The sequence below is a fragment of the Solanum pennellii genome, chromosome 1 (assembly GCF_001406875.1).
Source record: "Solanum pennellii chromosome 1, SPENNV200".
Lineage (NCBI taxonomy): Eukaryota > Viridiplantae > Streptophyta > Magnoliopsida > Solanales > Solanaceae > Solanum > Solanum pennellii.
In genome coordinates, this window is record NC_028637.1 from 109266677 (window position 1) to 109331721 (window position 65045).

Consider the following 65045-nt stretch of genomic DNA (forward strand, 5'->3'; position numbering starts at 1 on the left):
CCCCCCGTAATACTCCAAAAGTCTAAGACATGTTCTAAAGCTTAACATGAATGTTTGAAGGTTGTTCACTGTTTGAGGTCCAAAATAATGTATATAGGTCATTTTGGAAGTTTAGAAACCAAAACGTCAAGCAACGTTCATGACGTCCGAAAACTAGTTCAATGAGGTGCTAGTGTATCTTAGCCTATTTGACTAAGTTTTAGGAGTCAAAAAATGATGAATTTTGGTGAAAGGGTGTCTAACATGTATTAGAGTTAGTTCAAGTTGAAACGTGCGTACGACTCCCCAAGGACCAACCAAGGGCCCTTGAGGAGGACCCTTGCAACTTGGGGCAAAAGCTGCCCAAGGCAGTGTCCACCAACAGATCGCGGTCCAATAGACGGGGCGTTGATTGCCTCTATCGATGGAGACTTAGAATATTTGGCAAAGACTAAATTTTAACCAGTCTCTAACTAAAACGATGGACCAACAGGACGAAGGGTCCTGTGATCGTGGATTGACAAATGAGGCGTCAACGTGGTCTCTTCTGTGAGACCACTAGTTTTGCTGCTCGATTTTAAGTGAGTTAAATTAATTAATTAGATGGTTATTTGATTAGTTAGGGGTTAAGGGAGGTCTAATTAAGTTAATTAACAACCTATATAAAGAACCTAACCTAATTAAACTAACTTAAGCCCTCATATATCCCAAAACACAAATTATCTTCCTTTTCTTTTCTTTCTCTCTCCCAATTTGAAGAACACCATAGAAGTCAAGGTCAAGGGGTTCTAGGGCTGCTAAAGACCAAAGTTTCTCCATCAAACTTCATCAATCAACAAGGTATGGGATTCCTTTCACCTTTGGGACTTCTTTTCCCAAAGGGTTCCATCAAATTGATTTCAAAAGTATGAAATTCAAGTGGGTTTTCATCCAATACGAAATAGATCTTATGAATTGCTTTGTTTATGATTTCTTTTGGATATTATGAATAGATTAACATGTATTATAACTCAATTATGTTATTTATTGATGGATTATTCTAGTTTGTAGGAGATGACCTATTCCCCTTAATTGTTCTAGTTTGTAGGAGATGACCTATTCCCCTTAACCCTAGGTTGTGATCTTGAATTAAACTATTTAGTATTGATGTAATTGGCTTGGTTAATGTGTGAATTACTATCCTATGATGTTATTGTGCCAATTTATGAATAGATTGAGATGAATTGTAGTTCACTATGCTAGTTCTTGAGTAATTAACTTAGATGGTGAAGTAAACTATGAACTTGATCAAAGTCTCTATTCCTAGGCTATGAACTAGTGAGGGATTGTTTTATAATGATTCAATAGGTCTTGTTATTATGTTGGTTAATATTGTATGATGCTATTATACTATTGTTGGGTTAAGTTGGAGGTTGATGGTAAGACCTTGATGATGGCATTGTGAAGAGGAATTGAGTAAATCTTGTGATCTCTATTATTTACTTTGATTATGGTTACTTGTGCTTAAGTAATGATGTTGTATTGAAGTAGACCTTATATTAAGATTGATATGGTTGGTATGATGTTGAATTTAAATGTCTTGAACTATGGATTGTGAGTTTTTGGCTAAGATGTAAATGTTATAAGGATGGTGATAACTTACCAATGTGCCTTATTATGATATGACTATGTAAATGTGCTAACCTTACTTGTATGAATTGTAATAAAAGGAAATTACTCATGCAATTCTTATTGAGCTATGATGATGCTGGTTATATAAAGTATAGACCCTATGACATATATTAAGCTATGATGATCAATAAAGACATTAAAGACATTTCGAAAGGAACTCTAGCTTAGCACCGAGTGAACTAGTGTAAGGAGTGTCCCTTCCCACTCAGGGAAGGTAGTATCACTAATGTACTAATGAGATTGGAGACTACAATGCATGTAGCATAAAGAGGGTCTCAATTATATCTCCTAGTTCTTGAACTATGTTGCCATCATAGGAATACTAGCTAGTGGATTCACGTAGTTGCTATGCTCATGTTTTGGTACTACCTAGGCAAGTAGTCCGCCTTCCTTCGGTGTACATTTCCATGACACCGGATTCCACATTAGCTCATGATGTACCGTGGTTTTACGGTACTTTCAATGCTTTTTTCTTAAGTTTAGTGTGTGTCTAAGGCTTTTTTGTAGTAGTTTTAATGTGTTTTTCTCTGTGTTTGCATGAAAACTGTCCAGAACAAAACGCTGAAGACTGTGCTGAAATCTGTAGAAGTGATGACATATGGAGCCACTGACAGTCCGTCGACCCTGTGACGGTCCATAGGTGATGATCGTCGATTGAAGGTCCAAGCAGCTGAAATCAAATCGGGGAAATCTGACCAAGTGTGGGGCTACGGAAGGAGCGACGGTTCGTTGATCCACTAACGGACCGTCATGGCTAACCATCGGTGGTAACAGAAAGTAATCTCAGTACCCAGCTTGAAGAAACCACTAAGTATGAAGGAACGGAGGCAACTTCTGTATTTATTATTGCCTTCATTGCTGATCCTCCAGTAGACATTGATTGATCGTCGATCCACTGACGGACCATCATGGCTAACCATCGGTGGTAACAGAAAGTAGTCTCAGTACCCAGCTGAAGAAACCACTAAGTATGAAGGAACGGAGGCCATCGACGGACCGTAGGTCCACTGATGGACCGTGTTGTTGGTCCATCGATGGTAACAGAAAGTGTTGAAAAGTGGAGGCTGAAAAAGATTTGAAGTATGGACCGACGAAAGTTGTCGACGGTCTGTCGTTCCATTGACGGACCGTCAGTTGGGTCTTAAACTGAAGACACGTTTTGGATAGATTTTTCCTTATTTAGAACTCTTTTTTATTTTAGGACTTTATTATTATAAATGAGACTAAAAACCTCGTTTTTGAGGTTAGATTTTTTGTTATTTTTCATACTCTTGTTATTGGAAGTTGAACTTTTGGTTTTTAGGGAATACTTCAATTTTCCGAAATCGTTTCTTTCAATATTTTAGTTAATTCAAGTGATATTTCTTGGTTTTCTTTAAACTTGTTAAAGTAAGTACATGATTTCTTGTTTAACAATCATGAATTGTGTAATTCTTAGCATGGGTAACTAAATCCACAACTAGGGTTGTGGGAACCATGGATAAATAACAAGGTAAAACTAGCTAAACAACAATTCTAGAATAGGGTCTTGCATGTATTGATAATTCTTTCGTTTAAAAGTCTTTTTAACGAGTGCACACGTTAGAACTTGCCCTATTTCTACTTGTTGGACCAAGGAGGTAGTTGATAGGAAAAGAATTATCAACATATATTTAGTATACACTATCTAATAGACTAGTTTCAATTGGTGCAAAGTAGTAACTTGCCCATACATTGAATATGATGCTTAATATGAGGTAAAGGTAAGGTTAAGTAAAGTAGACACACGTAGCCGGATCAAGGTACGGAGTGAAATTCTCTAGTTGCCGGACCAAGGAATTAGGGATACATAACTTACCACTTTGCATGCAAGATACTAGGAAAGAATTGTTATAGCTAGAATTACCGCGTTATGAACCTATGGAAAACACTTACACCCTAGTTTCTCTCATCACTTGATAAACACTAAAGTTATAAACTTGCTATTTATCTTACTTAGAAATAATTAAACATTTTTGTTACACAAAACCCCCCATTCAATTAATTATTTTCGAAAAGGATTTGACTAAATAGACGTAATCGTAGATTGAAGTTAAGTCTAAACCATTTTCCTCGTGGGATCGACCCCAACCTAACAATTGAGTTCTTTACTTGATACGACCACTTATACTTCTTTAGGAAAGTATAATTTAAACATATCAAATTATGGGAAGTATAAGTGGTCGTATCAACTCATTTGATCTATGTCGGTTAAGGCAAGATGTTCCCAAAAGGTAAAATTAACTAAAGGAATGAACTCTAACTAGGATGAACTAAGGGGTTTAGCGTAGTCTAGGTAGGGGTATGGGACTCTACTTAAACATTGCACTAGTTAGCCTTGAGGGAAGTCTGAGGAGGATGTTCTTATATATGTATATGCTTATAATGGTACATGATATGTATATGATGATCTTGCACATTGATGATACTATATGATGATTGGTTTCACTTATGAATATGTGTTTGGTCCCTATTGCTAAAGTATGATGATATGTACTATTAATGATATGTTATGTGAAGTTGGACATTGGCTATGGTTCTTGTTGAGTTTACTTGATTGGGTAAGGTTATGGGGATTTGCTTGATCATTGCACTAGTTGACTTAATGAGGGTTCATAAGTAATTGTCTTGCTTTGGTTACGATGTATTGAACTCTTATCCATGCTTGTTGATGTAATAGCTGGATGGTAGAGTTGTCTTGATTATGTTCTCAATTATATGATGTGCATGTTGGCTTGACTAGACTTAGTATTGTTGGTCTTGTGATGTACATGATCTTGACTTAATGAATATGTTTTATTGATTGGTATGGTCTTCTTGAATGTGCGTAAGGTATTTCAAAGTAAATTGCATACTTTAATGAAATGTCCTTTTCTAGCATGATTTTTATAATGTGTGTGCATATGGTCTCATACTTAGTACAAGTGGTGTACTAACCTCATTTTCTCCCTTTTCCCCAACATTTTAGGTTCCGATCGTTGAAGGGCTTTTGAGACGACTTTGAAGGAAGACTTGGAATTCTCACTCATCCAAGTTGGGTAGGTCCTCACTTTCCGAGGGCAATGTCACTATCAAGTTTTTGATGTTGTTCTAGTTATAAGACTTTTAGTTCTTTCCTTTTTCATTTGAGTACTAAACATTGTATAGCCTATATGTGGCTTTATTACGTTGATGTATGGATATGCCCAATTGATATACTCTTGTTTTACATGATTATGAGATGAGAAATCCGGTTTTAAGACTATGTTATATCTTATATATATCTATGTGTAATAAAAGTAGAAGACTATGTAATCTTCCTATACGAAGGGTCTATGTATACTCGATATGACTATATTATGTGTATGTGAGAGGTCTATGTAAACCTCAAGATAAATATAGAAAAGTTTTAAATTTTCCGCATTTTGACCAATGTCAGTAAGGATGTATTTGAGGAAGACGACGCCGGTTACGTATAGTGGGTGCTCCCCGGATGTGACACTACTAGCCCCCCAAAAAATAAGTTTGTTTTTCAAAAATATTTCGACTTCAAATTTTGATTTTTTTCAACCCCACCACACCTTCCAAAATAAATTTTCAATTTGTTTTTAAAAAATATTTTTTAACTTATTTTTTTTTTACTCCTAGCTTGGATTGGAGACACATGTAATAATTTAGAATTAATGGTTATGTGACGAAACTTATTTTACTCCTAATATTATAAAAAAAAAGGTCAGATCACAATTTAAAAAGGTAAAAAATCAATAAGAAATTACTCAAGTAATGAAGAAAAGAAATTATTTTAAATATATTTATGAAAAATATAATGTATCTAGAATTGTTGTATTGCAAAAATATTTAAGAAATAAATATATGGAATAGTCAGGACTTTGTTTTAATCGAGTAAATCTCAACCATGAATTCTAAACTATGACATATGTCAAACTTGGAGAAAATGGAGAGAAGAGAAAAGGAGAGGAGCCGGATCCATTTTCTTTCCTACAAAACACACCCGAAAAGTCCCTCGATCAATGGGTAACAAAACAACGATACACATATTTTTTTGGCGTAATACATAAATATGCCCTTTAACTTGACTTCAAATCACATTTATGCCCTTCAACTTTGGATGTGCACAAATAGACACTTAAACTTGTATAAAGTTAAACAAATAGACACATATGTCCTACATATCATTTTTTGTCCTACGTGGTGTCCTACATGTATTGTGCCATGTAGGACTCATGTGTTTATTTATTTAAAAGTTGGATAGTTAAAGTGTCGTTTGTGCATTATGAAAGTTGGAGGTCAAAGTTAAAATTTGAAATCAAGTTTAGGGTCCAATATATGTATTATGCCTATTTTTTTGGTGTCTTCTCAAATAAATAAAAACAGGGTGACCTGCACACCGTCTTTTCAACAATCGAACAGCATCAAACTATCCTTAGCATGTAGATTTTCAAAATAAAACCATTATTTATGTCAAATGATATTGATAAACCGTGTTACCAGGTTAAGAACAAATAGCTGACAACTTTAAGGATATTGAACAGAACACAACAGGCTACACCTGCCAAATGAGCTCATGGCGATTTCCATAAAAAGCAACCTAGGAGATTTTTGTGTACAATAAAAATTGAAGGACCAATTATTTACAGCATTACAGAACATATACCACAACAGGAGAAATTCAGAGATCATCCTTCAAGCTATGCTTAATCCTTTGGACATTAATTGATAGTTGTTGCTTATGGTCATCTATATCCTTCAAAACTGAATAAAGATTTGCACGATAAACTTCACATTTCTGAGTGGCACAATCCAGTTGATAAGAAAGCTCTTGGATCTTTGTATCCATGTCATCCTACAGTAATATGCATATAATTTATCGTCTAAATAACCAAAGATCACAGAAAATAACCAAACCTTCCATCAACAATATCAGTTCTGTAACAGACATGCAAAAGTTTCTTCGCAGCTCGAAAGTTCAAAATTTAAATTATACCAAGGAGAATAGGGAGGGAATCACAAGTTAGGCAGTCGGAACTCCCGCTTACAACATAGAAGTGCAGATAGTCATGATTCCCCATTAGAGCAAATTCAATGCCTACAACTGGGGAGAGTGCAAACAATTGTTTCAGCATTGTTCGACCAAATTATAATAACCAATAGATGTTGATACTGAGGTATGAAAACAGATCCCTCAATGCACCAAATAGAATATGTAAAACCATGTTTCTATCCAACAACTTTGAATTCTATTTCCACCCAGTTTCTATGGGTGCACCAAAGAAAATTAAGCGACCGGAGAGTACTCCTAAGCTTAGTATAACTCGATTCTACCCCCTTAGAAGTTCTTCTGATTCTCTATCCATACATCTCACATCAAAGCAAGAGGAATCATGTTACGTGCCCTAAGTCTTCTCCTGCCCCTCCAACAAAACATCAATTTTTTCACCATTTTTGGCATTAACCAAGAGTTAATTAAACCTCTTAAACATATCCCACCATAACATCATGGTAAAATCACAATGTAGAATAAGATAATTGACATCCTCGCCCTCTTTCGTGCACATGAAACACCAAGTGATGCAAACAATCTTCCGCTTTCTCAAATTTTTCCGTTGTCAAGATCACCCCCTAGTAACTAGCCAAGAGAAAAGGCAAACCTCATCGGCACCTATGGAGTCCATACTGCATTGTACAAGAATCACCTCCTCCCTAATCAACAGTTTCTCATAAAAGAAAACTCTATTATTCCCAAAATCCCACCACAAAGCATCACGATTATTGACCGGAGTAACTAGCCTGAAGTAGGGCACTCAAAATTTGGAACTCATTTAACTCCCAATCATGGAAATCCCTTTTAAATCTAAAATCCCAAAAGTTTTGTCCTCCTTGTGTCCCCCTATTAGATGTACCGTCAAGTTTCATTCTAAAAATTATCTTTCAGTAATATCTCCCCACCACCACCTTTATCCCCAGAAACTAACCATCCTTTCATTTCCTGCCTTGAATGATATATTAGCACTAAGTCATCTCATGCCTTCAATATATTCCTCCACAAGCCACATCCAATAGGCATATGGACAACTCTAGCTCTCCATCCCACTTCTATTTATCAACTATCACCTCTCTCCAAAAAGCTTGAACCTACATCCCGAATTGCTAAAGCCATTTGCCCAGCAAAGCTTTGCTGAAAACTGATAAGTCTTTAATGTCGAGACTTGCCATTAAGTCTTCAAATTGTGCCGCATCACCCACTCATATACAAGCCATCTCAGAATCCCCCCACCCCCACAAAGTGGATGCTAACCAACAATGTAATAGGAGGTGATTTACGTCATCTCTAGATTCTTTGAGGAAGTTACAGATTACTTTATCTTTCAGTTTCTTTTTCCTTTTCTTTTGTGAAGGTAAAGAAATCTTGTAAATAAAATAGCAATAAGGATGTGTTGTTAATCTGCACAGATGCAGCAAAAAAGTGCATTAGCGAAAGAATATCTCATCTAATGTTGTATACTTGTAGGGACTCTTAACATCTCTAGAAAACAAAATCATACAATTAGATTTATCTTCTGGATAGAAGAAGCATTGTCCTCAAAGCATATTGTATTTCTTTGAGTCCAGACAACTTTATCATATTACCTCATTAAACAATTTAAGGTTAAGGAAAAAGTACATAGACATGAGAAATGCAGCCAAAAGAGAGAACCATGTGACTGGTAGTTCGACAAAAATTTAAAAAGGACTAACCTCAGAAAGTGGACATGCGAGACTTCTTTGTTCATCCTCACTGTTGTAATTTGCATGGACCCCATTTCTAGTCAAGTTTTCTCGACAATGTCCATTTACTATAGATATCCTCCCATCATGCTTTACTGCTAGGAAAATCTTCTTTGAAGCCTCCTCCAGAGCAGCCATTGCCACAGTATAAGAATCAACAGTCTCTGCCCCTTCCTCCACAAACTTAAATGCTTCATGTCTCAGCATATTATATCGAACAGTATGTGATTCCAAATAATAATTGATTACATCAGCAACGCGGTCTTCCAATGCAACACTGCTCTTTGCACTTCGGCTCCATCGTTTGAGGATGTAATGAGAAGGAAGAGTCAGAACATTTGTCACTCTGAACACTGCTAAAACGTGTCGACAAAGAAGTCCTGAGAACTCAAACATCTGGCAGCTACAAGTAGCTTTCATTTCTAAAACATTAAATCTTACATAGTAAGCACTGTGGTCATCCCCAAATTTAGCAACTTGATAAGTGGTAACTAGTCCATCATCCTCAACTTTGTTCGCCATGAAAGTTAGAGTGGCAACCAACTCCTCCTGAAATCTCATAAATAACTTTTTCGTGTAAACCTCGGATGCTTGCTTCTCCATTGGAGAAGGGGTCTTCAAAACTGGAAATGTACTCATTGTATCATAATCAGCTTTGACTTCTTTTTCAGTACGGCTCTCCACAGCTTTCTCATACAATTTGAAGAACTGATTTAGATTAGTTGACGCATTCACATAACCATCAAAATACGAGTTCATGCTATCACTACGCTGAGTTATGGACATTTCTGCAAAAAAAGCATCACGGAGATATACTTGCACCCATTGTGTGCGATCTAAGTATATCACTTGAAGCCAATCATGATCCCTGAGCTCATACTTGTCAACAAGAGAAAGCCAACAGGATTCAAATTCCTCAGTAGTCTCTGTCAAATTGACACATTTGTGGAAGTCTGCTTCAAAATTTGGGTGCTCAAGGAAGACATGTGACAACTTCTCCTGGCATTTCTTGAAGATGTGCCATTTGCAGAAACGGTGACGGGTCTCAGGGAAAACCTGCATGATGGCAGATCTAATTACAGCATCATGGTCTGTTGTCATTGACAAGGGGGGTTGACCAGACATAGCTGCAAGCCATGTCTTAAAAAGCCATATGAATGAGGCTTCTGATTCATTTATTAGGAAAGCACATCCAAAGAGAACAGGTTGTCCATGATGATTTACTCCAGTAAAGGGTGCAAAGGGTAACCGGTACCTATTTGACCTATAAGTTGTATCAAATGTAACAGTATCACCAAAATAGTTATAATTTGCTCTTGCCTTAGAGTCAGCCCAGAAGACATTCCCAGTGCACTGATCCTCATCACCCTGAACTGCATAGAAGAATCCAGCGTTCTGGATATTCATTTGTTTCAGGTAGTCTAAGAGGAGCTGTATGTCTCCTTCCATGCTCCTTTGGCGGTTGTTCCGCATGTAATTACGACAATCTACCTCTGTGAAACCAACTTTGCTGATACCACCATACTCTTTAATGAGGGCAGACATAATCCTGCGGGGACCCATACCAGCAGCCTGCAAGGTATCTATTAGGGTTTTGGCAGGACCAGAAATTTGACGATGGGAGCGGAGACAGTGGACCTGATCAGGGGGAACCAGCTCGTGATTGTGCTCCTTGACAAAGTTAGAGACCACCCACATACCAGAGTCCTGTATCTTGACAGAGAGAGCGGCCTTGCAGCCAACCCGGGTGACAGTACGCGGTCGCTTAATTTCTCTATCCTTGGTACGTTTCTCATTCAAATTGCGGAATCCTTCTTTGGCACAGACAAACGACCTCTGAATGATGGCTCCATCCTTCCTGGACCGACGGGAGGAGCTGACGCGGGTGCTGAAGCCAACACGGCGTGCGTAGGAGTTATAAAACGCCTTGGCAGCCTCCTCAGATTCAAATTCCATGCCCTCATATGGTTCAAGGTCGAGGTCCCCTTGAGGAGAGTAACTTCGAACTGTTGCAACATTTCCATCAATAACAAGAGAACAGTTGGCGACATTCCCCTCGTCAAGAACATCATCTCCATCCCCGTCCTCGCTCCCACCTCCACCTCCTAAGCCTATATCAAACTCGATTACCTCATTATCCATGTTCCTTAGGGAGACGAGAAGTTCGCTTTCCAGTTACACCTTATATATATGCATAGAATGGCAGGGGTACTGTGTTCTTATGGCCTAAGACATGGAGTATGTGTTAGTAATTAACACAGAGGAAAGAAAAATGGATACCGCAGTTCAGGCTACTATCTTGACGGTGAAAATTTTAGGGTTGGGGCAAAATGTTAGGCGAAGAAAAGGAATCCCTAGAAAATCTGGTCGCATAGCAGCAAACCACTAATTTCACTCAAAGAGAGGAGAAGAAAAGAAGAACCACGAACGAACGAAATTAGCTATGCGGATGAGTAAGGGTCTTCTGTTCCGCTCACTTTCCCAGCTCCTGCTCGACAAAAATAGTCGGAGCAGGTCTAAAATTATTCTTTAACCTTAGTCTTACACCCGCCTATGTGGTAGCTTAGAATTCAGAAATTTATGTTGTTCTTTTGTACTATATGTTTTTCACCCCTATTTTTCTTTTATCTTTAAATTTGTGTTTCGAATTCTTTTGTCCATTCTGATTGTTGTATTTCTTCAGAAATTATCTATAAAACCTAAATAAATCATATTAGTTATTGTTTTTTTTCGACAAATTTCATCCTTGATTTCTGTGGAAGTCTCAAATTTCTTCGAAGGCTACTTTGAATTTTCACCAAATAAATAGTGAAACAAAATTATAATATACTTGTTTACTTTTAGGACTGTTGAGACTAATTATAGCTAGATTTACTTTGTTAATCATTCATGGTTCTCATAACCCTAGTTGTCGATTTAGTTATTCATGCATAGAAGAACACAATTCATAGTGGATAAACAATAAATCATGAACTTACTTTGACAAATTCAAAGAAGATCCAGAAATTCAACTTGAAACAACAAGAAATCACTTAAAACCAAATCCGAAATTTGAATTAATGCCAAAGTTACAAAAACCCAATCTCCAGTCCAGGCTTAGCATCTTTTTTTTCTCCTTCAGCTGGCATCTTCTCTGAATCAATCGATGGACCAACAGCACGGTCCGTCGATGCCTTCGGTCGTTCCATACTTAGACTTCCTTCAACTTCGGGCACTAGACTATCTTTAATCCAATCAACGATTCAACAGGATTATTCCGTAGCCCCACACTAGGTCAAATTTCTCAGAATTTCTCCAAATGCCTGAACTTTCAGTCGACTGTCACCATCTACGGTCTGTCGATGGAACAACAGGCCGTCGATGACCTTCGTGGGTCACCTTTGCAATAAATCTCAGCTACATTCTGCATTTTGATTTTAGACATCTAGCATGCAAAACAAATATAAAAACATGTTAAAACTACTACAAAAAAGGAACTAGAGACACACCAATCTTAAGGAAAAAGCATTGAAAGTACCGTGAAACCACGGTACATCAATTATTCATATGTTCCCTGATACACTATCCGTTATTTTAGATTTTTCAATTACTTTAACCATTTGTTATATGGTCTCAATTGCACAAATCAATTGTTGTATGAGTTTTGTCAAGGAGTAAGATCAACCGGTTTATTGACCCACTCATTCATTAGTCCAACCATTTCAACTCGTTAATTATTGGGTAGATATTTAATCCGCATTGACTCGTGAGAAATCTTATTCATATTATATAAAAAAATTCAATTATATATATATATATATATATATATATATATATATATATAGCCATAATTAAAAATAATTTTATTATGTACTAAAATAGTTTCAGAGAATAAAAAAAATTAAGATTAATGAAAATCGGATTGAATTAAATATTAAGCAAACGTATACTGCTTACTTACTTCTCATATGTATAGTTTGCAATAATTATCACTCGCGACTAACATTATACATTAATTACGTGGGTCGCCTTCGAGTTTGTATAATTAGTCACGTTTTTATATATATAATTCACCAGAATATACAAATACATATGTATAATATACAATTATCTAACATATATATAATTCACCTCTCCCACTCTCTGCCCTCTCTTGCTCGCTTCTCTCCTTCCTCTACCAATCTTGTTTGCTATATATACAAATGCATATGTATAATATACAATAATTCTAACTGATATACATATACAATTCACCTTTCTCCCACTCTCTGCCCTCTCTCTCTTGCCTCTCTTCCAATCTCGCTCGCCTATCTCCTCCCTCTCCCAATCTCGCCTTCCATATATATAAATACATATGTGTAATATACAATTATCTAACCGATATACGTATACAATTCACCTCTTTCTCACTCTTTTCCCTCTTTCGCTCGCCTTTCTCCTCTTTCTCCAGTCTTGCTCCCTCTCTCCTCCCTATAATATGTAGCTACGAATTGTAATTATCAAATTATTTTTAAGTAGAGTAATAGGATATTTTTAAGTGGTTACATGTGAAAGTTCATGTCCACTTGTTTTAGCTGCATTATAAGAGTTAATATGAAGTCTATTGACATTTCATTGAAACCATAGACAACTAACACTTTAAAAATCAAAACATTAATAATTTGAAAAGTAGATTTCTACAAATAAGTTTTGTTTCAAGTGGGTATAAGCAAAAGATCGCCTATATATTGTGGAGTAGAAATATGAACTTTCAGGGGATTTGGTGTAGTTTTCTTTAGGTGTTTTTGAATGAATTTAATGTTTGGATTCAATGAGTAAATTGAAGTCTGTTTTTTTGTATAATATTGTATATGAGTGTATAATTTCAAATAATATTGAGGGTATAATAGCATATATCAAGTTTTAAAACATTTTTTTATGAATATTTTTGTATTATTGTATATCGGATGTATAACATTGTATACCAAATTGTATTTTCACCTAAAAAATTGTAATGTAAGTTTTGGGCAATAGTTCTGTAATATAAATTAGGTAATTATAATTGGAAAACTTTCAAAAACAATAAATATTAGGCCTAAAATAGAACGATCCATAGCCACGGTTTCATTAATTAAAATTTGCAGCTACACTTTTGGTTTGCTACACATTGGTATTCTTTTATTTTTCACGGATTTGAAGGAAATAAAAACTAATTTTTATCAAAATGAACAAATATTAGGAGGAGAGATCAAGCGAGATCAAGAGAGAGAAGAGAGAGGCAAACGAGATCGAGAGAGGGAGGAGAGAAGATTGTGTTTTGTATTTATTTTATCCATTGTAGAGTTGAAATATAAAAGGTTCAATCAATATTTTTATGACCATCATTATGCATGATTTGATATAATTAAAAAAACATATTATATTTAAACGAACAATATAAGTAACCATCCAAACAAGTTCATTAAAATTGATTAACTATTTGAATTATTAAGCTTATTAGTCAATGATGATTCACATCTTGCAATCTGTCCTCTGTTACTAATTTTTTTAAAAAGGTTAAAATTAGAGAAGAAAAGTAATTTGTATATTCTCCTCTCCATATTCTTTCGTGTTCTTGACTCGATCATCACACTTTCACTTGTTGCCAAAGCTGAAGTATTCAAGTTGAATCCTTTATTTGTTCATTCACTGGCTATACCGTTGATGATACTTGTTTCTACATGGTTTGATGGATCAGGAGTTGGAAGTTGGGGAAATTTTGTAGCCGCTAGGTTGTTACAAATGCACTTTCTAACAAATAAAACAATATTAGGTTCATAGACGGATCTCAGTTCAAAGCTTCAAAGGAACACCTATGATGTTACATCACCGTTGCAATGACATGAAGGTTTTCTCGATAATTAATTCTCTGAATAACAAATAGTCAATAGCATTTTGAATTTTAATATCTATGCAATGTAACAGTTGGAACGACAGATAATTTGAGGTTCAGAAAGAGTTCTCATACTCGAGGTGCTGGCGATGTGACAAGATTTTGTATAAAAATTAACAGATTGTGTGGACTGAAACAGCACAGGAGATAAATTAGAAGAAATGACATGACAACTTCTTCTATCTAAAATACATCACTGTCTTGAGCACACTATGAAACCTATCATTTACCCAACACTGTAAGAAAACACTTGCACTATCAAGCCAAATTCAATATCACAGGTGAATTCAACATCTCCATTTTCCAAAGGGTGCCATCTTTTTGCGCCATGCAGGGTAACCACAACAGAGGTCTGGTAAGGATCAATTCTTGAAGGTAAGCTAACTACCTGGAAAAACAAAGTTAGTACGTTGAAATTGTAATTTGAAATCAATAAATGTAAAGACAAACATAACTTTTTCAAAGTGGATTCAGAATAGGACCCATTGTCATTGCAATTAGGATATTCAAAGTCAACGGGAATAACAATTATTGTAGACAAGGATATATCATACAGTATAATACTAATTACACAAGGACTAAGACGCAGTTCTCAATATCTAGTTTTTCTGTCCTATTCTTTTTAATTCACTAAATGAGAAGAAAACTATAATTTTTTATAACAAGTTGGCATCATAAATAAAGAAACTTTGCTACCAACATATTCAAGCAGTTTATTTTGTTTCACTTTCTTTATTGGATAAATAGGTGAGAAAAATGGCATGCTTGTTTGATCATAAAACCAAAGTTTCTTTCTTCCCTCAACATAATGAATATTTAACTAGAAGTGTTTAGACTAGTTAAAAAGGCATACATGTTATTATTAGAAAGCAACACGAAATAGCAGTGGTAAATTTTTTATGTAATTCACAGATGATATTGTTTCTTATGGTTCATCATATAACAACAATGGTTCAAAAGTGTTGAGAAAAAACCTTTTTGAGTGGAGCAACACCCCATTGATTGTCCAACTATTCAGGTTGACAGAAATAACCAAGCATCCCGCAGGATCAGACTGCACAGGAACTTGACAAAATTTTAAGTACACCCAGAGGTGTTAAAACAAGAAAATAAAAAAGTATTTGGTATTATGTTGTGAATGACAGCTGCAAATAATCTAGACATAACCAGAAAAAATATTTTTCCTACTATCGCAGATAGTAGAATTGCAACTCTCTACTTTTGCATCGCAATGATAAGATTAATCAATACAAAATAGTAAGTTAGTCAATCAATCAACTGAACAACAAAAATACTTTGGAAGGAAAGAAAAGACTATTTGTTATTATGTTGTGAATTATAGATGCTGATAATCAGAAACACAATCTAGAAAAAATATTTTTATCTGCTATTGCAGATGGTAAAATTGTAAATGTCTACTTTTGCATTGGCAAGAATAACCATTACAAATTAGTAGATCAGTCAATCAATCAACAGACCAGCACAAAAATATTTTGGAGATAGTCCAATGCAGTGTTGAGACAAAGAATACAGGATGCATAACAATCCTAATTAGGTACCATCGAAAGTAAGATACACTTCACATATATGATATGTTTAGATAAAAAATAATCAATGTTTAACCTTACATACATTATGTTAAAATTATATCCAACATACATCATGTACAACCTCCCAAGTATAGGAGAAACAACAATGTCAAGATTTGCCTCTTCACGCAAAAGGCCACGGACTAAAGCATAGATTTCATAGCAATCCTTCTGCACAAATAATTTAACATTGCAAGTTGATTCTCATGGAGAAAATTTAACACATTGCATTTAAAATCGTCATGCCAGTGGAGAAAGAAAACGTACAGTTTTCTGCACATTGATCTTCACCCAGTCAGTAGGAGGGCCAATATCCATCACCATTTACTCCAAACTTCAAATTCGGGGATGTAAATGGGTTTATTAGTCTTCTAGAACATATAAATCAAAATAAATTACCAGGACAGAAGTATAAAGTGCATGATGATTAGAAATAGTCTGTACTCAACCAAATATCAACAATCAAGAAAACGAGGATAATTCCACACCTTAATGTGATTATTTTGTGTTTTTCACAGAAAGAACCAAGAAGTGTTAACAAGATTATTAAAATGAGCATGCAAACTAGTAATCTGCATTTCCTTTACGAAAGTGACCTAGATATCACGTGTAAACAACTAGTCCATTAAGAATCTAGAAAAAATAATCAGAATCTTGACTACTATTTTGATACTTTCACACCAGTAACTTTGACAACATGCTCCATCGGAGATGCTTTTTTTTGCTTCAAACCTTAATTGAGAAAGAGAGGTCAGTGGAAGAAACTAAAGGCCCCATCGGTAGGAGAAGAACTCATTTTCGGGATTTATCAAAAAAATAAAATTAAACGTCGGATAACGTATTTAAAAGGAGTTGATTTATGGGTTGGATTAGGTGTTTATGAGTCCGAATATCTTTTCATTTTCATATAAATGTCACGTGGTAAGGTCAAAATGACATGGCAATTCCATGTGGCATTTTAAAAAATGAAAAATGAGTTGGATATGTCCAACATGACAACTAACGTCCATAAGGGCATATTGGACCAAAAGTTGGACGGCGAGGGCATGAGTGAACCAAACTTTGAACAGAGGGTATATCTAGACCTTTTCGAATAGTTTAGGAGCATATTTGACCCTTTTCCCTAAATAAAATGTATTGTACAAAAATATTTATAAATATATCCTTCACAATTATGATGAAAAAGATGTAAAAGTGATTTGTATCTTCAAAGTACTTAATGCATACAAAAAATCTCTTTGAATTACTAATACCTAGAAATCCTTGATATTAGTAATGCACTCACCAATACACAATAGAGTAAATGCAAACATTATTTATTGGATAAATTACTTATATACACAACTTAACTTACCTTATTCTCTATTTTTTCCTACTTTTTTGAAATATTCCATAAATCCCTTATTTCTCAGAATTCTTGGAACTTTCAGATACATAAAGTCAATTATCCAAAACCTACGTTTACTACCCCTATTTTCACTCCTCTTTTCTCTCCCTAAATTCACTCCACATTCTTAGCAGTTACAATTTTCAAATTAATTTGATATTCAAAAGGATTCTCTTTCTCAAGTCAATCAATTTCAAACATGTGAATAGGTAGGTTTTTTCTTCTCCATTATTGTCTTCTTCCATTTTTTTTTAGATTTTTCTTAATATATACGAGTTCATTTGGTATTGGGGTTACTCAACTAAATTCTTCTAATACTAATATTAGATCTTAGGGTTCATCTGGTCCTCCTCCAAAATTTCGTAGACTTGTTATGACAATGTATTGACAAGGTTTTTACCGTGAATTCGATGAACTACCACAATGCATCAACAATATGATTACGGTATCGATATGTTGAGAAAAAAAAGGAAAAACAGATCAGATTGTTATTTTTTTAATTTTTTCTTATTCATTTTTTTTATATATATATGGATTCAGATTTTTAATGTATCTATTTATTTTATTTTTAAAAATTAATGTATAATGTTTTCTTTTCAATATTATGATACATTACAATTTTATCACACTCAATATGATGTGTTCAAATTGTATAATCTACTATGTATTAACTGTTGTTATGTATCTGTAGTGTTTAATTTTTTTCAAACTTATTTAAATTAGAAGATTATGTGTTGTACACATTACTCAATAAATACACTTGATACATAAATTTTATTATTCTATTGATAAAGCATTGCATATCAAATTAATGGATAAGATGCAATTTATGGTCTTACACTATGAGATTTATGTAAATTATACTAATTTATTCATTATTTGAAGAGTTATTGTAATTTTTTGAGATTATTGGTACAAAAATAATGTTCAATAATAGCGGGCATTTTTGTATCATATGTGGAGTTGTTGTAATTATGTGAAGTTATTGATACAAAAATAGTGTTAATTGTTGTATCATTCAAAACATGCACTTTTAGAGTCTGTATCATATACATAAAATTTATTAAAAATGTATCAAATACACACATAAGATACATTGCAAGTTACTACTATAATTCATTATTTGTATATTTAAGTGTTGGATAATTTTTAGCCCAATTTTTATATTATGTTTTAGTGGACATTTAGTATCAAATAAATATCTGTCAAATTTATTAATTTGTATAAAAAATTAGTTACTCTTTTTCATCATTATGTTTCAACTAAACATTAAGATACTTTGTAGTTATAATTATGCATCATATAATTAACTTGACATGTTTCTCATGATGATTCACTTTTTATAGCTACTTTTGTGGAGTTCCTTAGTAATGAAATCAACATCACTTCAAATGATTTTCGAGCTGATTATCTTCACACAAGATTTGAAGCATTATTATGGAGATACGATGCTAAAACGACTAAGTTACACTATTTTTGCACATGATGTATTAGATACATTATTTATCAAAATTCAACAAAATCATTCATTACGTGTACATTTTATCATATTTACAAATGTTAATAATTTGACAATGTTATTAAATCATCATCAATCATAATTGAACACAAACCTAAACAAATTTATATTTTATAATAGCAACATTTCAATATATTGTATTGAAAATACATAAAAACGCAATACATTGAAGTGTCTATACTTGTTATAGTGGAAAATTATAAAGTGAAACATCAACGTATTCTAATAAAATCTATTAAAAAGTCTATGTCAATCATCTTTAACAAATAAGTACAAGTCCATCTGTTGTGACCTTCTAGCCCACAACATCCACAACAATTTATGTTTGTTGTTAGCTTTTCATTTGCATTTTTCTTCCTCTTGATCGTCCAGGCATCCTCTTGTATCTTGGTGGCAACACAATTTCTTTCAAAATAGACTCGTGAATTGACCAATACATAATTGCAATTACATCAAATACCTTACAAATGCTACGAACTCATGTATCACATAAATATTTACAAGAAAGCACAACAAAACAACAAGATACATACCCATTTATATTGTATGCACTTTAATAATTGTGTCTTATAAATAGAGAAATTGACATAATTCATAAATTAAGTTATTACGACACTCCCCTATAGAATGATATATTTACAACTTACATGAAAAGTATCCGATACATATTTAAAAACAAATCAAGAAAATCATATCACAAAATTCAACACGTACAAGGAAAGCTTATGATTATATAATGTGTCTAATAAAAAGATATGTAATGTATCAACTTGCAACATATAATGTAGCTTTACGAATTTATTCATATACAAAATAATTCATCACAAACAAATTACTATATATTTTCAAACTTACAACACATGCACTGATAAATTGTACTAAACACACATTTCAATTCAAATACAAACATTAATATATGCAAAACATATACAAAATACAAAATATATAATGCATAAACCTACAACACATCATGTAGCAGATGATTTGATACACAACACAACACTACAATATCACAAACCTTTTTTTATCAGATCTTTTAATTCAAAAATTAAAACATTTGCTTCACTTTCACTTTGATATCATTCGTATCTAATCTCAGTTTTTCAGACTGCTGAATGACTCGGTAAGATGAAAATATTTATCTTAAATCTTATCAATTTTGAATGGACATTAATTTTGTAACCTTCATAATTCACCTCGTTCACCCATTTTTTTGAACATCTCAATAAAATTGATATTTATCTCTTTGATCAACAACTTCTTCGAATTTTCTAAGATTATCACTTTTTTTTACATTAATGGTTGTTCAATGAAGAAGATGTAAAGTAGAAATTTAATATTTGTAAATTTATTACGTATTGAGATATGAACTGATAAGAATCAGTTAGGCGTTAATTAAGGAGATTAAAAAAAATAAAAATATATTTAGGCGTATTAAATAAGGAAATTAAAATAAGTAAAATAAATTTTATTTGATTTGTTCTTTTTTAAGCTCAATAAAAAGTTATTTAGAATGTATCACATATAATGTATCCTGACAATAGGTATGTATACGACTACCTCATTTTATAAGGGATTTATAAATTAAAAATTAATTGAAATATGATGTAATTTAAATGTTACACGACTCTTATAATATAATTTATACTTATTTATTTATTATGTTAATAGAATCTACCAAAAAGGCCAAAGGAACAAACACATTTACACATATGGGCCTGAAGCAAGTGTGATCTTCCTGGTACTCTCTTTCATTTTGCGAACACAAGTGCATTCAGATCCGGGCATGTGTCGGTTCTAGGCGTCGAAGTCGTAGGAGCAGAACGCCATTCTTCCTTTGAGATATCCCACCACGAATAGTTGCCGTTTCTGGATTGCAAAGTTCACATATATTGATGAAGAGGTGAGGCAACATGTCAGCATCTCAAGCGCTAGGCGGTCCTTCCCGCTGTGGCTGGGTACTAGGTCCGTCTCTTGATAAGATCATCAAGAACGTCGCCTGGAGGAAACACTCGCAGCTCGTCGCCGCCTGCAAGTCCGCTCTCGACAAGCTTGATTCCGTAGTTGACGACCCTGTCGATCCAGCTTCCTGCACCCCTCTCTATGGTCTCTCTACTTCTGATGCCGATTTCGTCTTGCAACCCCTCATCATGGCTCTTGATTCTTCCTCTCCTAAAGTTGTTGAACCTGCACTCGATTGCTCCTTCAGGTTGTTCTCCTTGGGCTTGATCCGCTGCGAGATCGACACCCCCACTCCTACCCCCAGCCCCAGCCATAACCCAAGTTCCCACTCCCACATTTTCCGCCTAATAGATTCCGTCTGTAAGTGCGGGGCTCTTGGGGACGAAGCCATCGAGCTAGCTGTACTCAGGGTCTTGCTCTCTGCCATTCGATCTCCCTACGTGCTTGTCAGAGGTGATTGCCTTGTCCATATTGTTAGGTCTTGTTACAATGTCTATCTCGGGGGAATGAATGGCACCAATCAGATCTGTGCCAAGTCCGTTCTTGCTCAGATGATGATAATTGTTTTCACCAGAGTGGAGGAGAATTCCATGATAGTGGACTTCAAGACCGTCTCTGTAGCTGAACTCTTGGAGTTCACGGATAGAAATTTGAACGAGGGAAGCTCCATACAGATCGCCCAGAATTTCCTCAATGAGATTGTGGATGTCAAGTCCAAAGAAGGCATTGCTGAATCAAAGTTGTGTTTGCAGTTGGAGAATGACAACAGTGAAAAGAAGGGTGAGCTCATTGATGGAGAGCCGGGTGAAGGAGCTGATCTGAGTGGTTATAGTAAGATTAGAGAGGATGGGTTCATGCTCTTCAAGAATTTGTGCAAGTTGTCTATGAAGTTTTCATCACAAGAGCACGCAGATGACAATATTTTGTTAAGGGGGAAAGTACTATCATTGGAGCTCCTAAAGGTTATCATGGATAATGCTGGTCCTATTTGGCGCTCAAATGAGAGGTTATTTCATTTCTATTACTACATTTGCTGATTGCTTGTATTTTTTTTGTTACACAGTGGTCTGCCTATTGGACTGCTGATCACATGGCCAGGGAAACTAGTTTTGTGAGTCGAGAAGTTAACCATTGTCACCAGTTTGACAATAATTTTTTCCAATTCCTTAATAATTGGAAATTCTATAGTTTTTTGTCTACAATGAAAATCTAGTGAATAAATATGATAGTTTGCCTCCCATTGAAGAAAATCTCTAATGGTGTAGAATGTATTTTTGTTCTTACATGAAGGATGAAGGTTGAAAGAAGTAACATAAGAACTGAGTGGTAGAGCTCATGAAGTTAATATTGTCCTAGAGTGGATTATATTTGTACTAGTTTGCCATTAATACCTTACATTTGTAAAATTTGACCAGATCTAACTCGTGGGATTATACTGGGTATGTTGTTATTTAAGACTTGGTGTATAGATTGGCTTGAGTACCTACTACCTTCCTCTAACACAACTTTCTAGTAACTCTGCTCACAAAGACTTTGACATATTGGAAGAAATTACCTAGTATTTCTTGTCTTTACCAGGATATAAACTCTAGTCTCCACTTTATTGACCACTATGCAACTCTTTGTCTTTACCATGATTATCTTATTATCGTATCAAAATCGATATTGTTTCCACTGGAGAAATATTTTCTTGAAGAGTTTATTAATTTATCGAGTATTAATTAGAGAGGTTTTGATGTACTTTTTTATAGGCCTCCCCCATAAGGCAAAAAGACAAAATGCTTAGTTGTTGGTTCTACCTTTTACAATCCTATATTTCTCTTCTACATCCTTCTCCAAAGTGCTTGGTTGTTGGTGTCAAGTTTTCAAATCCATTTCCCTATCAGGGCCTTGTGAAAAAACCACATCTTTTGCCCATAAGTTCCTCATCTTCATTTTTTGATGAGGTTAAAGTATTTTCATTCATAAACATGGCCAAAATGGCCGTCTACAAAGGTTATATCAACATATCAAGACTTCACAAAATATGATACTCTACAAACTCTAAAACAATAAGTAACTTTCTATTTACACCAAAACAAAATAAGAGATCGGAGACTACTCAACTGCAAGAAACTTGATTCTACACCTGCATAGCTCTCCTATTTCTCTCTCCAAACTACCCACATTAATGCAATCCAAACCACATTTCAGGCCCTTTGTCTTTCACAGTTCTTGGCATCACCCAAGGAGTGCAAAGCCATCTAAGTATATCCCACCATAATCTCATGGTAAGCCCTCAAGTTTCTCATCTTTGTAAGAGATATCGTTACCGTCCAATTCATAAAGGTGGGATTTTCTCATCAGATTCACTTTCTCACTAAAATCCTTTGTATGATCTAATATTTGTGTTACATAGTAGGGAAAGAGTCAAGTGACACTCAATATGTATGGATAATCGGCAAAGTAATCATCTAATAGTATTATGCCCTTGGTCAGTTAACATTTTTGCACCAACTTGCTAACCTTTTTTTAGTTCTTTCTATTACTGTCTTTCTATAAAGATCCCAAAAGTAGACTTGGTTAGTTATTGTTGCTGCACAACCTTGAAGAAGCATTGACTAAAATGATGAACATAATAGTAAATCTGAGAAGAGACTAAGTCAGTTTTAGACTGCACAACATACATATTAATTAGCATACTTTCTACTAGTGCAGGGAAAATGAGCTCATATTTTGGTAACCCTTCCATCATTTAATGGTTGGGTGAGTGACTTTTTAGATGGGTAAAATAGGGGTTTATACCCAAATTAACCTATAGAAATATAGGTATTCATGGGAAAATATGGGTTAAACTTTTAACTTTTATTCACTCAAAATTCATAATATCATCAAAAGTGTTGTAATTTCTCTTCTATGTTCTAATTATTCTTCTCTATAATTGAAAAAGAAAAGTCTTTGACCCTCCGAAAAAATGTATATTATATTACATGTACATTTCTTTTGTTAATTATAATTATATTTTTTATTTGTTTAATTTTATATTGGATAACAAATAAAATTGTAAAGTACACAATCATGTATTATTATTGATATTACATAAAGTGCCTTAAGTACGTTCTACTCCTAAAATGCAAATATTCATTTACTTTGAAATTAAAAATAATTTTCCCTTGTTAGTCCATAAATTTATTTTATATTTAGAAGTCATACGAATATTTTTATGACTTTGATGATACAATAAACTAAAAAAAGTAAGATTTTTTTTTGTGGGGCAGAAGAACAACTCAAATATCTGAGAGTAATATAATATTGGTCCTGTTTGAAGAAATCTATGGGTTGCACATTTATTGGAGAAAGAGTTTTCTTTATCCCATTAATGAAGTACACAACATGGAGGCACTAAATATATTCCTAGGTGGATAAGTTGGGGCTCTCCCAACTACATACCTTGGGATGCCTTTGGGTGCTAAATTAATGTCTTATAGAGATCTGGAGTAGTGTAATAGAAAAGTGTGAGAAGAAACTGAATGACAATACTGTTTGTTGGAGGAAGATTTACTCTAATTAACTAAGTCATAGATGCTATACCTACTTACATGATGTCTTTATTTCCCATTCCAATAGGGGTCATAGGTCACAGATAGATTGGACTGAATCAGTTGGAAGTTCTTATGGCAAGGAACAAGGACAAAAAGGGTTACAATATGGTTAAGTGGAATGATCTGATAATAGAAAAAAGGTATGGGCGTTTGGATATTAAAATTTTGCAGAATCATAGCAAGGCCCTCAAAATTAAATGGTTGTGGAAATATGTTAACGACAAACATCCATTATGGAGAAAAGTCATCAAAGCCAAGTATGAAGAAGAGAATAGGTGGATGACGAAAGAAGTATTTTCCCCATATGGAGTGAATTTGTGGAGATCTATAAGGGCCTGTGGGATGATTTCAAGATCAAAACCAAGATTTAGGTTAGAAATGGGGAAAAGACAAGCTTTTGGGGAAATGATTGGCATGAGATGGGGATTCTGAGGAATATCTACCCAGATATCCACAACTTAATGTTAAATCAACAAAGAACAACTGCGTAATGTGGACACCTGATGGGTGGAAAATCAGTTTCAGAAGATAAGTAAATGACTTGGAAATCACAAGAGCTGCAGATTTTCTTAACACTATTCGCCAGTTTAAAGGAACCCAAAAAGGGGAAGATGAGCTTTTGTGGCAGGGAGTGACGGAGGAACCTTCAGGGTAGGCAAAACATAGAGATGGTTGAATAGTCACAATCAACATAATGTCAATTGGCCCCAGAAAACTATATGGAAAGTGAATATACCCTACAAGGTATCATGTTTTATTTGGCTCCTACCCAAGGAAGCAGTCCTTACACAAGATTATCTTCTGAAAAAGGGAATAATTTTATGTCTGAGATGCGTTTTTTGCGGAGAACAAGCAGAAACTGTTCGACATTTGTACCTTAACTGCAAGACCATATGTCTGCTTTGGAGGCTATTCATAAACCTTAAAGGTTTCTTCTGGACTATGCCACACAAGGTCATAGAGGCCCTTCAAAGTTGGGGTTCGACTGCTTTACAGGTTTTTGCACATTTAGCTTCATGTATTTTCATGTTTGAAGCAACTTTGTTTTTAGTTGTAACCGTTGCATCTTCTTGATGCCTTTCTAATGCAATTTAATTACTTCACCCAAAAATACGAAGTTGGGGTTCTTGCAAGAAGCAGAAGTAGGTGGAGAATCATACCAGCCAACATATGGTGAAGAGAAATGCTAGGTGTTTTGAGAACATAGAAAATAGTATAGAATAGATCAAATTGAATTGTATATTGATTGTATGTTTTAGGTGTAATCAGATTCGGTCTAATGATCTTGTATCTATTATCGATGTGTTAGGCTCATTATAGACATGAGATGGATTTAATTGTAAATATGGCCCTAGTACAACCCATGTACTTTTATGTTTCTATCAATAGACACAAAGTTACCAGTTAAAAAAAAAATTAAATAAAGTATTTTCAATATTTTTCATCTAAAAGAAGATTAAAATATTTTATCCATGTTTAATTCTAACGTGAAGTACTATACTCGTGTAGATATAGGTAAACTTGTATCCAACCCAATTTTACCCATATGAAATATTGACGGGTTGAATTAGTGTCCATTTTATGTCGATTCATTTTTATTTTGCCTAAATTTTACCTAACCCGCCCATTTGCCACCAATATTTCCAGCAATTTTTTTTTGGATATTCTTATGGTTTAACTCTAATTTTACTTCCTCTTATTTCATTTTTCTCCCTTGGTGCAAGTCCTTTTCTCATGCTGCCCCTGTGACTCCCCTCATTTTTCCTCTTGATAAGATCTCATAACTCATTCTTTTAACCTTCCATCTTGATTTTATCTTTAGCAATCTTCTTTCTTCTAATTTCTAAGGTTAATTTTTTTTTGAAATATGTAGCTTTGTATTATATCCAAAAAGTACTGCAACCATTATATACTAATGTCTCCTTTTCCACTTGTGAAGTCTATATTGAGTCTACAACATCAATTACTGATATAGTGTCATTGGAGTATACTTGATTACACTAAAAACATTTCAATAAAATGCAATTTAACTTGATTGTCTGGACATCATTCCCTATGCCCTCGAAACAGTTAGAATTCCTTTCTTTTCAAATAGTCCACCATATACTTGTTAGGATAATTCTCCATATTTTTCTGTGCTTTGCATTCACCCTGCTGCCTCCCAATTCTTCAAAGCCTCTGACACCTTCCTGGGATGCCAGTAGATGCTTTTGAGGTTCAAAAAAATCCTCCATAGTTGTTGGGTATACTTCATTGTAGGAACATATGGTTCATTGTCTCTAATGCTTCCCCACAAAGAAAACAACTAGAGCATAAGGTTATCCCTCTTTTCTTCAAGTTATCTTGAGTCAGAGCAGCTTTTTTGGCCAATAACCATATGAAGCATGAGATTTCATGAGGTATTTTGCTTCTCCATATTTGTTTTCATGGCCAACTGTATGTTTGTTGGTTTGTTCGATCTATCAACTTATAGGCTGAGTTAATTTTGAATTCCCCTCTTCTATTTCCCTTCCACCACATAACGTCTTCCCCTGTTTGTAGCCCATTAAAAAGCTTCCACAGTGTTGAGAAATTCTGCCACTCTTGCTATTTTCCAGTCATTAAATTGTCTTTGGAGAAATTCTGCCACTCTTTTTGTTTCCCGGTCATTAAATTGTCTTCTGACATTGAAGCTCCACCCTTGATTTGTCCATTACTGTGCTATAGTATTGTGCTGTCCCAAAACTATTTTGTGTATGTGAGGGAAAAGTACTTCCAGGTTTCCTTTTCATGCCACTCATCTTTCCAGTATCTTGTCTTGCTTCCATCTTCAACTTTGATCCTTGCATTACTCTCAACTTCATCCCACATGTCTCTTATTGATCTCACAAACTCACTCCATAAGGTGTAGTCACTTCTTTGGTCATTCGCATATCTTCACCTTCATATTTTTCATAGCATCTGATTTTCATTGGTGAACTTCCACAACCATTTTATTCTGAGAGCTTTACTCTGTACCTTCAAGTTATTTATCCATATACCGTTAACCTTCTTGATAGTTATCACTACTTTCCACTTCACCAAATTGAAGCCTTCCCATTCCTTGTTGCCATGCCATACGAATTTTCTCCTGATTCCGTCTAATCTTTTGATGACTCTTGCTGGTATTGGGAACAAGGTCATCATGTATGTTGGCAAGGAATCTAAGACTGAATTGATGAGAATCAGTCTACCTTCGAAGGACAGATTTTGAGTTTTCCATCTAGCCAATTTCTTTTCACACTTCTCCATCACGTCATTCCATATATCAACAGAGTTGGAGTTTTCACCTAGAGTCATGCCCAAGTAAGTTGTTGGCAGATACCAATTTCCCCAGTAAGGATTGTTGCTAGGCAGTTCATATTTGTGACTTCATTGACTGGATACACTAAGCTCTTCCTCCAGACATCCCTTCAAATAGACTTAGTATAACCCTCACAGATATTTTAGTTGTTGTTCCTCAGCATCATAAAAAATTAGGGTATCATCTGCATATTGTAGGTGTGATACCTCCAAACTGTCACCACCCTCTCTCAACATCAAAGCCTTTCAACCAGGCTCGTCTTTGCTGTTTTGATTCTTCTTTACAATGTCCCAACAAAATTTGAAGAAACACATTGTTAAACCACGCGGGCTGGGGCTTTTTCTCCATCACAACACCTCTTCTTTAGAAAAAGGTCTTTGAAGTCAAATCTTGTTCCTCTTGTGAAATGGTTGGGCAATCTATCATGTCGAAACCTGGCCTCCAACTTTTTGGTTTTGAGTGAAGTCTTTTATAAAACTCAATCATAGCAGTCTTGATTTCATCAGGTTTTACAATTTCTTCTCCTCTAACCACTAATTTGTCAATAGTGTTAAATCTTTTGTGAGAAGTTGTCATTCTTTGGAAAAACTACGTGTTGTTGCCACCCTACTTCAACCGCAACACTCTAGATTTATGTCTCCATTTTGCTTCCTCATTTTTACCCATATCTTCCAATTCAACTACAATGGTTGCTCTTACCATCATTTCTTCCTCAAGACAGGTTCCTACATTCTATTGATAGGTCAATTCCTGCCAATTCTTCTAGTGAACTCTTTCTTTTGTTGACCATTTCCTCGAAATTGGTTTTGCTCCGATCTTTTGGTTTCTTCTTGAGCATTCTAAGTTTAACATTTAGCTTGTATCTGGAACACCTTCCATAGTGAACTCATTCCACCATGAATGTACCAATTCCTTATACCCCTCCACTTTTAACCACCAATTTTCAAACTTAAAGTTGATCTTTTAAGTCCTTATCTCCACATCTGAAAGTGATCAGACATTGCTTAAGGAAACTTTTGTCTAATGTTCTTAAAGCTCCCCTCCCACTCCACAGAGAACAAGAATCTATCGAGTCTGGCCGCACTAGGATGATTGACTCCTCTGAACCATGTGAATTTTCATCCACTTATGTGAGGATCATGCAGTTCCATTTCTTCAATCCAGCTTGTAAAATTTGTCATGACATTAGTGATTCTGTTGCACCCTCTTCCTCATCTTCCTCATATTTCTTATTGTGTTGAAATCGCCACATGCCACGCAAGGTCCCCCACATAATTCTGTAACGGTAGATATCTCTTCCCATCAAACTGATTTCTCTTCTTTGGTATGTGGAGCATACACTCATGTCAAGTACCATGTGAAGGAGTTTTGAGTTGAGATGAATTCACAGGTTACAAAATGTTTGCCCATCTCGACTTGAGTCCCCTTCCAGTTCCTATTGTCCCACATGATTAAGATCTCCCTTTGCTACCTCCTGCCTCCATATACCCACATTTCATCCATCTGCATGACCAAAGCTGTTTGGCTAAGTCTTCTACTCTCGTATGTACTTTTATTTCTTGCAAGCAATATATGCCTGCTTCCACTTCTGTAATAAACTTTTGATCAGTACTCTTCTACTATGTCTATTGAGCCCCTTTACATTCCAAGTGATTAATTTGACTTTCATGTATAAGTCAAGATGAATTTCTTTCATCGTTCTTGACCCCATTTACCTCTTCAGTCATGTTAGATTTCAGATTTTTAACTCATTCTTGCCAATCCCTCTACTTTTTAGGGTTGTAATTGTCTTCTCTTGGCCTTTTTTTAATCCGTTTTCCTTTCATCATTTCTCATAAGAAACCTACAAAAGCTACCCATTGGTGTTGCTCTAAAATATGAGTGTTAACCCAATTTGAAGCTTCTTTGTCCACTGCTTCTTGGGTGCTGGGTGATTGAATATTCACAGTCTCTGCGTCTATCATCGGTTGGATTTGTAAATCCCTTTCTGCTTCTTCTGATTCACAAGCCCTTGTATCATCAACTCTCTCTCTGTGAATAATTTATTTCCGCCTCTAGAGTTAGGTCAACTGCTGCCTCTGTTTGCATGTTTGGAATTCCCATTTTGATCTCCTCCTCCATCATGCTTGAGGTGTCGAGTTGTTGTCAATGTCTTCAAGAAATCATAAGGTTTCAAGTCTTTTAATTAGTCTCACATGCTCCTCGCCTAACCACTTCTGCTTTTCATTGGAATTTCAGAAGAAATTGGCCCAATTTCATTTGCAGACAGAATCCAACCCACCTGTGTATATGAGAGATTTCTAAATCCACTTGTACTGGCAAAATCAGAAGCATATGACTTCAGTCTGTCAATCACAAGTTTTACCTTCTTTTCCTTGGGTAAATAATTGAAACCTATTGGACCAAAGAAGCATGTGACTTTATTTTTTATTTTAACGACCCTTGGAGGGGTCAGGGGCTTAGCAACATCCCTAGGCCTTATCATAGATAAACAAAAAGATACATAAAGGGGTACATAAACCTTACCTCCAATCTTAAGGTGGTGCACATGTCAACTTTCCTACTAAGGATAGTCAACTCATCCCCGTAGAAGAGAGATGCTGCCTAGCTTCTATGTACCTACGGAGAAGGACTCCTCTCAATACAGAGATTCTAGGAAGCATAAATAAGGGAGACTCCCCATTACAAGTAATAAGAAAAGGCAAAGACCTAACAAATTACTAGCTAACAGAAAGCCATCAGTGGGCAAATAACTGAAATCTGTTGGACTGTGAAGAATTGGATCCTTTGTCTTATCCAGTGTAAAGCTTCGCTGGCGTTTTAGTCCACATCTGAAATCATGCCGGCACTTCTGATGGACACTTCCTTAGGGATTTTCGAACCATCTCCTTGCACACGAATTCTTGCCCATTTGAGATGGTTATGAAGCTTTACCTCTTCATCTGGTTCGATCCAACCACCACAATGGTTTCCGATGGTCCTAAACTTTTTTTCGACCAGAGGTGTAGAGGACCCACCATCCTAGTCCAGGTTGTGGTGGGTGTATCTCCCTCTTCCACTATTCTAGCCGGAGAAAAGTCTCATTTCAAGCACTCATCAGTCGTCATATTAATTGCATTTGTAATAATCTAGGTACATTTTATTTGTATGCACTAACTTGATGGGGAGTGTTAGAATAGGAATAGGTATATTCAATCCCACTTAGAATAGATATAGGAATAGTCATACGACTAGGAATAGTCATACGACTAGGAATAGTGCACATTTGGCGAGTCGTCAAGTGCCCTTGGCGAGCTTCAACGTGCATATCTGCAATTTCCAGTTAGAATCTTACACTTTGTTTGGATCATTGTTACCCATTGTTTCATAATGTATTGTATTGTGTTGTATGATAGATACAATGTTTGGCTAGATTGTATTGTTTGTTGTTGTTTAATAACATTTTAATTGTTTGTTTGATCGTATTACTGTATTGTAATTTTTAAACTTACTAAAATATCCTTAATTATTCTAGGGTAGGAGGTTTGACTAGATTTAAATAATTAAGATAAAGAGTAAAATAGTATTTTGAAATATTATGTAAATATATAATTGAAAAAAGAAATTAAGTAACAACGGGAACACACCAAATTGGTTGTTCCATAAAATGAGGGTTTTCATTGTTATGTAACAACGAAATTTAACAATACAATATGATACATTTAGGTAACAATCAAAACAAACGTTGTAAGTATAGGAACGATACAATACAATACAATGGATAACAATGATCCAAACATAATGTTAGGGTTTTTATTTATTTATCCCTAAATTGATACTACATTGGGTGTGGGATTTGTGTCCGATCTGGTCAACCGATTTTAGGTACTTTGACCAAAATCGATGGGGAAAGTCTGGACAGTTCTAATGATTTTTGTAATCAATACAAAAGCTAAGGTGAAATTGAAGAAATGGATTACCTTTTATATAGAAACTAGTAAAATTGTCCGTCATTAAAACTAAAACATTATATTATCTTACATACAAGATCACGTAGTAACGAACATTTATAATGTAAAGAAAAATGATAATTATAACATCTTGTCATTTATCCTTCAATCAGTCATCTTTAGTTATTTTATAATTTATCCTTTTGCTTCCAGGTGTGATATTTTTGAGGAATCAAATGAACATCAACCCAAGATATTAAATATTCTAATAAATAAATAATTGTTTTTTTTAACAGGTAACATTTTATTCACACAAAAGAACTCATCAAAATCAATGAGGTGGGATTTACAAACCCCAGGGGGTGCCATCATACTCAAAATCCAAAAAGACAAACTTTCAAAAATTTACAATTGGCTTATAAACTCCACAAGGCTATCTACGTCCTCACTAAATTTTGCTTACACCAAAAATATAAAAGACTTAAGACATCTCTTCTTGATCTCCTGTGAGCCGCTACCCTTTCCTTCAAAACATCTGCCATTCCTTTCTTTCCATAGCGTCCACCATACGCAAGCAGGGATATTTTTCCAGCAATCTTCTTTTGATCCTCTCTTTCTGTTTCCTTGCCAGTGTGTTAGGACCTCAAAAGTGGATTTGGGAATCGTCCAGTTAACCCCGAGTACACAAACGAACATGTTCCAAGATCTGTAGCTATCTTGCAATGCAGAAACAAATGACCATCTACTTCAGTCTCTTGTCCGCACGTATAGCACTTTGAACAGATCTGTATACTTCTTCTTTGTAGCACTTCATGGGTTAGACAAGCTCTTCTAATTACTAACCAAGTGAAACATGCAACTTTCAAAGGAACCTTAATCTTCCAGTTTAACTTCCAGGGCCAATTGTTGTCAAAAGATGATTGGTATTCCTCTCCCAATAACATGACTTAACTGTAAAAACCACTCTGCCGTGCAACCTCCAAACTGGTTTGTCAGGCTCTGTGACAGTGCCTGGAAACAAGTTTGAAGCATGCAGCAGGTCTGCTACTCTTCCAACCTCCCAATCATTTAGAGCCCTTCTGAGTATAAGGTCCCAACCTTGAGGGCTCCACATCTGTGCTATAGTGTCATTCTGCTGTAGGCTGATAATTTACAGATCAGGAAAAAGTATCCTCAGGTTTACATCACCTAACAAGATCTCATTCCAGAAATTGGTCTTCAAACCATTCCCCACTCAGAAGGTCACCTTTGCATTGAAGTCTGGCCATTTTCTCCTGATGGTTTTCCTAATAAATAAATAATTGTTGGTGAATGAATAAATAAATTTTAAAAGGCTGAAAAAAGTGAACAAATATTCTAATTTTAACGTGTAGAAAGTTCAGCCCTACCTTGTGCTTTACATATATCATTTTAAAGTTTCCCAATTAAATGTATCGTAAGTAATTATTAAAATAGAAAAATAAAGGGAGAACATATCATATTGAAGAATACTTTTACTTATTATATATAATTGAAAGGGAAAAATATTACATCAAAAATATTTCGTTTGTTTGGGTGCTATTTAAAAATCAGCATACCTGAGTGATGTGTTCAATTTGAAATTGCACTTCAATTCCAATCGCAGTGTCGATAAACATATCTATTACTTCAAGCATAGTATTTACAACTTGTAGTAAACTTGAGAATCTATACGTACCTCATATTTAATATGAGCAATTAATTTATTGTGTAGTTATCTATGTCTTTGAAATTAAAAGAGGCTCAGTCTAGTCATATTCTTCTATAGGATGCCTGCACAACATCCTTGAAGCCATGTCAAAAATTTATTATTTCTTGTCTCTTTTCCTGGTTCACTCCGCACATCAAGATGCGATAAGGTTTTTAAGGTCTTTATGTCCATACAATGATATACCAAATTTGAATTTTGCTTCAAGATATGGAAGTATAGATCTTCAAGGAACTTTTATTATCTTCGACACTTTCAGTATAGAAAACTTGCATGAATACTCAATTAACGTATGTTATTTAATCTGTACTAACAAATACTTATAACAATAACTTTGCAGAAACATAAATAACAAAGTCTAAAGCATGTACTCAAAAGCAACAATTAATAATAGAAGCATAAATTAATGTCGATAAAAAAACATACGACTGTAGCAATAGAATGGAACAATTTAGAACAAATATCAATTCATATATCAATTCAAAGCTCTAATAAATGAGATTGACCTTCACTCAGTGTTATAAAAAATAATTAACTCAAATCATCAAAGGTGAAGTAAGATTATGGAGAAATGGTAGATTAATGCATGCAACAATGAGAGTATACATAGAATTAAAGAAGAAGCATTGACAATTCCAAAATTAAAAAGAAAATTCTCAAGGTATATCGGTTATATATACATCTGAGCCAATTAACTCACATAGTTTGACCCAATATTTCATTCAGGTACCAGTTGGTTAAACTTAAGTTTGGCCTAGTATTCCTATTTGGAGATCAATTGCTTAAGTAAGTTTGTAGGAGTGCTTATATTTATACACATGGAAGATTTGGTGGAGGCTTATTTTGTAAGATGGTGGTGATAGTTGTGATGATTTTTGAGAGGAGGGGAAGACTAGCTTTGGAAATAAATAAATTAAAAGGGAATCCTTGTTTGTGGTGGCGCCACATTAGGCAGGCCTAGAGTTCTTTTATATATATATATATATATATATATATATATATATATATGATTTCTTGTCACTCCCTTTTTCCTTTAATCTCCTTTCATGATTTTTCTAATTTTGCCACATAGTATCTCATAAGTTAGGTTAGAAAGGAGATTCCTAATTTTGCCACATAGAATCTCATAAGTTAGGTTTTATAACTCTATTTTATATATTTTAATTATTTTTAGGTGAATCCCTGTACCCTTATCCATACATGGATCCATATCCCAAATCTTAAAAATTAAATTATAAAAGATCCAACCTCTAAATCCGCACCCGTACCGCACATGAGTCCGAGCAACTTAGATAAATACGGTCTTTGTGAAATAATGTAGACACATCAATTCAATAATATTCTTCTCTTATATTTCTCACTCTCTTTTAGCCACCTCCTCAAAGTCCAAAGCTAGATGGGTTTTCTGTAAGAATTCATCATCTGTAGGACTTCTTTGTTCTTGGATGGTCTCCAAACTGGCAATTTGGTTGGAGCTCCTCTTTTTGCTGTTTCCAGTTGCCCTTGTTAGTTCTACTCCACTGTTTCAATTTTCCTTTGAGCATTTTAACTTTCAGCTAGAATGTAGCCAGGTCTGCCACTGACTTTGAAAGGGATCCAACGTATTTTCACTTTCTCCTTGAACCCCTCAACCCCCATCCGCCAATTTTCAAGCTTAATTAAGACAACTGGATTATGATCTGAGACCAATTTTGGAATAATTTCTTGTTTGGTGTTAACAAACTGTTCCTCCCATTGAGAGGAAAAAAGAAATCTGTCGATCCTAGATGCCGAGTTGCGGTTTTACCCTTTTCTTGTGTAGAAGTCGTTTGACGAATCTGGGTTCTAAAGAACTGAAGATAATAATATGTTTATGTATCTTTTTTTTTCCGTGAAATATGTTAACGTATCCCCCACCCCCACCCCCCCACCCCCCACAAAAAAAAAAGAAAAAAGAAATGCTGAGATATCAGGTTTACTTATGGCTCAACTTTGTTTTTTAAGTACAGGTTTCTTAATGTTATCAAGCAATTTTTGTGCTTGTCGTTGTTGAAGAACAGTGCACTATCTGTGATGACGATCTTTCAACTTCTTTGTTCAATATTCAAGAACTTATTATCAAAATATAGATCTGGGTTGAAATCAGAAATTGGAATCTTCTTCCCCATGCTCATCTTGCGTGTGCTGGAGAATGTGCTTCAGCCTAGTTTCTTGCAGAAGATGACTGTTTTGGGATTGCTGGAGGAGATATCTAAGGATCCTCAGATTATCATTGATGTATTTGTCAACTATGATTGTGATGTCGATGCTCCTAACATATTTGAGAGGTATTTTCTCTCAATTCTATATTTCATCTAATGGTTTAGTTAGATCATATTAAGTAATGGTTTAGTTCATCAGTCATAACTACTATTGCATTCATTTTCAAGCTTCTAAGTTGGTTATCAACATTTATTTGACATTGCATTAATTTTCAAGCTTCTTAGTTGATTTTGATATTCACCACATAAAGTCGAACTCTTGGTCCTTGAGTCATATTATGTTTTTGGTTACAAGAAAATGTTTCTCTTTGTTGTCAGGTATGTACTGGAATATCAAGTTCAAGATACAACTTGATTTCCGAGTCTTCAATAGTTTTTTGCTCGGTCTATCGATTTGCCTCCCAAGGTTTACTTAGTTCCAAAGTTCTTCTCTGACTCTCCGAGTCTTGTTGTGCTCGTTACGTGACTAGTGATAACTTCATTTAGTATATAGAAAAATCACGCTTCCATATTAAGTTTAGACCATATGCCTCTAGGTTTGGCTGTAATGGTATGCGAAGGAGGATGGGACACACCTTAGATCATAGGCTAAGGGCGATGGACTTCGGGGTAGGGTGGTATAGTGCTGAGCTAGCTGTCAAAAGGAACACTGTCTAGCAAGATGTACACCTAAGAAGGAATAATTGAAGGCTAAACAAAGCGGTTTATGGGAGGGTGAAGGGTAAAATAAGGGGGCTAATTTCCCCGAGTTTGAGGAATTAGAGAGTAAATAAGGGAAGAGAGCGATCTAGAAGAAAAACATTGCTGGTCACTCCATTCTATAAGGGAAGCTGTAGATATCTTCTCGTTGGTTAGTTCTATAACATTTACCCTTCATTATGGTAAAAATTTTCTATGAACATAACACTATTAACACTCATCAATAGTGTATTGGACAACATTCCTACCTATTTTATGTCTCTACTCCTTATGCCAGCTGAGGTGAAACAGTGACAGGACAAAATCAGGAGAGATTTTCTCTGGGAACCAGCAATGTTTGTGGTATTTCTTTATGGGCCAAAGTCACTTTGCCAAAACAATATGGAGGATTGGGGATCAAAGACTTGGATTTACATAACAAGTATATGCTATTGAAATGGCACTGGAGAGACAATCAAGAGGTGGCTGACTTGTGGAAGGAAGTGATCCTAGCAAAGTATGGTAGTGATGGTCATTGGTTCTCTAATAAAGTCAGTACCTCTTATGGTACGGTGTCTGGAGAGATACAAGGGAACTGTGGGAAATATTCTTCAGTGATGCTCAGTTATGGGGGAAATGCGGAACATATTCTGTTTAGGGAAGATATTTGGCTAGGAGACATTCCTCTAATATGCTTTTCCAAGCATTTTCCAGATGGCATCTAATCCAGACTCAACCATCTCACTGTACAGGGAAGACAAAGTGTGGAATTTTCCCTAAAGAGAACTCTTAATGACTGGGAGTTGGAAGAGGTTTTTAGTCTCATGGCCACCATTCAGACTAGTGCAATCAACCGTCAAAGTAGGGACAAACTTATCTGGAGAAATAGCAGGGATGGATCCTACTCAGTTAAAGCATGCTACCTTCAAAAAAGCTCCAAAAAGACCTTAATTGATCAATGACCATGGAAATTAATCTGGAGAACTAAGTTGCCACCTAAAGTTATTTGTTTCAGTTGGATTACTCGAAAAAACCCTTGCTTGATTCAGAATAATCTCATGAGGAGGAAATTGCAAATAGTCACAGATGCTACATGTGCTTATGCAACTTATAATCTATTAATCACCTGTTCCTTCATTGCACAGTTGCAACAGGACTATGGACACGTTCTTCTCAGTTTTTGGACTCACTTGGTTCATGCCAAGATCATTGAGAGAGGCTTTTGTGTGTTGGAGTTCTTTAAAAGTTGGGAAGTCCATCAAGCAGATCTGGTCTTTGGTTCCAGCCTGTATTTTGTGGTGCTTATAACAAAGGTTGTTTTAATGGCATCTGACTCCCATCTCTACCCTTAAAGCAAGATGTTTGATTACTCTTTTTGGTTGGGTTAATCTCTCTCCTGTACTTGGTGTCTATTTTTCCTGGAATTTATCGGTTCCATAGATCTCTGTAGTTAGCTGTTTAGATAGCTTTTTTTCCTTTTCGGGAGCTGATGTTTTCTTTCTTTTGTAACCTGTGCATCTGCTTGATGCTTTGTTAATGACATTCTTCTTACTTCATCAAAAGAATCATTTCAATGTATCACTCTGTACTCCTGTTTACAAGCCTAAATATTGAATTGTTTGCATTTTGACTACCACAATCCTGTCTAATCTTGTCCTAAAACCCTACTCTCTAGAGTGCTTCTCCATAGTTAAAAGTTTTGGTTGACATCCTCATTTGTTTCATCGGTTAGCCTAATTATCTTTGGCAATAGTCAATACTGGACCTTATCTTGTATTCTGTTAGAGAAAACATCTCCCCAATCTCCGAGCTTCTATCAATCAAACTACTGTTTTCAACTTTTGAGATACTTACAATTACAATCTGGAATCGTCAGACACTTCCATTTGTATTTCCTCTTTCTCTTATCTGAGTAGTTCACGATCTCTGATGAATTTTCCTACTGCTCCTTCTATTTGGAAATCTAAGGTTCTATTTAAAATGGAGGTTTTTGTGTCCTAATGCTGCTTCTAAGATGGTATAATTAAAAAAATCTTAAATCAAAAGTATGGATTGGTGCCTCATGTGCAGGTAGGGCATTCTAACTTATTTCTGAATTATCCTTTGGCTAAGAATTATATCTGTTTAGGACTTCTTTTTGTAAAAACACACTTTTTTAATTTGCCCCTAGGGCTTTGGTCTAGTGACGTGTGATGTGTGAGTCATGCGCATGCCATTAGGTCGAACCCTGTTGCAAATGAAGTCTAATAGTCAAATGGATAAAGAAAGGTTGAGGGGCAGACCCATTATTCATCTAGAAGCGTCACTGACCCTGGGATTTCTCGATTATAAAATAGTGTTGATGGTTAGACCATTAGGTTTATAAGTTCATAAGTTAGATATTCTCCCACTTTGAAGGAATATCATATGTATTGTGTTTGACACCTAAAATAGGCATTTCTTTATCAATGCATCGCCTCTCATATTTGTGTGTCAGAGAAAGTTACCAATTTCAAAAAAATAAAATAAAATATTTCTGTGTCAGAGATCAGAAATAGGATGATTATCTTATTGTCACATAGTTCAATAAAGAATATGAACTCAAACCAGTGAGTTCAAGAGTAAGATTGTTGAACAAATTACTGTGGTATTGTTGGTATGGCTAGAGCTTGCAAACACAACTTTATAAGCAGTCACTTTGAATAAGACTGGAAGCATGCCTCCTTATCCCTTGCTTGGCTACAAGTCAATACTTTTTCTCTTTTGCATCAATGCACATGCATGTCTTTTCTCTTTTGCATCAATGTACATGCATGCCCTTTCTCTTTTGCAGCAATACAAATGCATGGTTTTTCTCTTTTGTATGTTTATATCACCTAAATTTAATTAAAACAGCTTTAATTCCATCAGATATTTGCAGGACTGTTAATGGTCTTCTTAAGACTGCTCTTGGTCCGCCTCCCGGTTCCACTACTACGCTGTCCCCAGTCCAAGATATTACATTTCGCTCTGAATCTGTGAAATGCTTGGTCACAATTATTAAGTCAATGGGGATGTGGATGGACCAACAATTGAAGGTAGGGGACCCTAATCAAGATAAGGTGTCTGATCATGAAGTTTCAGAAGCGGCTATCAGCGTTAGTGAAGAGGGTAACATAGACTATGAGCTACATCCGGATGCAAATTCTGAATTTTCTGGTGCTGCTGCCTTGGAGCAACGCCGTGCTCATAAATTAGAAATACAGGTTTATCATCTTGCATTAGCACATTCCCTTAATTTGCTGCTTTTATACACTTTGTGTTACTTGAGATATGGTTAAGTACTGACAACTCTAAATGGATCAAATGCAGAAAGGCGTTTCACTGTTCAACAGAAAGCCTTCAAAGGGTATTGATTTCTTAATGAGCACCAAAAAGATTGGGAATTCCCCAGAAGATGTAGCTTCTTTTCTGAAAAATACCACTGGGTTGAATCCAACCATCATTGGTGATTATCTGGGTGAAAGAGAGGAGTTTCCTCTGAAAGTTATGCATGCATATGTTGATTCTTTTAATTTTGAAGGTATGAATTTTGGTGAATCAATCAGATATTTCCTTCGAGGGTTCAGATTACCCGGTGAAGCTCAGAAGATTGACCGTATAATGGAGAAGTTTGCTGAGCGCTTTTGTAAATGCAATCCCAACTCTTTTACCAGCGCAGATACAGCTTATGTGCTAGCTTACTCCGTGATAATGCTCAATACAGATGCACATAATAGCATGGTGAAAGATAAGGTATCCTGGGAATCTCTCTGAAGTATTTCTTATAGTTGTATGATTCACTGCATGTATTCTTGAATTCTACCATTGTTGTCTACTACCATTCATTTCTAAAAACTAATTGTCTTTTGAATACTACTACGTTCGTTCATCTCTTACCCTTACGGGTGTTCTCATTTAGAAGGTTATGCATGGATTATTAATGAATGGATCGCAATGCAGGAACAGTAATATAGGGATTTTTTCTTGTATGATGTTAGTTTGATATGTTACAAATTAGTATACAATGTATAATTTAAAATGTGTTTTACTTTTTAAACAAAATGTTTTTTTAATAGGTAACAACTTTGTATTATAGACCAATGCTTCAGTAGTACTGAAAATGCCCTTTACGAAGAAAATGTAAAAACTGACAGCTAAGAAAGTGAACAATTGTAACAAAAGTATAAAACTTCTAGGATTGATTCTGCATCTACAGGGGAACTCTTTGAACACCAGGAACAGATAAGCAAAATACAATCTGTTTTAATCTTATGTAAGGTGCTACTTCTGTCCTAAAAACATTTGGAGTTCCTTTGTTTCAAAGAGGTCCACCAAATGCAAGCTGCAATGTTCCTCCAGTAGCTTCATCTTGCCCCAATCCTAGCTTCATCCCAGCTAGAAAGAGTGTCAACAATTTTGCTAGGCATTGTACTGTGTATGCCTCTGAGACTGATGACGATCTTCCATAGTTGGTCATTGATTCTGCTGTGTAAACACAGATGACCAACCCTGTCCAGTATTACTAGTTGGAGAGTGTAATTTTTTGTTTGTCTTAGTGTTCATATCAAGTGTATGCACCAAGTCATCTTAAATTTGTTATGCATGTAGATGATACTTATAAAATAGTGGGATTGGTATTTGCTTCTCTTTTGACTATTGTATTTCTCCATTTAGATGACAAAAGCTGATTTTATCCGGAACAATCGAGGGATCGACGACGGGAAGGATTTACCTGAAGATTATTTGGGTGCTCTTTATGACCAAATTGTGAGAAACGAGATAAAGATGAAAGCAGATTCTTCCGTGCCACAAAACAAGCAGGGGAATAGTCTTAATAAGCTGTTGGGCTTGGATGGTATACTGAATCTAGTATGGAAGCAGAGAGAGGAAAAACCACTGGGTGCAAACGGAGTTCTCGTGAGGCATATTCAAGAGCAGTTTAAAGTAAAATCTGGAAAATCTGAGTATGATTCAGTTCTACATATTGGCTTATGAATCTACTTCTCGTATGTGCTGATTGTATGATGATAGGATTCTGAATCTTTCTTTATCATCTGCAGACAAATTAGTTTTTCATTTCGATGAATTGCTGCAATGTGTAGAACTATGTATATTGTGTGTGCATAGATAGGGTTTAGTTACACATGATGTCAAGCTGGCCTCATGAGTGTTCGTATCACGGATTTTCTCTTTTAGGTGAATAAATACAGATAAACTTATATCTTATCCTGTTGCAGGTCTGTCTATTATGTCATTGCAGATCCAGCTATTTTGAGATTTATGGTAGAAGTCTGCTGGGGTCCCATGCTTGCTGCTTTCAGTGTCACCCTAGACCAGAGTGATGATAAGAATGCCACTTCTCAATGTTTGCTAGGGTTCAGGCATGCTGTGCATATTACAGCTGTGATGGGTATGCAGACGCAGAGAGATGCTTTTGTCACCTCTATGGCAAAGTTCACTAATCTTCATTGTGCGGCCGATATGAAACAAAAAAATGTTGATACAATGAAAGTAATTTCCATTTCCTTGATTTCTGTCATGTCATTTACAATCTTATGCCCAGACAGTGATAATCTGTTGCAGATGAAGAGTCCCATGAAAATAAATGCACACCATTTACCTTTTTTGAATAAAGATTTTTTTTTTATTGATGTGGGAAGAACTCCCATGTACATACATACACCAAAAGGTAGAGAGCCTTTTTGGTGCACTACAAAGAAACCAGTAACAAGAAACTATTCCTCAATTATAAAAGTCATGGTCAACTCAATCAAAAGCTTTTCTACTAATCTGAAACCATGCAGAATAACATCCTTTTAATTTCCATGCAGACAATAATGTCAATTGCCATTGAAGATGGGAATCATCTTCATGAAGCGTGGGAGCATATATTGACATGTCTATCTCGATTTGAGCATCTGCAGTTGCTGGGGGAGGGAGCGCCATTTGATTCCTCCTTTTTTACTTCCTCGGGCTCTGAATCTGAGGAAAAAACATTGAAGTCAGCTGGATTTCCATCTCTGAAGAAAAAAGGGACACTCCAGAATCCAACTGTTGCTGCTGTTGTTAGAGGGGGTTCATATGACAGTGCTGCTGTTGGAGCTAACTCTCCAACATTGGTGACTCCAGAACAGATAAATAACTTCATTTCAAACTTGAACTTACTTGATCAGATCGGCAACTTTGAACTAAATCACATATTTGCTCATAGCCAAAGGCTGAACAGTGAAGCAATAGTAGCTTTTGTCAAGGCCCTTTGCAAAGTTTCAATGTCAGAACTACAGTCTCCGACAGATCCTCGTGTATTTAGCCTTACAAAAATTGTTGAAGTTGCGTAAGATTCTGTCTGTGAACTCATCAAATTATACCTCACAAAGACAGAAAAGTTAGAATTTGAATATGATGAAAGTATGATCTTGATTTTGCAGGCACTATAACATGAACCGTATCAGATTAGTGTGGTCCCACATATGGAGTGTTCTTTCAGAGTTCTTTGTGGCTGTTGGTTTGTCAGAAAATCTTTCAGTTGCAATTTTTGTTATGGACTCATTACGACAACTTGCTATGAAGTTTTTAGAACGAGAGGAACTGGCGAACTACAACTTTCAGAATGAATTTTTGAGACCATTTGTTATTGTTATGCAACAAAGTAATTCTGCTGAAATCAGGGAGTTGATAGTTCGTTGTATTTCTCAAATGGTTCTGAGTCGTGTCAATAATGTAAAATCTGGGTGGAAGAGTGTTTTTATGGTAATTATCACATCCTTAGTTCAAGTGCTTACATTTTTTTTTAATCATTAGCAGCTGCTGACAACTAGAGTATTGGTAGCAATAGAATTTCCTCTTCTTTTCAAACTGCTTTAAAATGCTTTTTCTTGAGCACCTCTCTACCTCCCAAGGTAGGGGTATGGTTTGCACACACACTAATCTCATCCTAAGAAAAAGAGACTTTAGAGGCTTGTGGTCTAAAATAAATCTTTGATATTTTTGTGGCTATATATCATTTCATTAAAGGTAAAAGGGTTTTTTTTTAAGTTGACTTGCTTCTAATTGTGGAAAGGTGACATTTTTTTTGGGATAGATCAAAAAGGAAGGGTGCGACATAAATTGGAACAGAGGGAGTAATATTTAACCGTATAGTTGTCTTTTGGTTGGTACTGAAACGGAACCTGGGATGTGATAGGCCTTTATACGCACCTTTGCAGGTTTTTACAGCTGCTGCTGCAGATGAAAGGAAGAATATTGTGTTGCTGGCCTTTGAAACCATGGAAAAGATCGTACGGGAGTATTTTCGTTATATCACCGAGACTGAAGCATTGACTTTTACGGATTGTGTTAGATGCCTCATCACCTTCACAAACAGCAGATTCAACAGTGATGTCAGCCTCAACGCTATTGCTTTTCTCCGTTTCTGTGCTGTCAAACTTGCAGAAGGGGGCCTTGTTAGCAATGAGAAAAACAAAAATAATGATTCATCCATTCCAGTGGCCGAAAAAGAAGCTTCAGATGGGCTAATCTTCACAGATAAGGATGACTATATGTCTTTCTGGGAGCCTCTGCTCACAGGTATGTTGTTGCTTTTTTTTCCCCATACTTCTACCTTTCTGGAAACATTAAACCATTCTTATCAGTGAATCCTGAAGAGTTGTATCATGCAGTAACAAGTTGCTAATGCAGCAGGTTGTCCTTACACTTTTGTGGAATGACCAATTTTCTATGCCAAATTAGTTCACCTCCTTTCTGCATAATAACCTTTAAGACTGGAGGACCCAAGGAAATTTGATTATGAGAATATTCTGAACTGTAAATGAATTTCATAGTTTAAAAAATTGTGGACTGCACATGTAAAGTCTTAGTCATATGGACGTCTAGATATAATAACCTTCTAACTGGAATATCAGAAGTGGCAGTTTTCTGTTATAGTAATTATCCCCATTTATATTTACTGGGAAGTTCCAAACTGTTTCAGGGTTATCTAGACTGACTTCAGATCCTCGATCAGCTATTAGAAAGAGTGCATTGGAAGTTCTGTTCAACATCTTGAAGGACCACGGCCATCTCTTCCCATGCCTATTCTGGATTAATGTCTTCAAGTCTGTAATCTACCCAATATTCAGTCCAGTAAATGATATTCCAGAAGCTGAAGTGAAATATGACCAGTCATTTAAATCTAGATACACACCACCAGCAGATGGATGCTTATGGGACTCTGAAACTTCTGTGGTGGCAGCTCAATGTTTGGTGGATTTGTTTGTTAATTTCTTTGATATTGTGAGGTCTGAATTGCCTAGTGTAGTCTCTATAATGATAGGATTCATAAAAGGTTCTGGCAAGGATCCTGCAGCTACTGGGGTAGCTTCTGTGATGCGGTTGGCAGGGGATTTGAGAGGCAAATTCTGTGAAGAGGAATGGGAAGTTATCTTTCTAGCTCTGAAAGAAGCTTCATATTCCACTCTACCCAATTTTCAGAAGCTTTTGAGAACAATGGACAACATTGAGATATCTATTAGTGATATGGAAACATCTTCTGGGGCTGGATTGGTATATGATGAATCAGATGATGACAACCTGCATACTGCGGGATATGTTGTTTCAAGGATGAAGGACCATATAGCAGCTCAGTTGCGCATCATACAGGTTCTTCGTGCACCTTTCCCTACTCACTGCATATATTGGCTCTGTGTATACTTGTTAGTCACCTTATTTGGTGTTGTTTCCATGGTCATTATGGTCAGAATATTATTCATTAACATAAGATGCACGTTGATCTTTTGAAGGGTTAAAAACATGGATGCTCATGGGCATTTTTCTTTGTGCTGTGATAATTCTTATTCTCTGCTCTGCATTTTCTAGGTAGCCTGTCCTTGTTTCTTCAGAAACTCTCTGACTTACATAGCAAAAACATGCAGAATGAGAACTACCAGTCTTAATGCGCTTATTAAATATGGAAAGATGAGAAGACCAGCATAAAAGATAATCTAGTCCGGGGTTGAGTCTCTAATGGGATCGATGGGTCTGTGTTTTGATACCAAGTGAATAAATGGACATTGACCCTTAATTGCCTAAGTCAATATAAGACACTACAATCCATTCCCTCTACATTGCCAGCCAGTAGGTGTGACAATATCATGATTGAAAGTTATAAAATAGGAATATACATAGTTCATGCATTAACCTTGGGGTAATTCTTAGCTTCCTTTCTTTATCTATGAACTGTTTGGACAGGTATGTTAAGAGTTTCCATGTTCTCTTACTTTCTACAAGTTCTTGAACAATAGAGTAGTTAACAAATCAAAGTAGGATGAACTAACTGTTTACAGAAGAGTTATGTGAAATACACTGTTGGCATCATCAAATTAGAGAACAACATGATTCACCTTGCTTCTTAATTATTATGTTGCTAATTTTTTATGTACAGGTTTCATCTGATCTCTACAAGATGTGTCGGCAATCAATATCAGTTGATACTGTCACTGTCCTCCTTGGAATCTATTCAGCTATCACTTCTCATGCTCAGCAATTGAAATCTGAGAAAGTTGTACAAGTGGAGCTGCAAAAAGCATGTTCTATCCTTGAGATACCAGAACCTCCGCTGGTAATTTTTGAAAATGAGTCCTACCAGAATTACCTCAATTTCTTGCATGAGTTGCTTGTGAGCAATCCATCATTTGTCGAAGAGAAGAATATAGAACCAGAACTTGTGGGTGTATGTGAAGAAATTCTACGTGTATACTTGGAATGTGCTGGGTTGAACTCTGTCAAGAAGAAACCAGATGATAAGGCAATATACCAGTGGAATCTTCCCTTGGGATCAGCGAAGAAGGAAGAACTGGTAGCAAGGACTCCCTTGGTTCTGTCAGTACTACGCATTCTGTGCAGTTGGCAAATGGATTCTTTTAGGAAGTACATTTCTCAGTTGTTCCCATTAATGATAGATCTTGTTCGGAGTGAGCATAGCTCTGGAGAGGTCCAGATTGAACTAAGCCATTTTTTCCAATCCTGTATCGGTCCCATTATTATGAAATTGTGATCTATGCCATTTAGTGAACTGTTCTTGGGTCAGAATTTAAAATCTGGTTAGGGTAGATCCCTTCTACTTGGAAGCTTTGTTTTTATGGTTACTTACATGAACCTCCTTCATACTTTAACATAACTAGATAACCTCATTTTAACCTAACTGCTGTTCCTCCAAACGCATTTCTCTTTTCTTTATTAACTATTTTGTTATTTTTATCATCTCTCGAGTCTAGGGCTGGCAATGGGACGGGGAAGGGGACTGGGTAATGGGACGGGGAGAGGGGATTTGGACCGGGACCAGGATTGGGGGGACAAAAATAGGTCCCATCCCGTCCCACAATATATATGGGATGGGATTTGGGGGGACGGGACGGGGTTTTTTTTTTTAAATACTTATATATTTGTATTGAAATTATACGTCTTTAGCTAATAAATTTTAAACTTAATTTTTGATTTTCAAATATCAAGATTCATGTTTCAAATTTCAAGTTTCAACTTTAATTTGAAAAGTTTAAATTTGTAATTTAAATATTTTAAAGTAATGTAAATTGTAAACTTTAAATTAAGTACTTTAAAGTTAGTTTAGTACTTTAGTATATATTTAATTGTATATATTAAAATTAAAATGCAAAACAATAATTGTATAAAAAAACTTGAACAAAAGTTAAAAACCTTTAAATTTATTCAATAGAACTTAGAAGTTACAATTGACAAATATTTGTGGAGTAACTAATCTACGCATCCACCTTCTAGGAAGGGTTCTGTTTCGATAAGTTTTCATACGTAAAACTAATATTTGTTACAGATATTAGATGAGTAACTAATTTTACGCAACCACATTCTAGGAAGGGTTCGGTTTCAATTAGTTCTCGAATGTAATATAAAAATATCTATTTTCTCCTTTAAAATTTAATTCTAATTGTCGCATCATATCGATGGTGATATCCTCCGATGTTGACAAACTTGCTAGAAATTCTTGTGCCTCTAATTCATCATTACTGCATTCAATTTGTGTTTTGATCCAACTTGCTTGTTTTTTACTTAACTTTGGCAAATTGTTATTCCTCCTTTCGGCATTGCACCAATCTCTAAATAAAACTGTTGTTTCCAAACTGTCTTCCGCCAATGAATGTCTATGATCACCAATTTGAAACCTTGCCGCACTGAAAGCAGCCTCCGATGCAACTGATGAAGCTTGAATAGCTAGAACATCACAAACCATTTTGCTCAAAGTTGGAAATTTATCGCTTCGCCTACTCCACCATCCTAATAAATCTTCATTGCCATATTTGATTTTCAATATTTCTAAAGATTGATTAAGATATTCTTCAAAACCATCACGGTTAATAGAATTAAGACCAAGAATACCTCGCATATAAGTTGAAATTGGAAGTGACAAATCAATCTCAACATTAAAAGTTTGACCAACTTCTCCTTGAAAATTTTCCGTAGTTTTATATTTTTCATACAACAGTTTTGCTTCTACTTTTATGCTAGACTTACACGCTTGACAATTCGGAATTTCTTCCGGCAAAATTTTTAAAGTTTCATAAAAAGTGTCACCAAGGCCTTGCACACCTTGTAATTTATAAGCAGGATGAAGTAAAGTAGCCGTTAAAAAAACTTGAGGAATAGGAAAAAAATATTTTTAAAATTTTTCAAGCATACCTTCAATTGCAACTCTAAATTTATCTATTTTTTTATATTTACAAAATTGAATTCTAAGAGCACAAATATTTATTAATAAGGATGAAATAATAGGATAATAAATTCCAGAAAACATGGTAGTAGCATCATAAAAAAGTCTTAAAAATTGTAATAGTTCTTCAGTTTCTTTCCAATCTTCATCACAAATTCTATCTAATGGGTCAGCATTATGAGCATTAAAAGCCATTTGTATGAGTCTTATACATTTTTAAGCAACCGAAAGCATTTCGTAAAGAGAATTCCACCTTGTTTTAATATATTTTGGAATTTTTCAAGGTTACAATTCACATAGTAAACAACGCTCATTAAATTCCCTAATTGTAGCAGCATTGTTTGTATGAAAAATCCAGGTAAATGCATATTCAACTTTTACGCTACCACAATCAAATAATGAAATACCATCTTGTACAACTAAATTTAATATATGTGCAACACATCTAACATGAAAAACATTATTGTCCATTTGACATAGTCTAACTTTTAACATTTTAGCAGCGTTTGTATTATTAGATGCATTACCTAATGCGACAAACATTATTTTATCTATAATCATGTAATAATCTAAAACACTTAAAATATTTGAAGCTAAATATGCACAAGTTTTTATGTCTATACATAGTTTATAACTTATAATTCTTTTTTGCAAATTCCAATTATGATCAATCCAATGTGCAGTAATAGTTAAATAATCATTTCCATTAACACTACGACCCATGTCCGAAGTTATAGACACTCTACTATCTAAGATGCTAAATATACAACGAAGAAATTGACAATGTTTACCTTGAAATTCAAAAACATCAGATTTAACAGTATTTCTTGAAAAGCCTCTGTAATCCGGATTATAAGTTTGTTGAATATATTCAATAAAATCGGGATTTGAAGGAAAACTATAAGGCAAACCACAAACAGAAACCATTTTAGCTAAATTTTCCCGATCTAATTCCTTATTATATTTACGTTGTGTTATTGGACTAGCGGGGTTAAAAGGATCTAATGTTCCTTGAACCATGTTAGAAGCCCCTATCGATGCATTACCGGTAATATCAAATTCATTAATTGAAATTCCCTTTTTTCTATTGGCTAATGCTTTAGCTTCTTTATATTGAATCGGCACACAAGATAACAAATATCGATTTAATTCCCCCGTTCCACCTTGACCCCCACCTTGTTTATGCTTAAAAGGTTGCTTACACTTATTACAAATAACAACACTATTTTCTTTATCGAAAGTCATAAATTGTCACAATAGAAGTTTTAGGGCGTTGATACTTCACCTTCTCCCTTGAGGGAGGTATAAGGGGTGGATGTCCAAAATTTTGCTCCGGTAAATTGATAGTCTCATTTGGAACTTCTGTCACCGGACTAGTAGGTGTTTCTCCTAACTCCTCTTCTCCCAAATCAGCTTCTACTTCTTCACCTGAATTTTCATCAACATTAGGATTAATATTACCATAACGTCGTTCTAAACTTTCGTGATCGAGTTGAACATTTGAATCAACATCATAAGGAGTATCATCAACAAAAGTAGAATTATGTTAAATCTAACTCTACTCGTTGATTTAGATGAAGTACCTCCACTTTTACTACTCTTTTTTTCTTTACTATTTTCTTACCAAAAATTAAATAATTTAAAAAGTCTACTTTCTTCGTTATCTTGTGCTTTCTCTTTTCCCTTACCGCTATTTTTTTTGCTAGAACTCATACTTAATTATATATAAAGTGTAATATAAAAATAATAATAACACAAAAGTAAAGACGAAAAATAAAATATAAATATTATGAAACGAATGTACCAAACGTCTGCGTTAATAACAGACGTTAAACCGATTGTTGAAGCTTGTGGTTTGTTGTAACTTATAATTTGAAACTCCAACCAATAGTTGATAACAAATATGCGATAATATAATTATATATATTGATATAATATGAAAATTTCGAATTGAAATTTGAAATATATGGATTATAATAATATGAGAATTAAAATGGAATAGAAATTAAGATTGACACTTGAGAGTTGAGAGTTGAGATGATATAGAAAAATAGATGAGAGAAATGAGAATAGATGATTTTGTAAGAAATAGTAGGGGATAGGTGTATTTATAATATTAAAAATGGGTTAAAGTGTAATTATTATAACTTGAGGGTTTAAAAAAAATAAAAGTAGGGGGGTGGTAGGGGGTGTTTGGGAACACAAAAAGGGGCAAAAATCCGTTGCCCCCCCTCCACTAGCCGTTTCCCCCAACGGATTAAAACGGTAACATTTTTGATTTTTTTTTAAAAAAAGACAGAGGAGATCTCGTGAACCAACAGGTTCAACCGGGCCGGGTCGATCGGGACGCAGGGGTGAACTGGCCCCTGACCGGTTCCCTCATCCCCCACCCCTTAAACCCCGTAAACGTAAAGGGATGGGACGGTCGGGACGCGGGTCGGGTCGGGAAGCGGGCCGGGGCGGGACATCCCGGTCCCCCTTTCACCCCTACTCGAGTCCACGCCATTTCACTAAATGAATCTCCAAACAGTACCCCTTTAAAGTCACTTTTCTTGAAACTTCAAATGACCGTAGATTTTTCCTCGAGCATCTTTTGGAGCGATTCTTTTTTTAAACTTGCTTATTTTTTTTGAGATCTATGTGGTACATCCATTCTATTCAACCGATTTGACTTTCGTTTTTTCCTTATAATTTTACCCTATATATGGTTAAAACGCGATAAACGTAAAAATATAATTCCTATGGCAGTGCGTGGTACTTTTTCGCGTAGATATCGAAGAAATAATCAGGTTCGAAAGAAAAATCGGCTCGATCGGACATCGTATGCGCGTTTTATATCCGTTTGAAGTTCAAATTTTCACAAGTACCCCTTTAAAGTCACTTTTCGTGAAACTTCAAATGACCGTAGATTTTTCCTCGAGCATCTTTTGGGAGCGATTCTTTTTTTAAACTTGCTTATTTTTTCGATATCTATGCGGTACATCCAATCTCTTTGACCGATTTGACTTTCGTTTTTTCCTTATAATTTTACCCTATATATGGTTAAAACCCGATAAACGTAAAACTATAGGTCCTACGGAAGTGCGTGGTACTTTTTCGCGTAGATATCGAAAAAATAAGCAGGTTCGAAAGAAAAATCGGCTCGAGCGGACATCGGATGCGCGTTTTATATCCGTTTGAAGTTCAAATTTTCACAAGTACCCCTTTAAAGTCACTTTTCGTGAAACTTCAAATGACCGTAGATTTTTCCTCGAGCATCTTTTGGGAGCGATTCTTTTTTTAAACTTGCTTATTTTTTCGATATCTATGCGGTACATCCAATCTATTTGATCGATTTGACTTTCATTTTTTCCTTATAATTTTACCCTATATATGGTTAAAACCCGATAAACGTAAAACTATAACTTCTAAGGCAGTGCGTGGTACTTTTTCGCGTAGATATCGAAGAAATAATCAGGTTCGAAAGAAAAATCGGCTCGATCGGACATCGTATGCGCGTTTTATATCCGTTTGAAGTTCAAATTTTCACAAGTACCCCTTTAAAGTCACTTTTCGTGAAACTTCAAATGACCGTAGATTTTTCCTCGAGCATCTTTTGGGAGCGATTCTTTTTTTAAACTTGCTTATTTTTTCGATATCTATGCGGTACATCCAATCTCTTTGACCGATTTGACTTTCGTTTTTTCCTTATAATTTTACCCTATATATGGTTAAAACCCGATAAACGTAAAACTATAGGTCCTACGGAAGTGCGTGGTACTTTTTCACGTAGATATCAAAGAAATAATCAGGTTCGAAAGAAAAATCGGCTCGATCGGACATCGGATGCGCGTTTTATATCCGTTTGAAGTTCAAATTTTCACAAGTACCCCTTTAAAGTCACTTTTCGTGAAACTTCAAATGACCGTAGATTTTTCCTCGAGCATCTTTTGGGAGCGATTCTTTTTTTAAACTTGCTTATTTTTTCGATATCTATGCGGTACATCCAATCTCTTTGACCGATTTGACTTTCGTTTTTTCCTTATAATTTTACCCTATATATGGTTAAAACCCGATAAACGTAAAACTATAGGTCCTACGGAAGTGCGTGGTACTTTTTCGCGTAGATATCGAAAAAATAAGCAGGTTCGAAAGAAAAATCGGCTCGATCGGACATCGTATGCGCGTTTTATATCCGTTTGAAGTTCAAATTTTCACAAGTACCCCTTTAAAGTCACTTTTCGTGAAACTTCAAATGACCGTAGATTTTTCCTCGAGCATCTTTTGGGAGCGATTCTTTTTTTAAACTTGCTTATTTTTTCGATATCTAGTCGGTACATCCATTCTATTCGACCGATTTTACTTTCGTTTTTTCCTTGTAATTTTACCCTATATATGGTTAAAACCCGATAAACGTAAAACTATAGGTCCTACGGCAGTGCGTGGTACTTTTTCGCGTAGATATCGAAAAAATAATCAGGTTCGAAAGAAAAATCGGCTCGATCGGACATCGGATGCGCGTTTTATATCCGTTTGAAGTTCAAATTTTCACAAGTACCCCTTTAAAGTCACTTTTCGTGAAACTTCAAATGACCGTAGATTTTTCCTCGAGCATCTTTTGGGAGCGATTCTTTTTTTAAACTTGCTTATTTTTTTGAGATCTAGTCGGTACATCCATTCTATTCGACCGATTTTACTTTCGTTTTTTCCTTGTAATTTTACCCTATATATGGTTAAAACCCGATAAACGTAAAACTATAAGTCCTACGGCAGTGCGTGGTACTTTTTCGCGTAGATATCGAAAAAATAATCAGGTTCGAAAGAAAAATCGGCTCGATCGGACATCGGATGCGCGTTTTATATCCGTTTGAAGTTCAAATTTTCACAAGTACCCCTTTAAAGTCACTTTTCGTGAAACTTCAAATGACCGTAGATTTTTCCTCGAGCATCTTTTGGGAGCGATTCTTTTTTTAAACTTGCTTATTTTTTTGAGATCTAGTCGGTACATCCATTCTATTCGACCGATTTTACTTTCGTTTTTTCCTTGTAATTTTACCCTATATATGGTTAAAACCCGATAAACGTAAAACTATAAGTCCTACGGCAGTGCGTGGTACTTTTTCGCGTAGATATCGAAAAAATAATCAGGTTCGAAAGAAAAATCGGCTCGATCGGACATCGGATGCGCGTTTTATATCCGTTTGAAGTTCAAATTTTCACAAGTACCCCTTTAAAGTCACTTTTCGTGAAACTTCAAATGACCGTAGATTTTTCCTCGAGCATCTTTTGGGAGCGATTCTTTTTTTAAACTTGCTTATTTTTTTGAGATCTAGTCGGTACATCCATTCTATTCGACCGATTTTACTTTCGTTTTTTCCTTGTAATTTTACCCTATATATGGTTAAAACCCGATAAACGTAAAACTATAAGTCCTACGGCAGTGCGTGGTACTTTTTCGCGTAGATATCGAAAAAATAATCAGGTTCGAAAGAAAAATCGGCTCGATCGGACATCGGATGCGCGTTTTATATCCGTTTGAAGTTCAAATTTTCACAAGTACCCCTTTAAAGTCACTTTTCGTGAAACTTCAAATGACCGTAGATTTTTCCTCGAGCATCTTTTGGGAGCGATTCTTTTTTTAAACTTGCTTATTTTTTTGAGATCTAGTCGGTACATCCATTCTATTCGACCGATTTTACTTTCGTTTTTTCCTTGTAATTTTACCCTATATATGGTTAAAACCCGATAAACGTAAAACTATAAGTCCTACGGCAGTGCGTGGTACTTTTTCGCGTAGATATCGAAAAAATAATCAGGTTCGAAAGAAAAATCGGCTCGATCGGACATCGGATGCGCGTTTTATATCCGTTTGAAGTTCAAATTTTCACAAGTACCCCTTTAAAGTCACTTTTCGTGAAACTTCAAATGACCGTAGATTTTTCCTCGAGCATCTTTTGGGAGCGATTCTTTTTTTAAACTTGCTTATTTTTTTGAGATCTAGTCGGTACATCCATTCTATTCGACCGATTTTACTTTCGTTTTTTCCTTGTAATTTTACCCTATATATGGTTAAAACCCGATAAACGTAAAACTATAAGTCCTACGGCAGTGCGTGGTACTTTTTCGCGTAGATATCGAAAAAATAATCAGGTTCGAAAGAAAAATCGGCTCGATCGGACATCGGATGCGCGTTTTATATCCGTTTGAAGTTCAAATTTTCACAAGTACCCCTTTAAAGTCACTTTTCGTAATACTTCAAATGACCGTAGATTTTTCCTCGAGCATCTTTTGGGAGCGATTCTTTTTTTAAACTTGCTTATTTTTTTGAGATCTATGCGGTACATCCATTCTATTCGACTGATTTGACTTTCGTTTTTTCCTTATAATTTTACCCTATATATGGTTAAAACCCGATAAACGTAAAACTATAGGTCCTACGGAAGTGCGTGGTACTTTATCGCGTAGATATAGAAGAAATAATCAGGTTCGAAAGAAAAATCGGCTCGATCGGACATCGGATGCGCGTTTTATATCCGTTCGAAGTTCAAATTTTCACAAGGACCCCTTTAAAGTCACTTTTCGTGAAACTTCAAATGACCGTAGATTTTTCCTCGACAATCTCTTGGGAGCGATTCTTTTCTTAAACTTTCTTTTTTTTTGAGATCTATGCGTTTCATCCAATCTCTTAAACTGATTTGACTTTCGTTTTTTCCTTATAATTTTCCCCTATATATGGTTAAAACCCGATAAACGTAAAACTATAAGTCCTACGGTAGTGCGCGGTACTTTATCGCGTAGATATAGAAGAAATAATCAGGTTCGAAAGAAAAATCGGCTCGATCGGACATCGGATGCGCGTTTTATATCCGTTCGAAGTTCAAATTTTCACAAGGACCCCTTTAAAGTCACTTTTCGTGAAACTTCAAATGACCGTAGATTTTTCCTCGACAATCTCTTGGGAGCGATTCTTTTCTTAAACTTTCTTTTTTTTTGAGATCTATGCGTTTCATCCAATCTCTTAAACTGATTTGACTTTCGTTTTTTCCTTATAATTTTCCCCTATATATGGTTAAAACCCGATAAACGTAAAACTATAAGTCCTACGGTAGTGCGCGGTACTTTATCGCGTAGATATAGAAGAAATAATCAGGTTCGAAAGAAAAATCGGCTCGATCGGACATCGGATGCGCGTTTTATATCCGTTCGAAGTTCAAATTTTCACAAGGACCCCTTTAAAGTCACTTTTCGTGAAACTTCAAATGACCGTAGATTTTTCCTCGACAATCTCTTGGGAGCGATTCTTTTCTTAAACTTTCTTTTTTTTTGAGATCTATGCGTTTCATCCAATCTCTTAAACTGATTTGACTTTCGTTTTTTCCTTATAATTTTCCCCTATATATGGTTAAAACCCGATAAACGTAAAACTATAAGTCCTACGGTAGTGCGCGGTACTTTATCGCGTAGATATAGAAGAAATAATCAGGTTCGAAAGAAAAATCGGCTCGATCGGACATCGGATGCGCGTTTTATATCCGTTCGAAGTTCAAATTTTCACAAGGACCCCTTTAAAGTCACTTTTCGTGAAACTTCAAATGACCGTAGATTTTTCCTCGACAATCTCTTGGGAGCGATTCTTTTCTTAAACTTTCTTTTTTTTTGAGATCTATGCGTTTCATCCAATCTCTTAAACTGATTTGACTTTCGTTTTTTCCTTATAATTTTCCCCTATATATGGTTAAAACCCGATAAACGTAAAACTATAAGTCCTACGGTAGTGCGCGGTACTTTATCGCGTAGATATAGAAGAAATAATCAGGTTCGAAAGAAAAATCGGCTCGATCGGACATCGGATGCGCGTTTTATATCCGTTCGAAGTTCAAATTTTCACAAGGACCCCTTTAAAGTCACTTTTCGTGAAACTTCAAATGACCGTAGATTTTTCCTCGACAATCTCTTGGGAGCGATTCTTTTCTTAAACTTTCTTTTTTTTTGAGATCTATGCGTTTCATCCAATCTCTTAAACTGATTTGACTTTCGTTTTTTCCTTATAATTTTCCCCTATATATGGTTAAAACCCGATAAACGTAAAACTATAAGTCCTACGGTAGTGCGCGGTACTTTATCGCGTAGATATAGAAGAAATAATCAGGTTCGAAAGAAAAATCGGCTCGATCGGACATCGGATGCGCGTTTTATATCCGTTCGAAGTTCAAATTTTCACAAGTACCCCTTTAAAGTCACTTTTCGTGAAACTTCAAATGACCGTAGATTTTTCCTCGACAATCTCTTGGGAGCGATTCTTTTCTTAAACTTTCTTTTTTTTTGAGATCTATGCGTTTCATCCAATCTCTTAAACTGATTTGACTTTCGTTTTTTCCTTATAATTTTACCCTATATATGGTTAAAACCCGATAAACGTAAAACTATAGGTCCTACGGAAGTGCGTGGTACTTTTTCGCGTAGATATCGAAAAAATAAGCAGGTTCGAAAGAAAAATCGGCTCGATCGGACATCGTATGCGCGTTTTATATCCGTTTGAAGTTCAAATTTTCACAAGTACCCCTTTAAAGTCCATTTTCGTGAAACTTCAAATGACCGTAGATTTTTCCTCGAGCATCTTTTGGGAGCGATTCTTTTTTTAAACTTACTTATTTTTTTGAGATCTATGCGGTATATCCATTCTATTCGACCGATTTGACTTTCGTTTTTACCTTATAATTTTACCCTATATATGGTTAAAACCCGATAAACGTAAAACTATAGGTCCTACGGAAGTGCGTGGTACTTTTTCGCGTAGATATCGAAAAAATAAGCAGGTTCGAAAGAAAAATCGGCTCGATCGGACATCGTATGCGCGTTTTATATCCGTTTGAAGTTCAAATTTTCACAAGTACCCCTTTAAAGTCACTTTTCGTGAAACTTCAAATGACCGTAGATTTTTCCTCGAGTATCTTTTGGGAGCGATTCTTTTTCTAAACTTGCTTATTTTTTTGAGATCTATGCGGTTCATCCAATCTCTTTGACCGATTTGAATTTCGTTTTTTCCTTATAATTTTACCCTATATATGGTTAAAGCCCGATAAACGTAAAACTATAAGTCCTACGGCCGTGCGCGGTACTTTTGCGCGTAGATATCGATGAAATAATCAGGTTCGAAAGAAAAATTGGCTCGATCGTACATCGGATGCGCGTTTTATATCCTTTTGAAGTTCAAATTTTCACAAGTACCCCTTTAAAGTCATTTTTCGTGAAACTTCAAATGACCGTAGATTTTTCCTCGAGTATCTTTTGGGAGCGATTCTTTTTCTAAACTTGCTTATTTTTTTGAGATCTATGCGGTTCATCCAATCTCTTTGACCGATTTGAATTTCGTTTTTTCCTTATAATTTTACCCTATATATGGTTAAAGCCCGATAAACGTAAAACTATAAGTCCTACGGCCGTGCGCGGTACTTTTGCGCGTAGATATCGATGAAATAATCAGGTTCGAAAGAAAAATTGGCTCGATCGTACATCGGATGCGCGTTTTATATCCTTTTGAAGTTCAAATTTTCACAAGTACCCCTTTAAAGTCATTTTTCGTGAAACTTCAAATGACCGTAGATTTTTCCTCGAGTATCTTTTGGGAGCGATTCTTTTTCTAAACTTGCTTATTTTTTTGAGATCTATGCGGTTCATCCAATCTCTTTGACCGATTTGAATTTCGTTTTTTCCTTATAATTTTACCCTATATATGGTTAAAGCCCGATAAACGTAAAACTATAAGTCCTACGGCCGTGCGCGGTACTTTTGCGCGTAGATATCGATGAAATAATCAGGTTCGAAAGAAAAATTGGCTCGATCGTACATCGGATGCGCGTTTTATATCCTTTTGAAGTTCAAATTTTCACAAGTACCCCTTTAAAGTCATTTTTCGTGAAACTTCAAATGACCGTAGATTTTTCCTCGAGTATCTTTTGGGAGCGATTCTTTTTCTAAACTTGCTTATTTTTTTGAGATCTATGCGGTTCATCCAATCTCTTTGACCGATTTGAATTTCGTTTTTTCCTTATAATTTTACCCTATATATGGTTAAAGCCCGATAAACGTAAAACTATAAGTCCTACGGCCGTGCGCGGTACTTTTGCGCGTAGATATCGATGAAATAATCAGGTTCGAAAGAAAAATTGGCTCGATCGTACATCGGATGCGCGTTTTATATCCTTTTGAAGTTCAAATTTTCACAAGTACCCCTTTAAAGTCATTTTTCGTGAAACTTCAAATGACCGTAGATTTTTCCTCGAGTATCTTTTGGGAGCGATTCTTTTTCTAAACTTGCTTATTTTTTTGAGATCTATGCGGTTCATCCAATCTCTTTGACCGATTTGAATTTCGTTTTTTCCTTATAATTTTACCCTATATATGGTTAAAGCCCGATAAACGTAAAACTATAAGTCCTACGGCCGTGCGCGGTACTTTTGCGCGTAGATATCGATGAAATAATCAGGTTCGAAAGAAAAATTGGCTCGATCGTACATCGGATGCGCGTTTTATATCCTTTTGAAGTTCAAATTTTCACAAGTACCCCTTTAAAGTCATTTTTCGTGAAACTTCAAATGACCGTAGATTTTTCCTCGAGTATCTTTTGGGAGCGATTCTTTTTCTAAACTTGCTTATTTTTTTGAGATCTATGCGGTTCATCCAATCTCTTTGACCGATTTGAATTTCGTTTTTTCCTTATAATTTTACCCTATATATGGTTAAAGCCCGATAAACGTAAAACTATAAGTCCTACGGCCGTGCGCGGTACTTTTGCGCGTAGATATCGATGAAATAATCAGGTTCGAAAGAAAAATTGGCTCGATCGTACATCGGATGCGCGTTTTATATCCTTTTGAAGTTCAAATTTTCACAAGTACCCCTTTAAAGTCATTTTTCGTGAAACTTCAAATGACCGTAGATTTTTCCTCGAGTATCTTTTGGGAGCGATTCTTTTTCTAAACTTGCTTATTTTTTTGAGATCTATGCGGTTCATCCAATCTCTTTGACCGATTTGAATTTCGTTTTTTCCTTATAATTTTACCCTATATATGGTTAAAACCCGATAAACGTAAAACTATAAGTCCTACGGCCGTGCGCGGTACTTTTGCGCGTAGATATCGATGAAATAATCAGGTTCGAAAGAAAAATTGGCTCGATCGTACATCGGATGCGCGTTTTATATCCTTTTGAAGTTCAAATTTTCACAAGTACCCCTTTAAAGTCACTTTTCGTGAAACTTCAAATGACCGTAGATTTTTCCTCGAGCATCTTTTGGGAGCGATTCTTTTTTTAAACTTGCTTATTTTTTCGATATCTGTGCGGTACATCCATTCTATTCGACCGATTTGACTTTCATTTTTTCCTTATAATTTTACCCTATATATGGTTAAAACGCGATAAANGGTCCTACGGCAGTGCGTGGTACTTTTTCGCGTAAATATCGAAGAAATAATCAGGTTCGAAAGAAAAATCGGCTCGATCGGACATCGGATGCGCGTTTTATATCCGTTTGAAGTTCAAATTTTCACAAGTACCCCTTTAAAGTCACTTTTCGTGAAACTTCAAATGACCGTAGATTTTTCCTCGAGCATCTTTTGGGAGCGATTCTTTTTCTAAACTTGCTTATTTTTTCAAGATCTATGCGGTACATCCATTCTATTCGACCGATTTGACCTTCATTTTTTCCTTATAATTTTACCCTATATATGGTTAAAACCCGATAAACGTAAAACTATAAGTCCTACGGCAGTGCGTGGTAAATTTTCGCGTAGATATCGAAAAAATAATCTGGTTCGAAAGAAAAATCGGCTCAATCGGACATCGGATGCTCGTTTTATATCCGTTTGAAGTTCAAATTTTCACAAGTACCTCTTTAAAGTCACTTTTCGTGAAACTTCAAATGACCGTACATTTTTCCTCGAGCATCTTTTGGGAGAGATTATTTTTTTAAACTTGCTTATTTTTTTGAGATCTATGCGGTACATCCATTCTATTCGACCGAATTGACTTTCGTTTTTTCCTTATAATTTTACCCTATATATGGTTAAAACCCGATAAACGTAAAACTATAGGTCCTACGGCAGTGCGTGGTAAATTTTCGCGTAGATATCGAAAAAATAATCAGGTTCGAAAGAAAAATTGGCTCGATCGGACATCAGATGCACGTTTTATATCCGTTTGAAGTTCAAATTTTCACAAGTACCCCTTTAAAGTCACTTTTCGTGAAACTCCAAATGACCGTAGATTTTTCCTCGATCATCTTTTTGGAGAGATTCCTTTTTTAAACTTGCTTATTTTTTCGAGATCTATGCGGTACATCCATTCTATTCGACCGATTTGACTTTCGTTTTTTCCTTATAATTTTACCCTATATATGGTTAAAACCCGATAACCGTAAAACTATAAGTCCTATGGCAGTGCGTGGTAAATTTTCGCGTAGATATCGAAAAAATAATCAGGTTCGAAAGAAAAATTGGCTTGATCGGACATCAGATGCACGTTTTATATCCGTTTGAAGTTCAAATTTTCACAAGTACCCCTTTAAAGTCACTTTTCGTGAAACTCCAAATGACCGTAGATTTTTCCTCGATCATCTTTTTGGAGAGATTCCTTTTTTAAACTTGCTTATTTTTTCGAGATCTATGCGGTACATCCATTCTATTCGACCGATTTGACCTTCGTTTTTTCCTTATAATTTTACCCTATATATGGTTAAAACCCGATAACCGTAAAACTATAAGTCCTATGGCAGTGCGTGGTAAATTTTCGCGTAGATATCGAAAAAATAATCAGGTTCGAAAGAAAAATTGGCTTGATCGGACATCAGATGCACGTTTTATATCCGTTTGAAGTTCAAATTTTCACAAGTACCCCTTTAAAGTCACTTTTCGTGAAACTCCAAATGACCGTAGATTTTTCCTCGATCATCTTTTTGGAGAGATTCCTTTTTTAAACTTGCTTATTTTTTCGAGATCTATGCGGTACATCCATTCTATTCGACCGATTTGACCTTCGTTTTTTCCTTATAATTTTACCCTATATATGGTTAAAACCCGATAACCGTAAAACTATAAGTCCTATGGCAGTGCGTGGTAAATTTTCGCGTAGATATCGAAAAAATAATCAGGTTCGAAAGAAAAATTGGCTTGATCGGACATCAGATGCACGTTTTATATCCGTTTGAAGTTCAAATTTTCACAAGTACCCCTTTAAAGTCACTTTTCGTGAAACTCCAAATGACCGTAGATTTTTCCTCGATCATCTTTTTGGAGAGATTCCTTTTTTAAACTTGCTTATTTTTTCGAGATCTATGCGGTACATCCATTCTATTCGACCGATTTGACCTTCGTTTTTTCCTTATAATTTTACCCTATATATGGTTAAAACCCGATAACCGTAAAACTATAAGTCCTATGGCAGTGCGTGGTAAATTTTCGCGTAGATATCGAAAAAATAATCAGGTTCGAAAGAAAAATTGGCTTGATCGGACATCAGATGCACGTTTTATATCCGTTTGAAGTTCAAATTTTCACAAGTACCCCTTTAAAGTCACTTTTCGTGAAACTCCAAATGACCGTAGATTTTTCCTCGATCATCTTTTTGGAGAGATTCCTTTTTTAAACTTGCTTATTTTTTCGAGATCTATGCGGTACATCCATTCTATTCGACCGATTTGACCTTCGTTTTTTCCTTATAATTTTACCCTATATATGGTTAAAACCCGATAACCGTAAAACTATAAGTCCTATGGCAGTGCGTGGTAAATTTTCGCGTAGATATCGAAAAAATAATCAGGTTCGAAAGAAAAATTGGCTTGATCGGACATCAGATGCACGTTTTATATCCGTTTGAAGTTCAAATTTTCACAAGTACCCCTTTAAAGTCACTTTTCGTGAAACTTCAAATGACCGTAGATTTTTCCTCGATCATCTTTTTGGAGAGATTCCTTTTTTAAACTTGCTTATTTTTTCGAGATCTATGCGGTACATCCAATCTATTCGACCGATTTTACTTTCATTTTTTCCTTATAATTTTACCCAATATATGGTTAAAACCCGATAAACATAAAACTATAAGTCCTACGGTAGTGCGCGGTACTTTTTCGCGTAGATATCGAAAAAATAATCAGGTTCGAAAGAAAAATCGGCTCGATCGGACATCGGATGCGCGTTTTATATCCGTTTGAAGTTCAAATTTTCACAAGTACCTCTTTAAAGTCACTTTTCGTGAAACTTCAAATGACCGTAGATTTTTCCTCGCGCATCTTTTGTGAGAGATTCTTTTTTTAAACTTGCTTATTTTTTCGAGATCTATGCGGTACATCCAATCTATTCGACCGATTTGACTTTTGTTTTTTCCTTATAATTTTACGCTATATATGGTTAAAACCCGATGAACGTAAAACTATAAGTCCTACGGCAGTGCGCGGTACTTTTTCGTGTAGATATTCAAGAAATAATCAGGTTCGAAAGAATAATCGGCTCGATCGGACATCGGATGCGCGTTTTATATCCGTTTGAAGTTCAAATTTTCACAAGTACCTCTTTAAAGTCACTTTTCGTGAAACTTCAAATGACCGTAGATTTTTCCTCGCGCATCTTTTGTGAGAGATTCTTTTTTTAAACTTGCTTATTTTTTCGAGATCTATGCGGTACATCCAATCTATTCGACCGATTTGACTTTTGTTTTTTCCTTATAATTTTACGCTATATATGGTTAAAACCCGATGAACGTAAAACTATAAGTCCTACGGCAGTGCGCGGTACTTTTTCGTGTAGATATTCAAGAAATAATCAGGTTCGAAAGAATAATCGGCTCGATCGGACATCGGATGCGCGTTTTATATCCGTTTGAAGTTCAAATTTTCACAAGTACCTCTTTAAAGTCACTTTTCGTGAAACTTCAAATGACCGTAGATTTTTCCTCGCGCATCTTTTGTGAGAGATTCTTTTTTTAAACTTGCTTATTTTTTCGAGATCTATGCGGTACATCCAATCTATTCGACCGATTTGACTTTTGTTTTTTCCTTATAATTTTACGCTATATATGGTTAAAACCCGATGAACGTAAAACTATAAGTCCTACGGCAGTGCGCGGTACTTTTTCGTGTAGATATTCAAGAAATAATCAGGTTCGAAAGAATAATCGGCTCGATCGGACATCGGATGCGCGTTTTATATCCGTTTGAAGTTCAAATTTTCACAAGTACCTCTTTAAAGTCACTTTTCGTGAAACTTCAAATGACCGTAGATTTTTCCTCGCGCATCTTTTGTGAGAGATTCTTTTTTTAAACTTGCTTATTTTTTCGAGATCTATGCGGTACATCCAATCTATTCGACCGATTTGACTTTTGTTTTTTCCTTATAATTTTACGCTATATATGGTTAAAACCCGATGAACGTAAAACTATAAGTCCTACGGCAGTGCGCGGTACTTTTTCGTGTAGATATTCAAGAAATAATCAGGTTCGAAAGAATAATCGGCTCGATCGGACATCGGATGCGCGTTTTATATCCGTTTGAAGTTCAAATTTTCACAAGTACCTCTTTAAAGTCACTTTTCGTGAAACTTCAAATGACCGTAGATTTTTCCTCGCGCATCTTTTGTGAGAGATTCTTTTTTTAAACTTGCTTATTTTTTCGAGATCTATGCGGTACATCCAATCTATTCGACCGATTTGACTTTTGTTTTTTCCTTATAATTTTACGCTATATATGGTTAAAACCCGATGAACGTAAAACTATAAGTCCTACGGCAGTGCGCGGTACTTTTTCGTGTAGATATTCAAGAAATAATCAGGTTCGAAAGAATAATCGGCTCGATCGGACATCGGATGCGCGTTTTATATCCGTTTGAAGTTCAAATTTTCACAAGTACCTCTTTAAAGTCACTTTTCGTGAAACTTCAAATGACCGTAGATTTTTCCTCGCGCATCTTTTGTGAGAGATTCTTTTTTTAAACTTGCTTATTTTTTCGAGATCTATGCGGTACATCCAATCTATTCGACCGATTTGACTTTTGTTTTTTCCTTATAATTTTACCCTATATATGGTTAAAACCCGATGAACGTAAAACTATAAGTCCTACGGCAGTGCGCGGTACTTTTTCGTGTAGATATTCAAGAAATAATCAGGTTCGAAAGAATAATCGGCTCGATCGGACATCGGATGCGCGTTTTATATCCGTTTGAAGTTCAAATTTTCACAAGTACCCCTTTAAAGTCACTTTTCGTGAAACTTCAAATGACCGTAGATTTTTCCTCGAGCATCTTTTGGGAGAGATTCTTTTTTTAAACTTGCTTTTTTTTTCGAGATCTATGCGGTACATCCATTCTATTCGACCGATTTGACTTTCGTTTTTTCCTTATAATTTTACCCTATATATGGTTAAAACCCGGTAAACGTTAAACTATAAGTCCTACGGCAGTGCGCGGTACTTTTTCGCGTAGATATCGAAAAAATAATCAGGTTCGAACGAAAAATCGGCTCGATCGGNCGATCGGATATCGGATGCGCGTTTTATATTCGTTTCAAGTTCAAATTTTCACAAGGACCCCTTTAAAGTCACTTTTCGTGAAACTTCAAATGGCCGTAGATTTTTCCTCGAGCATCTTTNTTTAAACTTGCTTTTTTTTTCGATATCTATGCGGTACATCCAATCTCTTTGACCGATTTGACTTTCGTTTTTTCCTTATAATTTTACCCTATGTATGGTTAAAACCCGATAAACGTAAAACTATAGGTCCTACGGCAGTGCGCGGTACTTTTTCGCGTAGATATCGAAGAAATAGTCAGGTTCGAAAGAAAAATCGGCTCGATCGGACATCAGATGCGCGTTTTATATCCGTTTGAAGTTCAAATTTTCACAAGTACCCCTTTAACGTCACTTTTCGTGAAACTTCAAATGACCGTAGATTTTTCCTCGAGCATCTTTTGGGAGCGATTCTTTTTTTAAACTTGCTTATTTTTTCGATATCTATGCGGTACATCCAATCTCTTTGACCGATTTGACTTTCGTTTTTTCCTTATAATTTTACCCTATATATGGTTAAAACCCGATAAACGTAAAACTATA

At 35.5% G+C, this 65045-nt stretch overlaps 3 protein-coding genes across 5 annotated transcripts in view; 2 read left to right on the forward strand and 1 right to left on the reverse strand.

Annotated features, from left to right (window-relative positions):
* Nucleotides 1-2975, forward strand: part of LOC107026956 (chloride channel protein CLC-e) — a 37929-nt gene extending 34954 nt beyond the window's left edge. For both annotated transcript variants that reach the window (XM_027911973.1, XM_027911983.1), the window contains one exon: nucleotides 2203-2975. Coding sequence is in view for 1 of the 2 variants with exons in the window: in XM_027911983.1 (XP_027767784.1) it covers nucleotides 2203-2215 (13 nt within the window). In the remaining variant the exon portion in view is untranslated. The remainder of the gene's footprint in view (nucleotides 1-2202) is intronic.
* A 3124-nt stretch (nucleotides 2976-6099) lies between these two features.
* On the reverse strand, nucleotides 6100-11015 carry LOC107008404 (protein FAR1-RELATED SEQUENCE 5). 2 transcript variants are annotated; one of them, XM_015207428.2, is made up of 2 exons: nucleotides 8404-11011; nucleotides 6100-6511 (listed from the first exon to the last, which is right to left on the reverse strand). In XM_015207428.2, exons 1-2 carry the CDS (start codon nucleotides 10573-10575, stop codon nucleotides 6338-6340), a joined length of 2346 nt encoding a protein of 781 aa, XP_015062914.1. In that variant the 5' UTR covers nucleotides 10576-11011; the 3' UTR covers nucleotides 6100-6337. The 2 variants fall into 2 exon arrangements, with proteins under 2 accessions (XP_015062914.1, XP_027767791.1); XM_027911990.1 differs by lacking the exon at nucleotides 6100-6511 and adding an exon at nucleotides 6593-8110 and having other exon boundaries at nucleotides 8404-11015.
* A 9486-nt stretch (nucleotides 11016-20501) lies between these two features.
* Nucleotides 20502-46433, forward strand: LOC107002578 (brefeldin A-inhibited guanine nucleotide-exchange protein 1). Its single transcript, XM_015200648.2, has 11 exons — nucleotides 20502-21786; nucleotides 35327-35644; nucleotides 39156-39480; nucleotides 39587-40009; nucleotides 40931-41220; nucleotides 41494-41767; nucleotides 42088-42590; nucleotides 42685-43006; nucleotides 43462-43822; nucleotides 44226-44893; nucleotides 45675-46433. The coding sequence occupies exons 1-11, from the start codon at nucleotides 20732-20734 to the stop codon at nucleotides 46284-46286; spliced, it is 5151 nt and encodes a 1716-aa protein (XP_015056134.1). The 5' UTR covers nucleotides 20502-20731; the 3' UTR covers nucleotides 46287-46433.
* The last annotated feature ends 18612 nt before the right edge of the window (nucleotides 46434-65045 follow it).

Coding starts and splice junctions, on each gene's coding strand:
- LOC107008404 (XM_015207428.2), bottom strand. CDS start 10,575: ATGGATAATGAGGTAATCGAGTTTGATATAGGCTTAGGAGGTGGAGGT. Junction 6,512..8,403: donor TCGCATGTCCACTTTCTGAG/GTTAGTCCTTTT, acceptor ATATTACTGTAG/GATGACATGGATACAAAGAT.
- LOC107002578 (XM_015200648.2), top strand. CDS start 20,732: ATGTCAGCATCTCAAGCGCTAGGCGGTCCTTCCCGCTGTGGCTGGGTA. Junction 41,221..41,493: donor GTAAAATCTGGAAAATCTGA/GTATGATTCAGT, acceptor ATCCTGTTGCAG/GTCTGTCTATTATGTCATTG. Junction 43,823..44,225: donor CTGGGAGCCTCTGCTCACAG/GTATGTTGTTGC, acceptor AAACTGTTTCAG/GGTTATCTAGACTGACTTCA.